This window comes from Haliotis asinina, chromosome 2 (genome assembly GCF_037392515.1).
Source record: "Haliotis asinina isolate JCU_RB_2024 chromosome 2, JCU_Hal_asi_v2, whole genome shotgun sequence".
Classification (NCBI taxonomy): domain Eukaryota; kingdom Metazoa; phylum Mollusca; class Gastropoda; order Lepetellida; family Haliotidae; genus Haliotis; species Haliotis asinina.
Genome location: NC_090281.1, coordinates 52,757,957 through 52,830,045, shown reverse-complemented (window position 1 = coordinate 52,830,045; position 72,089 = coordinate 52,757,957). Strand labels below are relative to the sequence as shown.

Genomic DNA, 72,089 nt, shown 5'->3' with positions numbered 1-72,089 from the left:
AATGAATGAGTGAGTGGAATTGATCACGTCTTTGACGGTCACTACAGAGGATTGTGCTGACAAAAGGTACTTTGGTATTCAAACTATTCGAGTAGTGACGCCGAAGACCCGATTTGGATTCCTCTCATGGGTGAAATGTGTGAAGCTCATTTCTGTCCGCCTTCATACTGATGGGGAAAGCGGCGTAAAACACAATTCACTCACTCATTCGGCGTTATCGTTATTCATTGGACAACGGAAAATATACTACTACTGTAGTTGTCACAGTTCCGAGTCGTTTCACATGGTTCGTTTCACCAGGGCTGTTCAGATCCAAAGCCGGTCAATTCATCCCATAAAAGGGTTGTTTCATCCCAAATCCAAACCCGACCAGTTCAGCCCATATAAGGGCTGTTTCATCCCAAATCCAAACTCGGCCAATTCATCCCTTAAAAGGGTTGTTCTGTCCCAAATAAAGAGTTTTTTTATCCAACTAATTGAGTATACATGGAGAATGGTACTAATGCTTAAAGCTGTTTTCACCTAATTAGGCATTTTTTCGCAATCAGGTAAGTGACAATCTACAACATACTCCTCGGCATACTGGTCTCCCTAGACAACTCAAAACGCTACTCCTGAATAGTGGTCTCCCTGGACAACCGACAACATACTCCTCCTGCATAATGGTCTACCTGGACAACTCACAACATACTCCTGCATAATGGTCTCCCTGGATAACCGACAACATACTCCTCCTGCATAATGGTCTCCCTGGACAACCGACAACATATTCCTCCTGCATAACGGTCTCCCTGGACAACTCACAACATACTCCTGCATAACGGTCTCCCTGGACAACTCACAACATACTCCTGCATAATGGTCTCCCTGGACAACTCACAACATACTCCTCCTGCATAATGGTCTCCCTGGATAACCGACAACATACTCCTCCTGCATAATGGTCTCCCTGGACAACTCACAACATACTCCTCCTGCATAATGGTCTCCCTGGATAACCGACAACATACTCCTCCTGCATAACGGTCTCCCTGGATAACCGACAACATACTCCTCCTGCATAATGGTCTCCCTGGACAACTCACAACATACTCCTGCATAATGGTCTCCCTGGATAACCGACAACATACTCCTCCTGCATAATGGTCTCCCTGGACAACTCACAACATACTCCTCCTGCATAACGGTCTCCCTGGACAACTCACAACATACTCCTCCTGCATAACGGTCTCCCTGGACAACTCACAACATACTCCTGCATAACGGTCTCCCTGGACAACTCACAACATACTCCAGCTGCATAACGGTCTCCCTGGACAACTCACAACATACTCCTGCATAACGGTCTCCCTGGACAACTCACAACATACTCCTGCATAACGGTCTCCCTGGACAACTCACAACATACTCCTGCATAACGGTCTCCCTGGACAACTCACAACATACTCCTGCATAACGGTCTCCCTGGACAACTCACAACATACTCCTGCATAACGGTCTCCCTGGACAACTCACAACATACTCCTGCATAACGGTCTCCCTGGACAACTCACAACATACTCCTGCATAACGGTCTCCCTGGACAACTCACAACATACTCCTGCATAATGGTCTCCCTGGACAACACACAACATACTCCTCCTGCATAATGGTCTCCCTGGATAACCGACAACATACTCCTCCTGCATAATGGTCTCCCTGGATAACCGACAACATACTCCTCCTGCATAATGGCCTCCCTGGACAACTCACAACATACTCCTGCATAACGGTCTCCCTGGACAACTCACAACATACTCCTGCATAACGGTCTCCCTGGACAACTCACAACATACTCCTGCATAACGGTCTCCCTGGACAACTCACAACATACTCCTGCATAACGGTCTCCCTGGACAACACACAACATACTCCTCCTGCATAATGGTCTCCCTGGATAACCGACAACATACTCCTCCTGCATAATGGTCTCCCTGGATAACCGACAACATACTCCTCCTGTATAATGGTCTCCCTGGATAACCGACAACATACTCCTCCTGCATAATGGTCTCCCTGGATAACCGACAACATACTCCTCCTGCATAATGGTCTCCCTGGATAACCGACAACATACTCCTCCTGCATAATGGTCTCCCTGGACAACTCACAACATACTCCTGCATAACGGTCTCCCTGGACAACTCACAACATACTCCTCCTGCATAATGGTCTCCCTGGACAACTCACAACATACTCCTGCATAATGGTCTCCCTGGATAACCGACAACATACTCCTCCTGCATAACGGTCTCCCTGGACAACTCACAACATACTCCTCCTGCATAATGGTCTCCCTGGACAACACACAACATACTCCTCCTGCATAATGGTCTCCCTGGATAACCGACAACATACTCCTCCTGTATAATGGTCTCCCTGGATAACCGACAACATACTCCTCCTGCATAATGGTCTCCCTGGATAACCGACAACATACTCCTCCTGCATAATGGTCTCCCTGGATAACCGACAACATACTCCTCCTGCATAATGGTCTCCCTGGATAACCGACAACATACTCCTCCTGCATAATGGTCTCCCTGGACAACTCACAACATACTCCTGCATAATGGTCTCCCTGGACAACTCACAACATACTCCTGCATAACGGTCTCCCTGGACAACTCACAACATACTCCTGCATAACGGTCTCCCTGGACAACTCACAACATACTCCTGCATAACGGTCTCCCTGGACAACTCACAACATACTCCTGCATAACGGTCTCCCTGGACAACACACAACATACTCCTCCTGCATAATGGTCTCCCTGGATAACCGACAACATACTCCTCCTGCATAATGGCCTCCCTGGACAACTCACAACATACTCCTGCATAACGGTCTCCCTGGACAACACACAACATACTCCTCCTGCATAATGGTCTCCCTGGATAACCGACAACATACTCCTCCTGCATAATGGCCTCCCTGGACAACTCACAACATACTCCTGCATAATGGTCTCCCTGGACAACTCACAACATACTCCTGCATAATGGTCTCCCTGGACAACTCACAACATACTCCTCGACAAAGTGGTCACTTTGGAGAACCCACAACATACTCCCTGGACAACATACTCCTCCTGCATAGTGGTCTCCTGGTCAAACCTCAACGTAGTCCTGTTTTAACTCTCTCGTATAAGCTGAGAGACACGCCAGGAACTATTACACTACCAGTCCAGCCATGAACACCATTCTTCTAACTGTTGTTGCGACACGTTGTTCCGCCAAAAACGTCACATGACGTCAAGGCGAGATATCACGCCATGAGCACCAGGCGTTACTCCAGTGCGCATAGTTGCCACGTGCCAGACGCAACTTCTCGCCTGTCTCCAACATCGACGTGCTCAGTCAGAATAATTAGTTTTCTCGGCAAATACAGCTTCATCGACGAGAACGGCATCATGAGGACAACACCGTAGGAATTGTGTTCTTTAGATTGGAACAATGAACGTTGCAGCGACAACTGCTGTCTTTGTCCGACCCTTACTCGTCGACGGTAGGGATGCAAAGTCTCCTCGCGGTAGAGATAATACTGAGATTATGAACGATGTCTTCAGCTTTTTGAGGGAGTGTGCGCTAAATGTTAATTTAGTAGAAAGTATGGTAGTCTAACCATCCAAACCCGTGAGTGAGTGAGTGAGTGAGTGAGTGAGTGTATAGCACTAGATAGACACTACGATAGTGCATAGCACCCTGAAGACGTACGCTACGATAGAATATAACACTACTAACGACAGGAGCTACAATGGGTTTCCGGCAAAAACAAGAACGATCCTGCCACTAAGAGTGGTCTGGCATGGTACTCCTAGTAAGGATATCGTTCCTTTAGAACAGGGTTATATCAAACGAACTGAAGTCATCACTCTGTGGCTAACTGAGTCTGACGAGAACGCCCGGTTTAAGACGGACAGCAAGGGTATGGTGACCTATAGGCGGTGCTCCTACACTCCATAAGCCAGCATGAATGTACCACTGGCCACAGAGTACGTGCAGTCTACTGGAGCAGATGTCTTTGAGAGAACCTCAGCTTCAGGTACCTTCATCGGTCTTTGAAGTGGGGTGGTTGTTTATAGGCTCCTTTCACTCGGTCTCAGATAGCCTTGAAACCTTCAGGGAAGCGAGACTGGGTGATTGGTGCGTTAGAATACAAATGTTTGGCTCAGAATACAGGTTTATTTACTTGTACAAAGCCAATAGTTTGTGGTAATGGCGTGGAATACCAGCTGACTTTTGATTTTACTTCGGACCTGGGTGATAGTGGATAATATTCACTGCACGTGCTGATGTTAGCAATCCTCCCAAATTAATGTTCGAGTGTGATCTTCGCTATGTTATCCTCCGTAGACTCGTGGGGAGGTGTACTCACATATAGCTCACACGTGAGAAAGAAATCACAGAAGGGTATTTAAGTAATACGAGTTCTTTGTCTATTTTAAGTAATGTCTACAACAGAAAGTAAGTAATCATTATCTATATCTTTGTACTCAGCAACGTACACTAGAAAGGGGAGAGAGTTGTTTCTTTTCGTCTGTGGTTTAACACTCAGCAATATTCCAGCAATATGGCGACGGATTCCTGTTTGTAGGGACTCTTCTGACGGGTGTGGGTCTTGACGGTTTGGGTTTGTTTTGGGGTTTCATCAATATGTGTTTCAGCTTTATGAAGGAATACTGCTGAGTGCGGCGTAAAACTAAACTCCCTCCCTCACTCACTTTATGATGGCAGTCTATAAATAATCAAATCTGAAGCCGACAATGATGGAAAGCATGAGTATCGATCGACGCAGTTGGGATGCGATGACGTGTGTCAACCAACACAGCGAGTCTGATCACCCGATGCTATTTATCACCTCTGGTGCTCAGGACCAATTCTAACCTCGATCTTTATCGGCATGGTGGTTTGGGAGCGGGCTAGAAATACGTAAACATGTAGACTAAGTACTTACGACATTTGCTCATGAAACTACAAGGTACAGGGGAAAGAAATGTGACGTGCATTATATCTCCTTTCAGCAGCTACTTCCGAGGTGGATGAAACAGTTTTATCGTACCTCACACATAAATGTCGTTTTCTGATTGGCTGAACGCTTTTCTGTTATTTTCAAATTACCCCACTTACAGATGAGGTACATTGCAACGTACCCCGCGGCCAATGGCAACTCATTCGGTACTTCGTGGTAGCACGGAAATTACCGATGTTTTCCTTGTGCCGCCTGCAAAATCTATCGATGGCTGCGAAAAGATTTGCCTCGCATTCCAATGAATAAATTTTGACAAAACGTTCAAATGTAGTCCCTGTGAATACTGAGAAAGGGAATTACACCGAGGCGATTTTACTAAGACAGTACCTGCGGGAAAACGAGAAAGATGCAAGATCGTTGGATTCACACGGCTTGGCTGAAGTGCACGAGCCAATATCCATGCTTCAAACAGTTAAAACTTAACGCTGAGGTGTTGGGTAAGATAAATACGTTGTTCACTGATCCCTCGGGACCCATGGGTTGATGTACCCTCGATGTTTGTTTATCGAGGGTACATCAACCCATGCCCCCCTCGTGACCAGTGAACAACTTTTATTGTCGACATTGTTTCAGTGAATCGTGATTCGAATCCCAGGTCCACGTGGATGATGATCATTAGTTTCTAAGTTCCATTCACTAGCACCTGTGCGTAATGCTGATAATGATGAAATTGATAACACACCTAACCTAGCAATGTTTCAAACGCTAGCAACTAATGATATCCGATTATATGATGTATGTCAATTTACCTGTTCAAGGTATCCCAGGTAACGTACAGACACAGTCTCACTTTATATAATGGATATCAATTTACCTGCTAAGGATATCCCAAATAACATATATACAGACAATGTCTCATTTTATATGGTGTATAACAATTTATCTGCTAAGTGACAGAGTGAGTGAATTTAGTTTTACGCCGCACTCAGCAATATTCCAGCTATATGGTGGCGGTCTGTAAATAATCGAGTCTGGACCAGACAATCCATTCATCAGCAGCATGAGCATCGATCTGCGCAATTGGGAACCGATGACATGTGTCCACCAAGTCAGCGAGCCAGACCACCCGATCCATAAGCTGCCACTTACGACAAGCATAGTTGCCGTTTATGGAAAACATGGGTTGCTGAAGACCTATTCTACCCCGGACCTTCACGGGTCTTTACCGTCCTGCTTATAGGATATCCCCAGTAGTGAGTGAGGTTAGTTTTACGCCGCTTTTTAGCAATATTCCAGCAATATCACGGCACGGGACACCAGAGAATGGGCTTCACACATTGTACCCATGTGGGGAATCGAACCCGGGTCTTCGGCGTGACGAGCGAACGATTTTACCACTTGGCTACCCCACCGCCCTATCCCCAGTAACATCTAGACATAGTTTCTACTTACTTTATATCATGTATAACAATTTACCTGATTAGGATATCACAAGTAATATAGACAATGTCTCACTTAGTTTATATTTTGTTTTGTTTTAAAATTTTACTGCTAACTAATAACATCTCTAATGAGACTCAGAAAATCTCAAACAATTTTGGGATGTATCAGTTTAAAAGTTAGTTATGTCCCTTTTCACAGAGACAACGATTCAGTTTAGGGCTAAACTATAACATTAATCACGTAATCCAAGCCAGGTATTACAGAATTCAAACTGATTTGAGCTACAGGCATTGACTGCGCGCTGTCGCCCACCTAAGAATACGTCGTCAAAACACAATGATTACCATAGCGTTGACGATCTGCGTTCGAATCCCACGAGGTTGGCGATGGTAAAATTATGTAAAACTCTTCGGATAGACATTGTAATCTGCCATTCAGGTTCAACTCAATAGAAAATCAACATAGGTTATACCCGCATTCAGAAATCTACGGAAAGACATTCCTTATTAAGCTCAAAAACAAATCCCGACACGCTTTTCAGTAATCCTTGTGCCTGTTACAAACACGAACTCAAATCACCTGGTTAATTCTCATGATTGGAGCCGCCCATTTTCAACTTCATGGTCGAAAAGGAACTATGGACCAATTCGTTAAGTAGATTTATGCACAGTAAAGTCATTGTAACTGCAAAACCTGGAGCTTATGAAACGCGAGCGAGACACAGCAGTGTCCTAAGTTAGCTCGGTTCCAGGTTGATCACAATGTTGTGGTTGATTTGGCCAGCTGAATAAATTCCAGCAGATCGTTCAGGTTGTACCGTGTCCGTGAATAAGGGTCTTTGAACATAGACTTTGTGTCAGCGTGAATGTTCACATTATATAGGGAACTCATCGTAACAATAGATTTTTAAAGGCACTATATCATATCACATTTCTCTGAAAATAAGTAAAAGCATTTCTCCCAGTTTTACTGTCAGCCATCGGGGAATCTACCATGTAATGATTCCGAAAACCACTACGTATGTAGATTACAAAATTAAGTAAAAACGTTCGACTGGTTTAATGAAACGTTGCATTAATCAACGCACTCCCGCATCCTCTGCACCATCATTTCAAACAAACTCTATAGACATATGTTATGTCCCTTGGAGCGCTCTTTGCGAATACCCTACAACTTGTGCTTGAAACCAGTTCGGCAAACACCTACAGGACCGCGTGCGACAGTTTTCGATATACGGAGCAAATGTTTACGTTCCATACATAGCAAGTGTTCTATGTTTGGAAGCTGTTCGCCTCGAAGTTTTAATTATCGATTTCAGGCAAGTCGAAAGGGAAAATAAGTATTTTATTGCATCAATAGGTAGCTAAAGTGAGTGCCTAAGCCGCGACATATACAACATTGACCAAAATATTGTCCAAAAAATGTAACATTGTGCCTTTAAAAACAGAAATAAAGGCGCTGTTTCAAATGAGGTCTGAGACAAGGATCATGTTTCTGTAGGCCGTATTTTACGATGTAATTCTACACCAGCAAGTTACCTATTTAATCACAACCGTATACATGCTTCAACTCGAATTTCTACATCATTTCCGATAGACTGTTGTGTCTTAGACAATGTTTGAGCTAATAAATGCTCACATTTGCATAATCACAATGATGAAAAGAGGGTCGCACGTTAAACTCTTTGATAAAATGTTATCGCTGTTCTCAGACAAATGAAAAGATAAATAAATATACCTTTAAGTGTTTTGAGGGTGATATTTCAAAGGATTAGAATGAAGGTTAAAGAGAAACGTTATGTCCTTGCGGTAATTTGAATCTATACAGAGTGAGTAAATGATGATTTCCGTGGAGTGGGATGGCAGGTATACTATGTTTGGTGCAAGTAAAGAGATCCCACTGCTGTACCTATATCAGGAAGCGAACTAGGATTTAGAGGCAACGAGTGACCACTTTAACCGCTAGACTATTCGCACTATTTTTTCTTGTGGTGATTCTGCAGCCTGCAAGAGTGACGAGACGCCCCACCTCCAGGTTACACATCCCACAATTTTATCTCATTTGTTTGAAAACTAATTTACAAAATTATTTCCACCAAAACGGGGCTTTGGAAGTGACAGGGGTGTGTACGTATGCCTTGGTCTCAGTGGCAAATCACAAACACTATTATTCTTTCATCATTGGGATAGTGTTGACGCTGCCCTTCACCCTAAATACCTGTGTTCGATTCTTACATTGTGTCGAGTCCACTGTAAAGTTATCTTTTGATATTGCCAAATGTGGTCTAAATCGACCCACTCAGTTACTCATTCCATTGAAAGAAATGAAAACAGAAAACAAAACAATAATTTGAAAATTTATAGATCTGTCTAAAACCACACCTGTCGAAATGATAGTGATCTGTTGGGTAATAAAAACTCCATCTTGTTGTCATATGTAAAGCAAAAAAGTGCCATTAGAGTACATGGTCGTCTAAAATAGTCTGCTCTTTGACCCATATGTTGCGAAATTTCAATTCTTTGCAAGCCTTTAACAGACCGTTGAACAGCGGTGTGTGTACAGGTATTTAAATTACAGGTATGCCTGGAGCATGTCATCGCATAAATTGGACACGCATGCGTGTTTGTTCTTCACGAAGACACGGCCATGATCTTACATTATTCCTTGGATCAGAGAACCATTAACATTATTATAAACACCACCTTGCGTCAGAATGTCAATCGTAATGTAGGAGCGGACACGACCCGAGTCTAAATCTCACACTATAGGGACTTCGTTTCCAAATATAATATACATAAACGCTTCATGTTCAGAAACTTGTCTCGGAGCACGCGTAGCCTCGTTATGAGTTGTCGCGACTTCTAACTGTCATGTGACCTCTCACGTGACCCGTGTCTTCCTTGAGATGAAAGTTTCAACGGGCTGATGGAGGTATACGATAACTCGTATATAAAATGACGGAATTAACGTTTTCAAGTTTTCATGAAAAAAACGTAACATTCGATAAGCAAGACTGAACAAGAATTTAAACGTGTTCATATCTGGCACGCGGAACCATATCATCAAAGAAGCACGCAAGCAGATAGCGGGAAGAAAGATTAAAAACCTCGATCTATCAGTATACATATCCCGCACAGTGTGTGTAACCACGCGCTGATACACAAAGGAAACGCGGAACAAATATGAGTGAGTTTAGTTTTACGCCGCTTTAAGAACTATTCCAGCAGTACCACGGATGAGGACACCAGAAAGGGACTTCACTCATTATACCCATGTGGAGAATCGAACCTTGGTCTTCGGCTTGATGTCTAACGCTTTAACCACCCCACCACAACCAGAACATTTATTATAGCAAGGTTGATAGAAAATTATGTTCACATTAATCACAGCAAAAGGTTAGGACAATAGTTAACATTATGAAGTATTACATATGAAACTGTTGTTCCACACACTGCTGTGGGGTGAAATGTTCTTTCACGTCGAGGTCAAGGTCGCCGCTCCTCAAAGCAATCATAAAGCAACTAACGTTAGTTGTATGGTTGCACTAAGTTCGGGAGGTCCTCAGCGCTATAATAGCTTCGTCAAACGGGCCTCTGGATGAGGTATAGTTAGTACAGTTTTACGCCGCCTTTAACAGTATTCCAGCAATGTCATGGCGGGGGACACCAGAAATGGAACTCGAACGTTGTACCCAAGTGGGGAATAGAACTCGGTCTTCAGCGTGACGAGCGGACACTTTAACCATCAGGCTACCCAACCGCCCCAGAGTGAATGAGATGAACTACGCGTTTCATAGACGCCGTTTACGCGCGAAGTTGTGACGCCTGAAGTCTTTGTCTTCAAAGCTCAATGCTTCTCCTAAAGGCAAGTAAAGTATTCACACGCCATCGTATCCAAGTTCGAAGATCGATACACATGATATCAACCACTGGATCATTTGTTTGTGTATTTATGCCGTATATATGGAAATGTGTGTGAGGCCCAGGGTCATTTCTGACTGGATCTCATCTATACCCACACCAACAATAGCACCAGTGTCGAGCATAATCGGACCGTCTACTTTACTTTTCCTTATATTTGACCCTTTCGGTTCACGGATGTAGCTCTTTTACAAAATACGTATTATTCCACCTTTCGTATAATTAAGTGACATGAAAGTGAACAGCGAATCACACCTGTTCACAATACATCAAACATTACTCATAACAATTCAGAACATTTGACTTCCGTCTCATAAATCGCCCGTACTGGGCGTTAACACAGTCATAGTTACTAGCCCCTTCGGCTAATTACAACGACAACAGACTGACAGGTACACGTGCGATCTGGGCACCTGATTGTTGATTTCACTCTTTCCTGGTTCGATTTGACACCGATCTTGCAGAGTATGACGAATCACGTGACCGCCACATATTAGATCACGAGCAGTGTAGACGAGGTGGCAAGTGAGCGTGAGGTTGAGTGCGACGTAGACTGAGAAGATACACCAAGCAGAATGCGTATACGTGCGAACAATAATGATTGTGTATTGTAAACATAAACCACTCTAACATCCAAACTCAGTTTTACTTTCCTGAATCACGCCTTCTTCTGCCAAACGTATCGTTCCCTCTCACTCTCACTCTTTCACACGCTCTCTCTCACGCACGCACACCCTCTTTCATGCACCCACTCTCCCGCACGCACACCCTCTTTCATGCACCCACTCTCCCGCAGATTCTCTCACACGCACTGTTTTTTTCACACTCTCTCACACTCACGCTCTGTCTCCCAATCGTTCGTTCCCTATCTCACACACACTCTCTCTGTCTCTCACATACTCTTTCTCACCTCACACGCACGTTCTCCCTCACACACACTCTCATTTTCACTCTCACGCACGCTCTATTTTCATCTCTCTCTCTCTCTCTCTCTCTCTCTCTCTCTCTCTCTCTCGTGTTTTTGTGTTGTATGTATAGATAGCACGTAACCACCACCACCCCGACCATAAACACGTCATAAACAAATATTATCAACATTTCAAAAAGTGCTATTCACTCTTCACTAAGTCATTCAGGTTCATACACATCCAAACCTTTCACCCCCAGTAAACACTGATCATGCAGAACTGACACAACCCGGAGTGAACCTCACAAATTAAAATTCCTGACCTATTTGAAATACGTTTGAATTGTTTAAAGTGAAAATATACTGTATTGCCTTTCTGCTTAATCATAATTTATTCTAACACAGTTTCATAGCCAATTTGAACAATGTCAGATCCACCGATCTCTATCTCAACTATGGCTAACACGTGGACAGTGTCGCGTGCCATGATATGATCTGATTGGTTACCAGCATCTGTAACCTACAAGCCTCTCGTCTACAGAGCAGACGACCAGATTTCGCGGGTCGCCTTAGTGAGGGGGTATAGCGTTCTTGTTGTCATAATAAATATTGCACGAGACTCAAATTTTCACAAATCAACACAACCCACCTGTTTCTTCTTGTCACTGGAAGAAAGAAACCCGAGGGGGTTGTTAATAGACCGGCCGGGGGCGACACTGTCACTCTGTCATACAGAGCATGCGGTGAGGAAAGCACTATCCGCATCTCAGATAATATTTTCCTAACGAATTTGCACCCAGAAGGAAACGAAATTCTTCCGTTTTCAGATGTCAAGTTCAGGAATATTTCATACCATTTTTTCCCTGAATCGTTAAGCGTAGACACAAGTGCTGACACCATCAGATATTTCTAGTTATATTATCAATAGCCATGTTTGGAATTTCAGTGTCAAGGACGTGTCAGAAGCGTCATCAGCCAGACACGTCGTCACAACAACATCGCGCATAAACAACTCTGGTCATTAATTAAACTGCGCGTTACACACACATTAAAAGATTTAACATGTCAGACTCAAAACTAATCCAACATCCCCAACCTTAACCCACTACTACCCACCCCCAACATAAAAAAATACAAACCGAAAACCCGGAAAATTACACGTCTTCCATTTAAATTCATTGTGAAAGATCTCAGTTGTGGCAGAGACCATATCGGTATATGGTCCTTGGTTGTTGATATAAAAGTCGTTATAACACAGTTATAACATTTACAGTGCCCAACACTTCTTTTCTTTTTAGTTTTAGCCCAAACTCAGAAGCCCATGACGGTCTGTTATGGGCGAGTGTGTAGGATCGACGCCTCTTTGAACAGGAAGTTTTCTCACCGTCTTTCAGACTGACGGGAGACTCTAGTAGACTCCAGTCTTCTACCGCTTCACTATAGAGTCGGTTACAAACCTATAAGAGGGATTCGACCCCACTGGACACATTACAGACACAATCATGGCGCCGAAAGATAAAACAGTAAAACATCGACGTTTATCAGTACTTTATTTTCTTACAAATACTCTCGAGAGAGAAATGAAATACTATACGTTCATTTGATTGCTGAAAGGCTTAAGAATGCAGAATATATTTCGTGCGTTTGTTTCGTTTCTTTGACTATATACTTTTCCGTAGGTTCATAACGTTTTCATTTGAGTTGTGGACTTTAGACATCAGCATTCAAACAATATTATGTATTAGCATGGGAATGATGGGCGTCAACAACCAGTCTCATCGCAGGTTCTGATGAACACTGAGTTTCTCTAAAGTGGAATAAGGCACAGTTAGTTTTGTTATCCTGTGGCCTAAACCTCTCCCATTCCAACACGCCCCGTACTCGGTTCATCCTCGATATTCACGGGTTTTTTTCTCGCCACATTCTTTCGCCATACGTGTCCTGGACCCATTCGCTGCCATAGCCTGGTATTGAGGGCTATGTCTGGACGCAATAATGGCCATCAAACCCAGTTATCCATTTGAGCAAGAGAAGTTATCTATCTCTATCACAACAGACATTAATGACAATGAATGATTAGCTGGTTGGCTGGTTGGTTGTTCAACGCCGCACACAGCAGGCCATGGCGCTTCTTCCGAAAGCAAGGTTTACCTTTGGTCAAGTGTATTCCATCAGGACCGTCTATAATTCATGGCTGGGGTAGGGTGCGGGGTGTGATGATGATTTGTACGGGGTTGCATGTACAATGCGAATGACAAAACACACACGCACGCACGCACACACACACACACACACACGCACGCACACACACACACACGCACACACACACACTCACACTCCACACACACGCACACACACACACTCACACTCCACACGCACACACACACGCACGCACACACGCACACACACGCACACACACACACTCCACACACACTCCACACACACACACTCCACACACACACGCACACACACACTCACACTCCACACACACACTCCACACGCACACGCACGCACACACACACACACACTCACACTCCACACACACGCACGCACACACACACGCACGCACACACACACACGCACGCACACACACTCCACACACACACGCACACACACACACTCCACACACACACACACGCACGCACACACACACACACACTCACTCACACTCCACACACACACACACACACACACACACACACACACACACACACACACACACACACACACCACCTCCACCACCCCTGCTTGTCATGGACATAGTCAATGAAACCCCCTGCAGAACGTATACAAAATTGATGATCCCTCTACCAAGAAGAACAAACCCTATAAAAATGAACACCCCCAACCACCATAGACATAAATTGTGATCGGTCCCTCGTGGAAAAATTGATACTTTGTAGATTCCAGTATGGTAATAGATAGATTCTAGATGCGCGAATTGGTACTTCTGAAACCAACAGATTAAACTTTCTTCTCTGTTTAAAACCATGTTCAGGTCGACATTAAACTCTTTTTTATTTCTGCTTAATATCCTGATGTTGAGTCAGTTTTGTTTTGTTTAATTTTCGCAGGCTGGCTTACGATTTCCTGGTTCAGAATCGACTGGAACAAATGTGACGTCATCACTACAGCTTCTTCCTAACGTGATGACTTGATGCACTGGAAGGAGCCGAATGACATTTCCGGGATATGCAAAAGCCCAGGCCAGATATCAGTTGACGTTACGCAACGTTGAGTACAGAGTGTCTTTGGAGGTGACAGTGTTCGCAGCTTGGCTCCTGAGAGTTTTTAGCACTTCATTGCTGTCTCACAACCAAGCATATACATGATACATGTTGTCACGTATGCAAGTGAGTTTGTTAAAAAATGCCTCTGTTCACCCATCTGTGAATGGGTTCCCGGTGGGATAACTCCTATAAATGCCTCTGTTCACCCATCTGTGAATGGGTACCCGGTGGGATAAATCATATATACCTGTTAACCTTCTAGCGCCTTGCAGGCAGCTTAGGTCATATGGCGTAATGAAGTGCAACGCCTTGACCATGCACAGGTGCTTGGAAACACAAGTTTTATAAACAGCCATTATTTTTATATATTGATTATTTGATGTTTTTCTTTTCTTCTTTTTTTTTCTGTCTGACCATATATCCAGTCTGTAACATTGCAAACCGATATCAGTCTAATTTCACGTCAGCGTACTATGTGTAGAAAAAAATATAAAATGGCCCATTACTAGGATTTTGGACACCATTGTGTACCTTTACCACGCCATTACCGTCGCCTGCAGGGGTCAGCGAGGTGACGAGCGGTGAACGGTAATGACCATTCCTCACATAAACTGACCATTAAATCTAATGCCATTTCTCGGTCATCTTCACACGAACCAATAACACGATAAAAAACGGACAAACCTTGCATGTCTGACTCAAGGCGTTTGATGCGTTGGTTGGGTCTGGTTAAGGTGAATGCACCTTTATTTGAAACGTGAGAGGGGCCTCTCTTTCATATATGTCTATAAGAATTTCAAGTGGACAGTATGAGATTTAAGGAGGGACTCAATACACCAAACAATAGGCCTTATGACCCCATTGTGTACGTACGGTGAGCCAATATCTCCTAGTATGTTTGACGAGACTTAATTTAGGGTCGACGGATAGACTCCACCGGCGTTAAATACGCTAGAAGCACAGCACTGAGTTGACAGAGGAGCTTTCAAATTTTTTTAAGTCTTTGTTTTACATACCATCTTTAAAACATTTGTCAAGTGTGTAAATATTAATATTCTATTTAATCAAAGACATTTCGCGGCAGTTTCGGAATGTTTCGTGAATTTGTTTTATTGCTGAGAAGGATTTTCAAAATGGGTTGGGTTTTAATTTAATTTTAAAATAAACCCAGGATGTTGTTATCATTGCGGGTTTTCCCATGCCGAGATACGATACATGCTTTGAAGATGGAGATTAGTCTGAATGTAACAAAGCTGTTGTGAATTATGGTAAACTTTAAGTGTCAGCTCTACACAGTACGGATATAGACACTGAGGGGTCAGGTTTACCTTGTGGGGTTTGAACCTGCTGACAGTAACATGTTTATAAACATAGCAGCAAGTTGTCAGGTGCCCTCCATCTTCACAGAACCTACGTCAGGTGACATGTGCAGTATTATACTCAATGTGGTGGAATATGCAGTGTTATCTCAGTCAGGAGAAATATACAGCGTTACAGTCAGGGGAAATATACAGTGTTACAGTCAGGAGAAATATACAACGTTATACAAAAGTATGCTAAATCGGAAGAAATATGCTGCGGAATACTAAGTCGGTTAAAATCTACAACTGCCAAATAGGCCATATAAAATATAAAAACCACTCAATCTCACACTCAATCAGGTGAAACACACAGCTGTATTGCACATCAGGTGAGGTATATAGCAGTGTACAAAATCGTACAGAACTGTATACTCCGTCAAGTGAAATATGCAGTTACTGTATGATCACGTAATTAAACATTTATTGGGAACAGATACAGATTTTTTAAAAAAAAGTTAAGCATAACAGGAATCAGTACTAATAGATTTATTGGAGGCAATCAGTCAGTAATGACATGCCATGTGTCTGCTGTTCACAGTTCACATGGTATTACAGACACACGCACACACACGCGCGCGCGAAGAGTGTGCGTAATAACATAATTGTGTTCTATGAATTGATTTCCGCAGGTGTTTCAGCAGCAAATATATTAAAGATAAGTCCAGAAATTTCCTTTTGTCAAAACACAGAGACGGAGATTTTGTCTTTATACTGTCTGACATCAATAGGTGATATGCAATAAAAAGGTGTCACAACTATTGATATTTTATATCTCTAATGGCATGTATATAACAGTGTAACGAGGTCATCTGACCTGCACGTGCAGTAGTCGCTGAATGCCAAATGTTTGGTGATTTTGTTAGATGACTGGTCAAAGCGCCCATCTGTCTATCACGTCATTGACCACGATAATTCAAAGTCATTAAAGAGTCGTGTGGATCCTCCCCTATTGTTATGGTCTTGCCGGATTTAACGAGGCATGCTAATGATCAGACGCCAGGATGAGCCCACTGACATTCTTCCTGCTGGATCGCTGTCAAGTTCCCAAGTTCTTGGGAGTGGTCGGTGGTTTTTGACGGAGACATTCGCCGTCCAAGGATACCCCAAATATGATCTATGGATGACAAGTCTGTACTGACTGCTGAGAATTGGAAGGTGGTTTTCCCGAAACACGTGTTCCTCCAGAATGTTGTCTCGGTGGTACAGCTCAGTGATATGTGTCTGAGATGTAAAGGTCATGAACATTCCATTTGTGTAGTCGATTAGGAACCGCCTGCATGCCTGCAAGCTCTCGCACCAATATTCAGGCAACATCACAGCGGGGGACACCAAAATGGGCTTAACATATTCTACCCATGTGGTGAATCGAACCTGGACCTACGTCGTGACGAGCGAACACTTTAACCACCAGGCTACGGAAAGGTTGATGTCACGTATATCATCCAAACCATACACGTGTGGTCATCAAGCCATAGGCTGACCTAGAGATGGGGTGCAGGGGTATGCACCCACCCTTTTGTCCTGACATTTTCGAGGGAAAGTGAAGTGTGCATCCCCTTTTCAATAGTGTTTAAAAAGCCTGTATCCGCTCTTGCAAGCTGTATATATATTAATGCACCGATGCTTTGACATATTGTGTAATAAACTAAAAACTAAAACTCTAAAACTCACTCACTCACATACTGAGTAATGATACCAATACTCAACCCAAGGGCGACCTCTTCGTTCAGGACAGAGTAAAGAATGCCCTTTCACAATCTGTTAGTTTATAACCAAAGCAGGTAAATTTGTTGCAATGGTGTCGTATTCTTCACGTCAGTGAAGGTAATATATTTGACAGATGACTCCCCACAATAATGATAATTACTATACGGGAATGTGTAAACTCATTAACAGTGCCTTAAAATATGTTTTAAAATGTAATTGATGCTCAATGAACACCCGGTGATACTGCTTCTGAATACTCAAGCAGGTATGTCCAAATTGTATATATTTATTGGTACAATACATATATAATTCAGACTTAACCATTTATCTTCCACGGACTAACACGAGAAAGAACTCTGCAGAAAAAAATACTTTTAAATTTACATATTTTACTAAAACTCAGTCTCTGCTCTCCAGACGCTATGCCAATCACATGTTTCCAACGGAAACGAGAAGCTAAACATCATGACAGGGGACGGGTTGTAATTGACATCCCCGGTGACCAACAGCACGGACTCATCGTGGGATCAACCGTTGTTGTGACAGCGGGGAAACCCCCATCACCTCGACACGTGGCCGTTCAGGGATTGTTATGAAAATAGGAAACCACAATTCTGCTTATTCATAAAAAGTAAATATAAATGCATACAAAACATGATCTTAAGTTAACTTTTATTCCAGAAGCAAGTATTTCATGACAGAAACACAACGTGGTTTGGTTTTGTATCAGCTTGCAAACGTAGTTACTCTTACAATTCTTTGTTTCCTTGCTCATGGAAGATTGTCGTAGTCAACAGACTCGTTGTCACCATCGACCTTACCATTGTTACATCAGTAACTGATGAGACACTTTCATGATCAAAGTCTTGTTCACAGTCATTATCACCATTGTCGGTAGCGTCATCATGTATGTCGTTAACATGGTCATTATCAACGTGGCCCTACCTGTAATCATCGTCAGCGCTGGCGTCGTCATCAGCAGCAGCATCGTGATCAGTACCCTGTCACTTGCAACACCTTCCTGATCACTGTCATCATCACCGTCGTCGCCACTGTTGTCTTAACTCTCAGAAGCACCATCATCGTTGGCGTCGTCGTCGATCACCATCGTCATCGTAAAAACTGTCACTGACATCTTCGTCGTCGTTACCGTCATTGTCGCCATCATGGGTCGTCGTAGCAATAGCTACAACGTTGTAGTTGATGCCACCACTCACGTCTCCTGTGTTCTAACTGTCGTTGTCGTCACAGCCATCAAGTCGTATTTGTCTACATGACTAATTTTTATTGCTTTTTCTTTAGTGTGTAACAAAACATTATAGGCACGTTCCTTAAATGTTTGATCAATGCGGACGTACCATACGGTTCTCTGAAGGTTCAACCGTTATGCAAGATTTGACAAAATTCCATAACTCGTTGATATCATGATATAAGTATCCACCACGGTATAGAGTGCAGGGTGGATGAGTACTCGTGTACACCTGGCACATGACCTTCTAGTGATGAACCCACCCCTCATATTTATATCGACTTTTTATCTACCATGCTGCCCGACTTCCTTGGTCTTAGGGGCGGCGCGCAGTCTGAGCACCAAGATGAGGTCACAGTAATCAGTGATGGGGCCTTTCAAACTGAGTTCCAGCCCTGATCGAGTAGAGGCCCACTGCAGTCGATGCACCTTACGTTCATTGGAGAGTTGCACCGATGTCACCTGTTATCTAATCGTTGTGATGTACATACTCGACTACGAACGTCAAGACTCCGTCCAATCACCGTGAAATACTATCGTCATGTGACAGTGTTTGTATGTGTTTTCGTAAATATATGCGTTTTGGCAGAGCAATATTGCTGCTTCGAGTGTTGTTAGATAAACGAATTAATGCGCCTGACATGTTTTCAATATGATTTGAAATGTTCAAAGATTTGGGGTGCAATTATATTCAAGACAGGTGTTACTCTCTTAATGCTATACATTTGTTTTTGTTTCTTTTTTTTTCTTTCGGGTAAAATGTTTTTATTATAAAAGTTGAATGTTAAAGACAAAAGTCTACGTTTTCAACAGAGATAGATCTTAATTTGATGCAGTTTTAAATAAATAAAGTCCAACACCGTTGTGTCGAACTCTGATAACTCGATATCTCGGCTGTCTCGATATAATGTTTCGGTCCCGGCAAAATCCTTCGATATTTATCATTATGTGAACACTTTTATTTCTATACGGATGTCTCGATATTTCGGAGATCTCGATATGATTTCATGGCCCCGACAAGCAAACTTACCCTCTTAACTCGACATTTGCACGTTAAGTCGATATGCACCTACCTTTAAATTTCTCGAACAAATAATCGTCTGACCTGTTACTGTCTCCACGTGTTTACACACACACTGAGGCATGAAGGTAGCGGTGGTGTAAGCTAATTAAGGCTAACTGAGTTGTAGGTGTCACTTGTTTGTTTATCTAATTAGGATGTACTCCCATTTTAACTTTATGCATCAAAAGTGGCTGACCAGTATTGCGTCCATGCCAGCACCAAATGTCCGTCAGTAAAACTAATTTCTTCACTTCGTTTGTAAAGTAAATCCAACTTGTGTATATTTCAAAATGGACACTATGACAATATTATCATGTGTTTTTGCGATCTCTGTGAGGACAACTAAATAATAGGCATGCCCAGATCGGATGTGTCGATATTTGGATAAGTCGATATTTTTTCCTAGTCTCGTAAATGTCGAGACTACGAGGTGCGACTGTATATCAATGGCTGTCAAACAATAGCTATCAGTGCTGATTTTTGTTCTGAAAAACAATTTTCAGAGACTGGGATATAACGAGTACACAACCGGACGAACATCCCCCCCCAATCTCTCTCTCTCTCTCTCTCTCTCTCTCTCTCTCTCTCTCTCTCTTTCTCTCTGTGCGTGTGCGTGCGGATTCGTGCATGACCACTCCAAACTACATCTGCACCTGGCCGCGTCCTGCCAGAAGACTTTAAAGATGGTACTTGTTGTTGTCATGTCTAACGCTCGGTATCAACACGGTAACTCAAGGATCGGTTGGCTCAGGGTCAGTATTCTGACAAAGAAGGGTATCCGTGTAAGAGTCCAACATGATACGGGTGGGTTAGGTTTTGTCTGTTTGTTGCTTAAGGCCGTTTCTGGTGGCGTTTTGTAAATAATAGAGTCTGGACCAGATAACCCAGTGATGAACAGCATGAGCATCGATCTACGCAGCTGGGATACGATGACATGTGTCAACAAAAGTCAACGAGAGTGACCACCCTATACCACAATTTTTAGTCTCTTCTTCGACATGCAAGGGTTGCTGAAGATCAACTGTAACCGGATTTTCACGGGTTATCTGACTAGCACTATACAACTGGGGACAGTCTAGCAAATCAGCCCCACATAAACATGAGTATAACATATTATAAGAGAACTGAAGGCGACGTTAAACGTCTAACCACTCGACCTCTTCTCTCGTATTGACAAAAGATCAGTAGAGAAGATTATTTGAAAAAAATCCCTTACTCCTTTACTTGGGTAAATAGGTTGACACGTCGTACCCATATGGGGGATAGAACCCGGATATTTGGCGCGAGAGGCAAACAGAGAGACAAGGGTCCTGCCGCGTATACCTGGACCCTCTAGGGGTCACCAGAAATAGGCTTCATACCCCTACAAGAGTGTGCCACTTTTAGAAATATTTCAGCAATATCCCGGCGGGGGATACCAGAAATAGGTTTCACACATTGTGCCCATGTATCTAATCGAACCCGGGTCATCGGCGTGATGGGCGAACGCTTTAACCACTAGGCTGCTCCTACAAGAGTAAGCGAGTATTTGTTTTACGCCACTGTCAGTCTTTCACTAGATATGCTTCACACAGTGTACCCATGTGGAGAATCGAACTCGCGTCCTCGGTTTATGAGTGAACGCTTTAATCAATGAGCTACCCAACAACCCCTACATGAAAAGAATGGCAATAGTGTTTTCAAATGACTTCGCTAATGCATGTCAAGTGACGTCGCGAAGTCGCCACGACGTACGCTCCTAATTATGCATGAAATCCTGCCAATAAACACGTCCCCATATCACAGATTAGACCCAGCTGTTTGTAAAGAAGATGGATTTCCGTCCCTGTCGCTGAACAACGCTGTTACTATGCGCAGGTTTGACCGTCTTTATTGATGAGACTGGGGATTTCGTGGTTCGCTGACTCCTACTGTAGGAGGGCCGAAGTGATTAGGGTGCATTATATTGAATATCAACAAACCTAATCAGGTAAAACGGGTTGTAAATATGGCGGGATGGGGGATATCAACACAGCATGTGGCTTTTCAATGTATATGAAAAGGGTCGGTTATGTTTGTTAAGACTGTGAAGTGGTGTTGAGGGTGTGGACGTGCATATAGAAATACGGCGAACACGTTAGAGAGGAACACAGGATTAACGGGAGTCCATTTGCACAGTCGACTGGTCCAATGTCATGGTTACTTCTGCGATTAACATACCAACATGACACGGTATGATCGCATGGCGTTGGGTCTGCACGAGGCATTTGTTGCTGGGGAACGCGGAATCTTTGACACAATGTTATTTCTGGTTAATGATTTTATACGACTAAAACGATGCTAGTAGTAGAAGTTGTGGCTGTAGAACTTTCAGTAGCAGTAGCAGCAGCAGCAGCGGCAGCGGCAGTAGTAGTAATAATAGTGAGTGAGTGAGCTTTGGTTTACGCCACACTCAGTAATATTTCCAGCAATATGGCGGCGTCCTGTAAATAATCGAGTGATCAACAACACGAGCATGGATCTGCGCAACTGGGAACCAATGACACGTGTAAGCCTAGTCAGAGAGCCTGCATGACCACCCGATCCGGTTAGTCGCTTCTTACGAGAAGCATAGTCGCTTTTTGTGGCAATCTTGGGTCGCTGGTAAATAGTAAATAGCATCTGTGACAACGACCACAGTTTGCTGAAATACTTTGGCCTATATGTAAGTATCAGCAGTGTCTCAATCTAAGAATAACACAATTCCTGTTTTTTCCCCTTGAAATTGAGAAATATCACAAGACGATAACAATTACTTTCAATTTAATGCCTTTATTGTTTCCGCTAAATTGATGCATGACAGTTAAAAAAATAGTTTCCTGGACAAATTCGAATGGCCTTCTCTAGTTTATAATATTATCTCCGGGTATATTTCGCGGTGTGACATTCCCTTGCCTTCATTAAATATTCGACCGATGGAACAGATATGCGCTAAAATGTGAAATAATAGAGTAATTCTTATATTCTGTTTGCTCTAGACCCCGCTCTTTGATGTGACCCTTGATGGAATGTACATGGAGCCCAGCTGACAAGTAGACCAATCTTCAAGCCAACAGGTGCGGGGTCACAATAACAGGGTGAAGATAGCCGGAGAAGGACAATTACCCGTAAATTCAAAGCGATAAACCTGCCTCTCCCTTACATATTGGGCCAAGGGTCGCCACGTTTACAAAAGCTTGACCAGCAGGTGCCCGGCCGTCTGACCACTGGACAGAAGAGTCAGTGCATGGCTGAATTCACTTTACACGTGAAGCATCCATTATGGAGGAGACCAAGTACAGTGTGTTTAAATTCCGTCATTGTGTTGGCGTCAGCTTCGTGTGTTTTTCAGTCGCAAGTTGAATTTGAAGCAGTTCCTTTGATGACTGTCACTTAAGAATATGGTCAGAAGAAACAGGGTGGCATTTTCCTTAATGTGATGTCAAGACGCGGTACAAGAGGCGTTGTAAGACACCTTGCTGAATAGGTGTTTCCATGGACGGGCACACCGGCGAGAAGTATGGCAATGCCACACGACACACTTACCCGTCTCACCCCAGGTAGATAATGGTGATGTCCGGTACCCACATCTATCTACTGATTTATGGAGGGAATGGACGCTTCATTCATTCAGTGAAGGGGGAATGTATTCAGGATTGATGAAAAGAGTGAAAGGCTCCTATAAGTGAGTCTTGTTAGGTTAACCATTAAAGAGCCGTAGTCAGGTGTACATATATGTACATTTTCTCTAGTCTTTCTGTAAGTCCCTTTAAATATCAGTGCCAATGTATTTCCACAGTCGTGAAGAATCGTTGCTGAAAGAAAAAGTCGTTATCAATGGATGTGTTGATATTCATGAAAACTACTTCTGATAAAAATCCCAGTAGCGTGAAAACATATTTCTAAATTAGGAATCAATGCACATTTCGGCGCCACGAATTTTATAACTGAAAGTTCTTTTTCAGCTTGTGACAAAAGTATATGAAAACAAAATTTGCTTTCGTTTTGCTTGCTATAAAACATTATGTGGCGTAATGACAAGAAGCTTCCATGGATACATGTAAACATCTATTAAATATGACTGGATATATTATCGATGCATCGATGCATATTGGCGATTCTTGATTGTTAATTTTAATAGGGGATCATAAACACTTATCAGAATCAATCACAATTTCTTGCATAATTCTATAATGTAGACATGTTTCGTCCAACATTCGATTACATTACGAAAAAATACACTATTTCCACCTTGAATGACAGCAGGCAAAACAGTACATTACTGTTAGACGTGAGTGAGTGAGTTTGTTCACAGGTAAACTGCAGCGCGAATGGGTTGCGCAGCATGGATAAAATGACCAGTCTTCTTACACGCGAGCGAAGTGAGCAAAGGTTGGTAACGTGTTTTCCTCGCTTCGGTGAGAAAAATATTTTTCATGTCGAAATAAAATATCCCCACCATCAATGGTATACATCCATTTCTTCACTGGGTTGCACTCTCACATTTCCAACCCCATGTTGAACAATTACTCACATGAAATATTTTTATTCAACATTTTAAGCGCAATATCAGACCGTTCTTCGCGTCCATTACCCCTTCCAGCTTCCAGTGAAGGAAGTGGAGGGTATTATTCCACATGGGATGCTTACAGTTACCCCCCCCCCCCCCCCCCCAACTTCATTCGCCCATTACAATAGGAGCTTTTTTTATGTAGAATAAATGTTGCGAACATTCTAACAAATAGCTACGACATAAAAGCCAAATTTCCATTTCTGCTTATTCTTTTCCGTCACTCATCCAACCGGAAACTAACAGGGGTAATGGAGGCGAAGAACGGTCTGAATACCACGATTGGCGCTTAAAATGTTGAATAAAACATATTTCACGTGAGTAATTATTAAACATGAGGTAGGAAATCTGAGAGCACAACCAAATGAGGAAATGGGAGTGTACCTTTGACCATGGCCATATTTTACTTTGACATGAAAAATATTTTTCGATCGGTAGCGAAAGTAGTAATTTGCCAAACTTTGCTCGCTTCGCTCGCATTTAAGAAGACTTGTCATATTCTCTATGCTGCGCAACCCCATTTGCGCTACAATGTGCCTGTGGTTTGTTTTAAGGCTGCTTTTACTAGTTTTAGCACAATTCCTGCAACATCACGGCGAGGAACACCAGAAAAAGGCTTCACACATTCTACCTATGTGGGGATCCGAACCCGGGTCTTCCACGTGACGAACGAAAGCTTTAACAACTAGGCCACCAATACTGACTGACTGAGTTTGGATTTACGCCGTTTTTAGCAATATACCAGAAACATCACGGCAGGGGACACCAGAAGTGGGCTTCAACCATTGTACGCATGTGGGGATTCGAACCCGGGTCTTCGGCGTGACGAGCCAACATCGTAACCCCTAGGTTATCCCACACCTACCCGCCCCTTGCCACACCTACGGTTAAACGTGTTCAAACAGACTAGTAATATCAGTTCGTAATAACCGCAGTTCGCTGTAAGCATTTTGAGTAAATTTTATGTTGACGGGACCGAAAAACCATCCTATCACCATACCACCGATCACTTTTTGATAACCGTGTTCAGTATAGACGTAGGTTACTGTACAGGCTCACGGTGGTATCGATTACAGATGGCTTACAGTCACCACAGAGAAACTCAATCCGTGTTCATCTTGTTTAATAGCTTGCTTGTGTCAGAAAACAACCTCTCATTGACTGGAAACATCTGCCTCTTGGAACATTCGACCTGTTGTCTTTTCATCATGGAGTTTCGGGGGAGTTCGGCGTGATGGGAACCGTTGAATATCGAATCCTCCCACACTAACAAACCCCGTAACTCCTGTTAGCGGGGGAGGACAAATGGTTCGCGGGGAAATCCAATTTGTTTTGAAACAAATGTCGACAATCATCCTGCTTGCGTATTCTCTGAAGCCAGTTGTTTTACCCTTAAGTCAGGGTTGATGGGTTCGAGTGTTGATGCGGTCAACGAGCCGTATGTGCTTGGAATGTAACCATTTTGTGTATTTGCAAAATGTTGTTGTCCATATTGTAGGAAATACAGCTGACTAGCTTCACAGGGTGTTCTTCACAGGAAGGATATGGTTTAACAATATAATGGATAATCGTGAAGGTGAAACATTAAAACAGATAAATGAAGACCTTGTAATGTTAACATTCTTAGTGCTGATAAAAGACAGACAGTTTATTTGCGTAAATATCGGCCTAGTGGCCTATAATACAGTTATGCGGTTATATAAAAGATATACAGTGGTCAACTGCATCCAGATCTTGTTTGGAATATATTATGCTGAAATAAAGCAGAAAAATATATGATCTGTTTCTTGACGATCCTGTTTGATGATATAACGTGGCACTTTACAATTCTTTCAGTATTCATGAAACATGAAGGTATTTTAAAACTTCAGTTGATAACACTGGAAGCTGAAACGTATTCTGAAACAGAGATAAAGGAAGAATGTTATCAGTGTTGACGAAATTCAGTTTAGAATTTATTTTCTCAGTATTCGTGCAACATCAAGAATATCTTCAGCATCCTTTGTGATACGTATTACTGATAAATTTGTTTGTGAATATTCCATGACCTTGATGTTTTGAGAATATTTTATCTTGAGGGATAAATAATCATTCACCCCTTCGTGGAAAAGGGATAAAAACATACAATTCGCTGTTTTTGCCTCAACTGAATGATTGCAGAGAACGCCTACCACTCACTGTGGGCGGGAGCGTGCCCCGGAACTCTCAATGCCACAGATACCAAAGTTCTCAAACATTTCAATTCACGAAGAAAAGTAATATAACGGCTTGCCAGTTGTAGAATTAGATTTAACAGACCAACGTTATTTCGTATTGAGCGCAAACAGCTGAACTTGTTGATACGATGTTCGTCAACAGCTATCGAAAACAGGTTTAACCTCAAGACACAAACGGTCAATTACATATTTAGATAAACACACGTAATGGTTTAACTAAACTGTCAGGCATTCTCTGAAATCAACACTTCAGTGGTTCATATTTTTTATCTTTAATGCACATCACAGTTAGCAACATTACAACTATATGATGGGGGTCTGTGAGTGATCGAGTTTGGGCGGGACAATCCAGTGATTGCCATCATGAGCATCGATCCATGCATTTTGACTACGATTAGATTCTACGGACTCATTGAAACTAACCATCCCATCCAGTTCGTCGCCACTTAGGGTGGCGGGGTAGCCCAGTGGTTAAACCGTTCCCTCGTCACGCCTATGCCTCGGGTTCGATGAGTTCTTTGTGTGCAGCCTATTTCTGATGCCCCCGTCGTGATATTGCTGGAATACTGCTAAAAGCGGCATAAATTCAAACTTACTCATTTCCACTTTGTGGGACCTAATTTCACCCGCAGTCCGCACTGGTGACATACCCGAGTTATATTATGTAATATTGACAGTGGGCTTCCCTTCCAAGTATTAATAAGAAGAGGATTTACTTCAATCGAGCCGTATGTGTTTGGAATGTTACCATTTTGTGTATTTGCAAAATGATGTTGTCCGCACTTTAGCAAATAAATTGACGGGTGTATTTTCAGCACATCGTGTACCCACGGCCAGAGGATTTACGCCAATTACTCAGTTGTATGGAATGCTCTATCATCGTGGTTTGCAGACGCCCAGGCAAGCTCTGATACCAGACTACTCTGACAGTATATCCAGGAATGAGGATGTTCAAGCATAGTGACATAAACGATAACCATAAACACTACCCAGGTCAATGGTAAAGGTAAAACTGTTTATTATAAATATACATACATTCACAATGCATTCAATACTCCCAGCCGCCCCCGTAAACAGTAGGTCTGCCAACGGCCGGATACAACTTCAAAATATTTGTTTCTGTCACTGGATATCAATAATTATATTCTCAACTAAACCATGTTGCATGGGACAGATACTGGCTGGGCACCCAGTTGCATAAAAACTGCTTCCCGCAAATCTCACCATATATGGATTGCAACATCGCATCGTGTACGTATTAGGCATCACAGGAATGAGCCAACTGTGAAATCAACATGAAAGACGTACCCGTGACCCAAATATTTTAAGTCATCGTGTTGTAAACCAATCAGAAATACACAATGTAGAAAGGACAATAACAAAACGAGTTTTCCAAGCACACTTTGTACTTAAATGCCAATCAAAATGTAAAACAAACCCTTTACCCTAATACTTCAAGTCATTGTGTCGAAAACTTTACACTCTCAGCAGTCCGTTAACACAGATAGCATCCTTCCCGGCCATGTACATGTGACTTGCATAAGGCAAAACAAATTATTATAATACATGTCAAAATATTCCGTCATATGCGAATTTGCGTCGCTTTCTGCACTTTTAGGAGACCATTAACCAATGTGTCTGAATTAGCAAATTCAATAAAACCACTGAATTACTGAATTCAACATAATGTTTGATGCCAGATAAAAGTAAACTATTCAACACTGTAGGTACAACCATTATTACAAAACCTTTCCAGTGTTGATTCCTTGACTCTAAAAGTTACTTCACAAAAGACGAAGAAGCACCCCTGCTGTTCTTTAATTTCAGTCGTCCTTGAATACTTTCACAGCGAGACTACCAACACCCTATCGGAAGCAAGATATGATTCACAACTACAGATTTAAAACACATTCAAACTCTTGCATAGTTTTTACGAATATAGCTCCACCCACAGACCTACGCCCTGATTGAAATAACGAAAGACATTAATTGGGAGTAAATAGGCTAATCAATGCCAATAATCAACCTGCTCAACGTTGCTTCGTGCCTACAGGCATTACTGACGTCAAACCTTCCAGTTCTTCGGCAAACTTCGGTGGTACAGTTTATACGTTAACCCTTTATACACTGACGCCATCTGTTCCGACAAAATGTCGACGTTGTCGAACCCCTCTTCTAGTCCGAACCTACCGATGTCGACCAGACGTTTGGTGATAGGAGAGCGAGCCATTTCGTTCTGGAGCTGTTCCAGTGGCATCCATTGGCAAGCCTTCACCTCTGCGCTGCACGGTGACAGTTCAAAGGTGAGAGGTCGCAAACGGCAGACGACGTATATGTCGGAGCGACCGAAGGCTCCGGGTTGCTGATGTTGCTGTCGGAATGCCAGGATGGATTGGAATTCTGGAAAAAGATGCAAAGCAAGGTGAGCAAGAGCGTAACTAGACCTTAGTGAGTCGAGTTCTGCGATGTCTTTAGTTTTCAGTTAACGGCATCTGAAGAATGGATGTGGGTAGAGAAACAACGCCTTAACCATCAATCTAAAATTAACACTTGTAAGGGTGGATATAAAAACGTCCTCATGTAGCTTTATGACAGCACCGCTTGACCCATAGAGTTATCATACTGCCAGATCACCGCAAGCAACGGACCCCAGTTGCGGAGATCGATGCTCATGCTGTTGATCATTGGATTGTCTGGTCCAGTCTCGATTATTCACTGACTACCAACGTGTAGCGGCAATATTGCTAAGTGTGGCTTAAAACAATAAACAAACCAATTCGTATATATAAGCTTTATAAAAAATGCCTTCTTTCTTATGTATCCAAAGAAGACGCATTGATCGATATGATAGAGGCCTGGAAATTTGATTGAAGAGACGACACCGACCACCCGATTCGTGTAATCGTCTGGGACACCAGATAAGACCAGAAGCATTCTACCCGGAATCCTCTATATACTCGCTATGTCGGGGTAGTCAGGAGCATATATGTCGTGAAAAGCTATATTAATGGATTCAACATGGCGTTTAAGCGGTAGCTACTTAGTTAGACTGTTGACTCTTCACTGAAAACCCGTGTTCGGTTCCCCAAATGTGTACATTTGTGTTGTCACTTGTGTTCTAAAAGCGACATAAAACTACACTCATCTACTCTGTACGGTGAGAGACCACCGATGAGGAGTTACGATCACCCGAGCGTTATTGGGGATCTAACGTATGTCGTACTTGTCCGCGCCCCTTGAATGATGTGCTGACGTAACACTCAACACAATCCCCTATCCCTAACCGTCATCCCCGACCACAAAACTTTCATCACGTCATAGTTCAAGGTGTGCACTCAGCAGTCGCTGTTTGAAGAATTGGGGCAATTGAATTAACATAGCGTCATTTCATACATAACAATTAATCACTTTCACTAATACTGTATCGTCGGTTGGTTGGTTGCAACATTCCAGCTATATGGCGGTGGTCTCTAAGGAATCGAGTCTGGACTAGACAATCCAGTGATCAACAGCATGATTATCAATGTACGCAAATGAGATACGATGACGTGTCAACCAAGTGAGGGAACCTGACCACCCGATCCCGTTGGTCGCCTCTTACACAACAAGCATTGGAGAAAAGATCCAGAGAACTGATAGCTACTCAATCTCTGATTTGCTTGATTCGGAATTATACCACCCAAATTAAGTAAAGGGTCACGCGAGTCTTTCTGTTACAATAGAGTCTCTAGACTAGACTCTAGTTTCTTGTTACAACACGTCCTGATTGACACGTCCTTGAATACTCTTAACTTCTTTTGAGTAGTAAACTTCCAAGATGCCACACCGTCGTTGTAATGCCACTGACGAGGATAACAATAAACGTTGTTCACTGGTCACGAGGCGGGCTCGGGGAACATAAACACACCTCGAGGGTACATGCGCCCATGGACCCCGAGGGACCAGTGACAACGTATTTATCTTACGGAACACCTAAATTTTAATTTTGAACTGTTTGAAGCACTTCTGATGGACGCCCTTTTGCAGACGACATAAGGTAAGCAGATTTAGAGTGATCTCCCTTCCATCGATTTCAATCGCAAAACATCGATAATTTCCGTGCTTGATGCGTGATTCAATGTTATTCGAGACAAAGAAGTACTACCACGAAGCACCAGGAGAGTTCGGAATTCCCAGCGGTGTACATTGAAAATAATAGTATCGCCTGTAAGCAGGGTACATTGAAAATAATAGAATAGCGCTTAGCCAATCGGAAAGCGACATTCATGTGTGAGGTAAGATAAGATTCATTCGCTCTGAACTCATAAGACTGTGGACCATACAAGCCTAACATGGTACGCCTCCCTTTACACTGATGACCATTGCAAATACTGCTATGAAGCCTCAGCATGCCTTCCTGCATAAAGCCTTGTGGATCGGGACCCACCGCGCTCCCACCCCCTCGTGATTACAGACAGTTCCCTAAAGGATTAGTATAGAGTTGCAGCCAGGTAGGAATATACCGCGCACCTGACATATATACCGGTACTGGATTAAAGGTCAGCCCATCTGGGACAGGGTACGCGTGACGTCATGGACCCTCCTGTGAGGCCTGATGTCAAACTGCGTCCTACAAACACATTCGTACTCGGCATTTCCAGACTGGGTGATTACCAATGGCTTCTGGATCAGTACTCTCAGTAACGGGTGTTCTAGGTTTATCGCAACGGGAAGCACGATAACAAGTATATATATTACCTTTAACACCGCAGTGGTTTATAATAGGCGATTAGGTGCCTGACTGTAATGAGGGTGTGGGTTCGAATCCCGGATGGCCTCTTTTAGCAGTATCCCAGCAATATCAAGGCGGGGAACACTAGAAATGGGCTCCACACAATGTACCCATATGGGTAATAGAACCCGGGTCTTCGGCTGTACTAGCGAACGCTTTAACCACTGAGGTACCACACCGCCCCTGTACTTTACTGAGATCCAAATGCAGAATACGTTGCTCCTAAACAAATGTTACAGCTACCATGGCGAGAAATCCTTCCAATTTCTTCATTTTAGGTGAAGAGGTTATCTTTTTCACTTCACTGAATTCAAAATTAACCGTGTCCATCATCGGAATACAACGTGTGTCTACTGCTGCAAAGTATCAGAGGTGCTTGTGACATTAAGTACGTATCAACTCTCTAGTAGGACGTAGCAGCGGTGAGGTTCCCTGGAGGTAAAGGTGTCATGTTGACAAACGTGCACTGAAGACCTCGGTTAGTTTCCAAACATTGGGTCACTCAGTCGCTTATCCACTCAATTATCAGGGTTGTGTACATTGACGTTATGACGCTTAGGTAGGTGAGTATGGTTTAACGCCGCGTTTAGCAATATTCCAGCAATATCACAGCTGGGGAGATCAGAAATGGGCTTCACACTTTGTACCCATGTGGCGAATAGAAACATCAACATATTTATTGCAAAAGCGAGTTAGCCTGACCACCCGATCCAATTAGTCGTATCTTACGATCAAATGAAGACCAATTCTAACCCGGATGTACCCGGGTCAGTGACTTTTGCTATGAAATTATAGACTATTACATGCACCCAATTATTACTCGGAATGGACAATAGAAATTAGGTGAGAAACAGATTTATGTTACATAGGTTATTACTCATTACATTAATGCTGAATTTAACTTTCAGGTCGATTTGTCACTGTGTTTGTCATAAAGAATTACATTAATAGCACTAGAATCATATATTTCACTAATTTGTGAAGTGCACTCGACGATAAGAAATCATACGGAACATTAGTTTACTATAATTTTATTCATAAAACGTATGAATCATTTTTCCAAGTCAACTTTTCAAAGGCACTTTCATAAAAAGATGTTCACGACCACGACTGTTTAACTCTGTTTGAAGCTTTCATGTTGATAGTGATATTATGTGACCAAGAATCTCTGAATAACGTTTTGAATGTCTGCAAATGTAGAACGTTGGGTCAAAGTAATACATAATTTGATTCAGGAACAGATTTCATTTGGCGTAAAGGACAAAGCAGCTGTCAAATCATATTCAAGAACCACAAACGATCAGCGATGACACCGGGTGTTCGCAAAAGAGAAAGTGCATCCTGCCTTATCGTCATTAAGACATGATTATCACTTTGTGATTTTTACTCCATCTTCCTTAACTACCCACGCCAACCAGTATAACAGAACAGTCTAACTCCCACACTAATGTCACAGAACCACCCTCGCTTTTTCAACCAGTATGACAGAACCACCCTCGACCTTGTAACAGTATGACAGAAACACCCTGTCTCAACCAGTATGACATAGCCGCCCTCGTTCTTCAACCAGTATGACAAAGCCACAATGAAAAATTACAAGTCAACACAGCAAGGCAAAAACTCAGCTGACAAGTCATCTGATATGATAACAATCTTCACACGATGACCTCAGTCTCCGAACATGTGTTCTTACTAACATACCACAGACTAGCTAATACGTCTTCTAAATGCCTGTGTATTCTACATACTGAAACCTTCAAATGTTCCTTAGAGTATAGTCACAATGAACGGTACTTACGTTACCCGTGTGGCTACCGATATAAGCCAAAAGCACGAAGCTATGTAATCCGACTATGATTTGCCTAAATATTTGGATGACCTGGGCATATAGGAAATATTCTTATCTATAGATAAATTGATGTTGTCGAGCAATCGCCAGAGACCCTCAACTCCCAATACTGGGCCATGGCCAGAGTGGACTGGGCTAACGCCTGTCGGATCCACCCTCCCATCACCAGCGAATGCCCCGAACAAAGGGGGCACCATTTGTTAGAAAATTCAACAACAAGCGCGCGTGAGTCCATCAAAGCTGTAGGTGGGCCAGGAACAACTGAGCTGTTTGTTCGATATTGAGTTATTTGTCGTTTATTGTTAGACTCATGCTACTGTATGTTGTCTCGCTCGTTTGAATAGAGCAAAGGCTGAACCGCCCAGGAAGAATCGCAGCGATGATAGTGCTCCCTGTCAGTACTAATGTGGAAATTACTGCCAATAATAGTTTGAATATTTCCACTTCAATTTCATTTCTAACTGATTGTAACGCTATGCACATACTGATACAACATGTATTTCCGATCTTGTGAGCACTTGATTATTTGTTTGTTGTAATCGCGTCTTTAACGTCTTTACCGTGTTCAGTAACAGCATTGAATTCATTCAGTTACAGCTAAAGTGAATCGACGGTAAGTGAGTGAGAGAGTGAGTTTAATTTTACGCCGCTTTTTAGCAATATTCCAGCAATATCACAGCGAGGGACACCAGAAAATGGGCTTCACACATTGTACCCATGTGGGGAATCGAACCCGGGTCTTCGGCGTGACGAGCGAACGCTTTAACCACTAGGCTACCCCACCGCCCCGAAGCGACGATAAGACCACATTATATTTATGATATTACACACATAAGACACCCTCAACAAGGGGTTCCGTATTTATAGTTGCTTTACACCCAACATCACTGCTTCCGATAACATAACTATATAAATATCCATGGATCACAGAAACGCCACTATTTGATTTTTGTCATATTTACACTGTTTTGTTTACAGGCAACATTAATCATTATGTATTTTCTAGAACATAAGTTTAGCATTTGGTAGATACTCACCCTCTTCGGATGGGTTTTAACACGCATTGTCTCTAAGGTGACATAATCCCGTGCCGCAAATTAACCAACTAAACTTAAAAGGTAATGAAAATGAAAGTAGGGTAAGATGAAGTTAAATGCGCCTTTCCAAGATGAAGCTTTGTGATGAATAAGAAAATCCAGTGAACAGGTCTTGAGATATCGACAAGCTCAACCTGCAGGTGAACATGCTGAATCATCAAAGTGTCTCCGTGATCTTGAACATTAAGTGAAGGTCACCAAAATGTACTGCACCTTTCCTAGATGAAGCTTGATGTCGAACGTGAAGAAAATCCAGAGAACAGTTCTCGCTGACAAGGGTAAAAGGTTAAAATCCCCTTGTGACCTTGAAATGAAGGTAAAAGTAACCAAACCTGAATGATACCTGTCCTTTACTATGATGGACCTAGGTACCAAATATGGAGAGAATTTAGTAAATGGTTCTTAGGATATTCCAATTCGTACGTACGTACAGAGGTACGGACGGAGCCTAATACTATATCCCCCTCTTCGTGCTAAACGCGCGACGGGGTTTAAAAATAAGCTATTTAAATATATTTCACAGAATAGGACATGTAACTAACATTTGTTATTGTATTAAACTACCTATAAATGCCCTTACACACACGCCCCCCACATGCTGGAACTCCCCATCTAACAAACTCCCCTCCTTTGTCACGTGTGGCACCGCGTCAGTGTGTTGCCGCTAACGCTGCCGATGACGTCATCAACGACACCACCCCTCACGATAGTCGTTACAAAAAACACATTTTCTTGATTTTCTCATTTCCTATTCGTGAATGGTGGTGGCTTTCATGAAATGCCAGACGGAACTACCCCAGCCCACAGTCCAGCCGCGGTAACACATTACCTTATGTGTTTTTCTGCCGATATCGCGTTCCCCGCCACGAAGCACTGATATCATGGTACTGTGGTTACCATTTGAGTGTAGTTAAGGCGCCTGATTGCTGTAATATCTATAGATAGATTGCAATAGGATTTTGTTCATATCCTGGTAGTAATTATGTGTTTCTTATTCCATTTCTTCACAGACACCGGCAAGTCGGCCTGACGCACATATGTGAATGTCCGTTTGAATCAAATGTTGGTCTGACCTCTCGCTCACTCAAACCTATATGACCATCCGGACTCACTATATAATCTTCGGATAACGTTTTCTCTTAAAACAACGATGTGAGTTCCTTTAGTTTGTATTGACAGCTTTTCAGATATCCAAGCACAGACAGTTATGAAGCGACACTACTATCTAAACTATATTGCTATTGTAAAGTCGGATGTTCCCCGACAGGTGCTGAAGGTCCACTCACTGACAAATAATACAGTTCAACATCCGCCACCGCTTACGGCCTCACTGTCAGGATCGGTTACATCGGTTTGCTGCTCAAAACACTCTACACACACTTAATGTTAATCAAAATGTCCGAGCCAATAGCAAATGGTACAAAATAATTTGTTTCCAAACACCCAATAAACGCCGAGATGTACCCAATAAATGAGACATAAAAAGATGACAAATGTCAACGTTCGTCGGCCAAAAACACAATCATGCGATTTTATGATTTACATCAAGGTCTATTAAGATCTGAAATAACTAAAACGTCTAACTCTCAAATTTAGAGGCCGTCCTTCGACATTAAGTTGTTTTCGTGTTCTCTTTCTAAATGATCACAATCATTAATAGAAACATAAAGACTAGGTTAACAAACCAACACATAGGTTGAAATCAATAATACCCCCTTCCCCAGTTGTACAAGGGCCTGCGAAGAATTACACTACACTTTAAAAATTGAAAAAGTTGATGACAACCGTCAGCAGCCAACGCCTACCTCGATTCCAACGATAACGAATAGTTCTAACGCCAATTAACCCACCACTGATTGTTCAGGGATGCACAACGGTAGATCCCCATTACAATGTTAAAAGAAACAGAAAACAATATAAATCTAATTTACACATGAGAGTTGTCTTATTACGAATAAACAGAAATGTTTCAAAAGCTTCTAAGAATAGACCTTGGGGGAAAACACGTGCACAGGGGGGGTGGGGGGTGGGGGGGTGAGTGAGGTGTAGGTGGAACAGACATACACCTATGGGCAGACTGGACTGGAATCCGAGTAGGGCGGAACGGACTGTCATTTTGAAATGGATATTTCGTGATGTCCGACCGGAAACAGTGCTCACTTGGCAAGAAACAACTGTCAAGCCCGTCCCTCTATTATAAACCCAGTCTAAGTCACAACTGGGTGTGGGCTCTACTTTTCCAACAATACGAGCTGAGAGTACATGCCTCACGTTAATGATCGTCTTGAAAACACATTGTTTCTACTGCGATGCAACTCACACGTGTGAAAGCACAACATTGCAACAAAAGTGTGTATTTGTTACATAGAAACATGGCGTGTGTGCTGGGCATCTGGGATGTTAATTAGGGCCCAGTGGCGACAGTGAGTGGTGCTTGCCTGGTGGAAATATCACCACTTTATCTTTTCAAGATGCTTGCCCCGTTAAATCAAAACATCTCTCGAAGCCGAGCACGCACCATACGTGCTAACTTTGTCATCATTTTTCGGTGAATCACTAAAAACGGAAAGCAAGAAATTCGACCCCTGGTCAACGACAATAACCCGGCGATTACGAAACGGTTGTATTGAAAAGTTGAATTGGTAAGTGTAGGCGGAATGAGGCACCGGTATTTGTCGTAAACGGCCAAAAGTTGTTGACAATCGTCTAGATCGCATGTGGAACCATTCCTTGAGTGGCCTTTTTTGGTCCCATAAGCATGGGCGGGGATACACAGGCATAACGTGACAACCGGCAAACCGGAAGTACCACTGTGTTGTCGCGACAAGGACAGTCTATCTATGGAAGCAGAAGCTGTAATTAGATGGCAGACAGACACCTGTGACCACAGTTTGAAAACATCATGCTCCTTAACATCAAAACATCTATCTCGCTTTTGTAGTTGAGGCGAAAACATATTTGAGCTACAAATAAAGGTCTCAGTCGTCACGCATATCACTTCGTCCTACGTGATAAAGGTGTGTGTGGCAGTTAAGGTTTTACAAGGACTGTTGTCCTATTTTGGTGTTTGTTACCCAAAATATGATAAATCTGATTCTTTATATGGTGTTTGAAAAAGTACTCGTCAATATTATACTACGATCGTATGTAAATAACAGAACATGTGTTCGACATCATGAGCAACGAGGAAAACGTTATTGGGTGACGATGGCATATCATAAACCATGTCACCGATCCTGATCACCGGGCCCCGTTTCACATAGCTATCGCAGCGATACGATCGTTGTACAGACCCGTGCCATTTATATTCGGACACCTGACGTAATTTCTATAGACTTACATGTTAATTTAGTGTAACATAAATATTTTTCATGAAAGTCATTTTTGTAAGATCCAAGTTGTTAAAATAGGAATCGACTTGTGACAATGTGTAATCTGATTGCAATGTGTCATGGTTTACCAGCAACGTGAAACCTGCTCATGCTATCACCCTCTGTCTGGACCTGGTCAGCTCCTGGCTGCGGTATATAAAACATCCTACATCTACTTCCGTCTAATCACATGTACTTGCTCTAAGGACATGAATCTAAATTGAAGTTGGGTAGAGCACTTAAAAGAGTGTTGAATCTTCCCACTTGATTTTGTTTGTTGATTGTTTGTTGTCCTGCACTGAACAATGAACTGCACTGCTATTTATTGGTGTTGCTACTCCAGAAGCAGCCTCACACATTGAACGTCGGTCTATCGCGAACACTGTTCGATCTCCCACTGCTGTCGACTCCGACTGATGACCTACCAGCAGTCATATATTTGGGCGTGTACCTCAATGCTGGCGACGATGGCACATGTCTATACTCGATGCCATTAAAAAGGAACTATACATGACAATATTTAGTGGCAATAATTGTGACAGATGAGTCCCAACAGGCAACCGCCGGCAGTCTTGTGCAACCGGGTATCAATCATTGTAAGTCACGTGACTGGGCTGTCACACCGCCAGGCGCGATGCCCTGTAAAAGAATCTATTCTGACAATGCCCAGTAGTATATAGCCTTCGGACAAATCAAACGTTCACAAACCAATGAATGATTTCAAACAGGAACATGTGGTCCTGATTAGATGTGTATGAAATTTCACAGGGTCATATTTCACGATTATTTGATTGACAACGGTGGCATAAAAGTATGTTTTGACGTCATTATATTTTGTTAATGAACTAATGGCTTGAAGCTGAGCAAATCACGTCAAAACAATACGTAGGGAGCATATCAAATATACCGCAGGATTCCGCACATGTTGAAAAATGAGATTATTCAAACAGCATGACGTCAGCAATACACATATAAACCACACTGGCGACAGTCACTGGAGTGCATTCACTTCACAGCTATACCACCGCTGGCTATTTTCATTTTGCGCTTACATGTGGCTACCGCTATGAGGTCGAAGTAGACAGAACCAAAAGCTTTGTTAGATATGTCCTATAGGGATTACACTTTGTCAGTAGAATAGTGCTATTACGTTTGAGGGTTGAGTCCTATCCGGGATTCGAACCGATCCTCTTGGAGTGGGGGATCTAATCGCCATCTTACCCTTTCAACCACTGCACCTTCAACTGGTAGTCAATGTACTTTATGAACACTAAGACATGTGTCAACTGTCCAGCTCCATGGGGCCGAAGTCATGAATACATAATGCCTTGTTAAAAAGGTCAAATACAACATGTCACATTTGGGATTACACTTATTTAGCAAACTGCAAGTTTACAAATTCTAGTATCTTTTTTCCACAACATAAATCTTCTCTGCTAAGAGAGTATGGTTGTACGGTTCCGACTATATCCCTTCAATCACTTTCAAACAGCAATGACACCAGGTGTTCACAAGGAGTCGATGCCAAGATGTTGAAATTGTTCGACGTGATATGACACCATTGGATATACACAACTACTTAATTTGATTAAAGGGATTCTTGATGAATTTCATATGATCTGAAGACAAGCCCTCTGGGTGTTTGATTTAAATACTGTCGGTCGTAACCACCACTGATCTCCAGGGATTAAGCCATCACTGATGTGCATGAATCAAAATATGACAGATGACACATAGTTCCTTAAAAACATCGTTTTCCCAACAAAACCTTATTTCAAATCGTTGGTAACTAAGGTACAAGAGCTAACCCTCATTTCCTGATTTTTGAGGAGTGGGAATGTTCCAAACTATATAATTTTTAAGAACACAGAATGTATATATACATGGGTACAAAACTTTATTTCTTAAACTTGTGGTTGGCAGATGTCGTATCTCTGTTGCGCAGATCGACGTTCATAATGTCGACCACTGTATTGTCAGGTCGATTATCTACGGGCAGTGGCCATATAGCTATAATATTGCTGAACGGAGCAAACGCCGTCAACAACAAACAGACAACAATCGAATGACCTCACAGAGGTTGTGTATGCTGAAAAAGGGATAATGACTACAAAGTCATTTATCCCTGATGGCTGCAGTCTCAGTTAAATTTATGAGCGCAAAGACTTTTTCTCTTCTGACTGACACTAATGTTAGATACTGTTATTTATACTCCTCACAAAAAGTTAAGCAACATATGTATGTGGTCTCATTGCATTTTCAATTACTGAAATTGCAAATAATGCAATGTTGCAACAAAAAGGTGAAACATATGTACAAACGATTAACAGCATGAAATGAAATGGTATGGGGCAATTAGAGACTTACAAATCATCAAAAACATGTTCTCGCGAAACAGTCGTGCAAAATATGCTGCACTGATGGAGCAAAATGTTAACATTAAGGTTCAAGTCAGATAGGGACAGTGAAACACTGTTCGGCAACGCGTGTAACAATCATGGCAAGCTTCTACGCGTCTTTGCATTGACCAAATGAGCCTGTAACGTTGTTGTGGAATGCTCTGTCGTTCTCTCTTTGACGCTTGCTCAAGGCTATCCAGAGTCTCGGTGTGAACATGGAGATCGTATTCACAACTTCTAGTAATGTCCCAGGCATTTCCAGTGGGATTAAGATCAAGTGATTTGCAGGTTAGGCCATATGCGTGATGCTGTTGATCTAAACAACACCGTTAACATCCATTTCTCGGTCATATCATCCATGGACGGGCATTGTCATCCCAAACACTGAAGTCAGGACCCGCTCGTTGTGCCAGAGGAATGACGACAAGTAGGTTTACACCTGTCAGGGTGCATGTGTGAAGAGTGGAGCACATTCATGCCACACACGTTGCATGATGTTTCTGAGGGTGAATGTGTTCGGGTGATGTTGTCCGTGTTATCAGATAAATCAATTTGTCAGTCACTAAAGGTCATGTATTCTTTGCATACTTGCCTTTCAGTATCATGTCAGTAAAATCGCTATCGAAATTGTTAAAGATATTACAATAAAGTGACAGCCTCGTTATAGTCTTTTCTTAGCATCATATTCACTTGCACTTTTTACGATTAGACTGCGGTGGTAAATATGATATACGCCAGTCAAATAGAGAAACATGTAACTTTCGCATAGTATTGGAAATAGTTCAGAATACTGAAAGTCAATCTGATTGTAGATGTAACTAGCACTGCCACTAAGGCGACATAATCCCCCACCGCAAATTATCAAATCAAACTTAACAGGTAATGAAAGTGAAGGTTGTACTTTACGATAACGTCAACAAAAGCATGATCAGTCAACCTGTACGTTACCAAGATGATGCTTTGTGTCAAGTGTGAAGAAAATACAGCGAATCGTTTGTGAAATGTCTTGCTGACAAGGCGAACATGTAAGTTAACAAACTGAAATATTCAATGTGTCGCTGTGACCTTGAATAACAGATAAAGGTTACCAAAATCAACTGTGCCCTGTTCCTTCCTTTGATGAAGCCTGGTGTTGAATATGAAGAAAACCAATGGTTCTTGAGATACGTCGCTGACAAGGGTAAAATGTTAGAGGGCCTGTGTGACCTTGAAATAAAGGTCAAGGTCGCCGAACCTAACAGTGACCTTTCTCATAATGCGATGAAAATAGGTGACAAATATGATAAGAATTTGGTCAACGGTTCTTAAAATATTCCAGTTCGTACGTGCTGACAGACGGATGTACAGGCGGATGAGCCTAATACTATATTCCCTGCTGGGGGGGAATAAGTGGATTATTAACACTGAATCACTGTATCTAGGCCAAGAACTCTCGTCTAAACCAGTGTACGTGTCACCTAAAATACTAGTAAACATCCCGTAAAGTTCCGGATCAGAGTTTTCAGCGAGCTGTGCTTGTGGTATGAGATCGGGTGGTCAGGTTCATTGTCTTAACGTTGATGTCATCTAATGTCAATTTCCATCATGACCATTGCGTCAGTCATTGAACAGTCTAAGTAAACTTAGTCTCAGTACTTTTCGTTACACTCCACTACTCAACCAGGTCAGCGAGCCTGACCACCAGATCCAGACATGCATAGTCGCGTTTTATGGCAAGCATGGGTTGCTGAAGATCTGTTCTTCCCCGGACCTTAACGGGTCCTGTATACAAAGGGAACCATATCCTGTATTAACCTAAGAAATGAGTAAGTGAGTTGAGTTTTACGCCGCTTTAAGCAATATTCAAGCAATATCACGGCGGGGAACACCAGGAATACCTTAACACACTGCACCCATGTCGGGAATTGCACAATGCACACACGTGGAGAATCGAACCCGACTGTTGACGAGCGAACGCATTCACCACTAGGCTACCGCCACATCTGCGCTTGAACCCTTTGCGATGTCAAAGCTGTCTCTTTAGAGAAGATATTTCACAGTAACCACGAATTGTTTTAAAGTTTCTTACTGACACCTACGCAGCTCTGGCATAGACACTCAGATGACTAAAGTAAAAAATATGGTATTGAAAAAAAACCGTCCATTTGTACATAAAGATATGTGCCCTAACTGCACGTATTCAACGCTGAACGCACACGACAGCACGCTTACGTGACAACTCCGGGAGCGAGTCCCGCACGCGACAACGAAGTTGGAAATACAATGATGGAAGAATCGACACTTCTCCTTCCCATGTTTATACACATGTACGATCTTGAGGAGGAGGTGAAGGGTTTTATTTTTCTACAGTAGTATCCTTTTCTAGGTTTTGTTTTGGCGTGTTGCTGAAGTCGGGGGTCAGGTAGAAACAACGTCACGATCGCGACGGGGCCAGACATGAAGAAACACACGCGATTGCATCATAAAGGCAGGCGGTGCACCGTGCATCCAGCCTTCAACTCGTGGGGATGAGGCGCTCCGATACTGCTGATGTGTAGACTCCTGCCTAACGTGTTCTTGGTGGGTGGGAGCGGCTGCTCAGAGAGCATGGAATAGCAAAATAAGTAGAGTAATTATCACTGAACGTATCTGAACCAAATGTTTGTGTTACTATACACCGTGGTTGTGGTTGATCCTATTAAGTGTATTTCCCACAATGCATCCACAAACCTGATCACGTGCCAGGGGGTATAGATCTTTATCTAACCAACAAAGTAATTACACGTTAACACCAAGAGTCCTGCGAGATAATATTGAAACCAATCGAAAAGATTGATGAAAAAAGGCCAAAGGTTGGAAAAAAATAAGCTATCTGTGTATTGGATTTAATCTGGAATCTGTAACATTCCGGTTTCAACTGCTTCGCACGTGTCTCAAAGGAGTGCTCAACCATGATCACCATCAAGGACATCAAACATATTGTTCCCGTCTTACGGACCGACTGGCGGTACACGATTATCCCAATTGCGCAGGTCGATGTTGATGATATAAATCACTGGATTTTCTGCTCCAGATTCAACTATTTACAGACAGCTGTCATATACAGACATTGCTGAATGCGGCGCAATAGAATACACGTAAACGTAACTGACGTAACGTAACGGCTCACAGGGTCGTCGTTCCACGAGGGCTTGGAAGGTTGGATAATGCACCAGCAAGTGGTTTGCCGGTCCCTACTCCGATCATCTACAAGCCATAGTGATTTTGCTTGGGATAAGAAAATACTGAGGTAGTCTGGTCATAACCCGATTTCAGAACATGTGTTAATTTTCTGTGGAAGGGGAATAGAACAGTTATTTATAGGGCCGACATTTCCAGCGAACATGATTGCAGGCAATAACCCCAAGATGGTCGCTCCGTGTGTTCAATAGCCATTGTGACCATACGTTTCTCATACACACACACGTGCATGTAATGCATGTACCTACTCTCCAGGAATACCTACAAAACGTTCCCATGAAGACACAAGCTATCTTAAACCTTTCTGTGCCTAATCCGTACTAGCGAAATGATGATAATCTGTTGATTCTACTTTAACAGATTCAACGGATTTCTCTGACTTAAACCATGTAATAGCTGATGTCTAGTTTCTCAAATGATCGTAATGATGTTAATTTCAAGTTCTTCTTGTCCGTATGGACTGCTTGGTTCTGACGTGATATGCTTGGTCGTTAGCGCCTACATAATCGTTATCTGGAAGGGTCAAATGGTGGGTTTGAACTAGACTGTATGAGATAATTTGCGAGTGAGTTTAATTATATTCCATCAATAACACGGCAGGGGACACACAAATGGGGCTCAGAGAATCGAACCCGGATTTTGGCGTGACGAGCGAACGCTTTACCCAGTCAGTCGCCCCTTGAGTCTAAATAAATGAGCTAAGTAGACCAGGTGCTCGGGCCGGTAGATAACGTCTAGGTCACCAAAAGAGGAAATTATCCGTGCTTACGACTGTACTGGGCAAGCAACCGAACTGTGAAAGTACAAAGTGCTAACGACACAATGAAAAACAAGCGCAACATACACTCACAGTTTGTGTCAATCAAAACATCTGATTGACATGTGACATATCAGTGTTTTTTGAAGACGGGAAAATGTTGAATGACAGGTCGACCCCATTGATACCATCGTGTACGATGATACAGCAATTTCCGCTGGTTGACTGTCTGTGACTTGATGGGTGGTAGACGAAAGTTCGAGATTGATAGCATTCTATGGGAAAGCAGCCATACACCATTTGCAATATATCACAGAGGACATACGCCCTTTAATTCAGATTTGGGGACGTGATATCTTACCTTGTCACAGTGCATTCATTCTAAAGGTTAGGGAGTGTGAGTTTGTCCTTGTGAGTTGGGCTTTGGACGCTCTATACTGTATTGAAGTCATATCACTGCGTGTGAGCGATTTATGGATATAGAGCGTACGTAAGAGTTTGATAACATGAACAACGATAAACGCGGTCAATATGAAATACAAATTCCATACAAACTGCTCGTTACATCAGTGTGTGAGTATGGTTTTACGGTGCTTTTAGCAATATTCCAGCAATACCACGGCGGCGAGACAAGAAATGGGCATCACACATTGTACCCATGTAGAGAATCGAAGGCGAGTGTTGGACGTGACATGGTAACGCTTTACCCACTAGGCTAACTCGCCGGACAAGCTGGCAGTGAGGACCAGTTAGTAGACCAATGACTGAACGATCTTCAGGAAATTATCATTCAACAATACACACAGTTGCCTTGGTGAATGGCCATCAGCTATCTGTTGTGTGCTTGTAATATGTAAATGTGTGTACGTGCGCGCGCGTTTTGAATGTGTTTTTGTTGTGCCTATGCAATGCGATGAGCAAGCAGATTATAAGTGATTTCACTAAGCGTATAACGTGCACTTCTTCCAATCTCCTCAAATGTACTAATAACACCATACCAGTGAGTGAGTGAGTGAGTTTAGTTTTACGCCGCACTCAGCAATATTCCAGCTATATGGCGGCGGTCTGTAAATAATCGAGTCTGGACCAGACAATCCAGTGACCAACAACATGAGCATCGATCTGCGCAATTGGGAACCGATGACATGTGTCAACCAAGTCAGCGAGGCTGACCACCCGATCCCGTTAGTCGCCTCTTACGACAAGCATAGTCACCTTTTATGGCACGCATGGGTTGCTGAAGGCCTATTCTACCCCGGGACCTTCACGGGTCACCACCATACCAATACAGGGCGATAGGGTAGCCTAGTGGTTAAAGCGTTGGCTCGGGTGAGACGGGTTCGGTTTGCCACAATGTTTCAAGCCCACTTCTGATGTCCCCGCCGTGATGTTGCTGGAATATTGTTAAAAGCGGCGCACAACAAACTCACTCACTCACCTTACCATTACAACGTCACTGAACCAGTATGTACTCGATTTCCTTTATCATCTCCCTGGGGATTATACAACCCTTGCTGGCTGTGAGTCGCCTTTAAATGACGGCACATAAATAAATGAACGAACGAACGAACGAACGAACGAACGAACGAATCGAGGAAGGCCACAAACTAAGGGCGACACCACGACCTGCTTAAACGCCACCTATGTAGAGGCTTACACCAAAGATCACGTGCCACCACCATTGACTACTGATTAGGCCATCAAGGGTGTCCGCTGCGGACAGACAGCTGTACCGATCGAGGGAATCCAGGGGTCGCATGCACAAAACGAAGTCAGCTCATCCTTACAACAGGCGACACTTTGAGCTCGCTTTGCGCATACTGGACCTTGCACAGTTCAGCGACCCTTAGAACAGTTGCCCTCCGGGAATCTTGGACAGGTATGTGCTGTCTGGACGTTCTTATTTCATAAGTTCAGCTTCTTTGTTGGCATACACAGGGTGATTGATGGCTACCTCGCCACTCATTTATTCTAACAGAGGCACGTTTAGATGAAACTGAACATCATGTCAGAATCAAAGTTTGCTACGTACATCTAGTACATTATGTGTTCTTGAGATTGAAAAACAAACAAAAAGAAATTATGTGTGCAAGGCAGGTATGATTTCATATTTCCCGGTCAAATTTTACAAAGCCACATCCTAAACTCAGTTCAAGAAAATTGTTTATGCTACACTGAAATAAAATGTAAGTATATGGAAATTACGTCAAATATCCGAATATAACAGGCACGGGTCTGTAGCTGGAATATTGCAGAGTGAAGTTTTAGACAAACGAACAAAAATAATCATAGTTTTTCATACAGACCACCACGCATACCAAGTTGCATTTCCATGACAGCACAACTATGCAAACATTACATTGTGAGGGGGGCTGTGATATTTCTAATTAATATCAATATTTTAACCAAATTAATATGAACAAACCACGTCACTGTCGCTTGAAACATCACCCATGCAACGTCATATTTCACCAAAGTAACGACGCCTACGGTAAGTTTGTTCCTCTCTCAGTGCAAGTCGTCTGAAAAGATATACACCCCGGATTAAGCGTTCAACGTTGATGTGTATGTCGTTGACGTTTTCGGGTCGATAAATCTTCAGAAAGAGGTTTTTAAGCCTGTTAATGTTGTAATGTTAACCAGATTTTATGAAATAAAAGTTATCATCACCAGTATTCGTCTCAGACTTATATATTTTAATTTGACTGGTCCTGTCAGTTTTGAGTAATCACATACACTAGCTGAACACAAAGTTTTCGACAACAGTGACAAAATTTTATGAGCACTTCGCCGAATTCCGACATTCAGTATCATGCGTTTCGAAAGAAATGCCAAATATGACATAACTGGCGCCTGTTATCTATTACTCCAACCTTGAAACATATAATCATCTTATGCAAAAAGAAAAACATACATAACAAAGTTATTGCTTTGAAATATATCATCCGTTATAAAATGTTCAACATAAATGCGAAAGCCATGCTTGATGGCGTCCGTGGCATAACATTTATTAAAAATGTTAATCTCAATTTTGGTAAACGTGAAACATCTGAAGAAGTATCGAGTCTCGGGTATTTTTGGCAGGTATTTTTCCACATCTTTTTAGGAAATTATACCGCTGATTCAAACACGTCTTGTGAAGAATGTCATAATACTCAATAAGGTCGGCATTTGTTAACCGATCTGGCGCACTGCCCATGTCTACCAGTCAACAATCACGTCGAACAAAGACGCATCTATATCATGATCTACGGACTTGTTAACGTTAGCATACAACACTTAAGGACTACCAAGCAATTCAAGGGATTTTATAGTCTGCTTGACACGTGGACAGATCAGCTGTTTGCTGACAAAGCCAGATTTTACCTACCACAGGAGATAGACTTTCTTTGTCTACACCTCGCCGGATCTTCAACTATACAGTAAATAATATTCCTGTCAAGTCGCTTTACAAATTCGACTGAGCTGAATTGGACAAGACGACCATTGGTGTACACCGTGACAATATACGTGACACAACATGGCCACATATCTTTTTGACCTCCATATATCACAGAAACAGTTCCACACCCGTTACCTGCCGATGTATAAGTGCGGAATCTTTACCACGCGTTTAATGTATTGACTTAGGCGGTTATATCAGCCCTCAGCAGGGAAGTAGCGTACAAGACATCCTCAATGTACGTCTTAATTCTTTATTGGGTACTAAAGGTGCCATAACTGAGTTCAAATGGAAAACATTACATTTCCTGCGTTATAATGATACCGCACATGTGATTGTGTTCTTATACCTTTCAGGTAAGTCGTAAATGAGATGCACCTCTCCATCAAGTTCGTGTCAATACAATCATTCCTAAGGGACGGACAATGGCATTTTCCGGGAAAGATGATGACTTAGGAAAGCATGGCGTCCAAAACTTGATCCCCATGCCCAGTCCTGCCCACACACAGAATAACTTACATAGGAATTTTCTTTAACAGAACGAACACCGATAAAAAATATAATGTTAACAATACTAAATATGCCTATTATGAAAGGTAAATTAGATAAATACATGCCCTGTAGATCAGTGCGCTGATTCATTGAGAAATAGCAACTCACCTGAATGGAGTTATGATTCCGTGGCTTCTAATCAAAGAACCGTCAACGTATGCCCATTCGAAATATGTGCCTGATGAATGTGTTTTTGTCAAAATGGTTTAATAATGCAAATACTGTTTCCTGTTGGGGTGTGCAAGTATTTAACAATGCATTCTCAATGACTAGACACGGAGAATTCATGTTGTTTTGCATTTCAGTTTCTGACCCTTGGCAAGGGGTGTTGTAAACAGAAACTCATATTGCTCCTAGCTGTGTTAATGTGTGCCGTGACACAAGATCTAAAGTAGCGACTATTCAGACGAAATAAAGGATCAATAAATAGTTCCAACTGTGACTTAAGATATGACGACCGATGTGATCATTATAAAAAGATAGCACAGCATAACAATTAATTATAGCTCAGGAGTGAACACTGTATGCCAAATTTCAGCCTCACGGGTATTGGGTATCAGACTTGCCTACAGCATAATATCCTGGCCCATTAAGCCTCAGGACTGTTTGACTTCTTTTATGAACGAAAGGTAGGTACAACTATTAGGTCGCTGCCTCCCATGGATTATAATGACATTCAACCACATACCTGCATTATTCAGTCACACACCTACACCTAAATACTGCAAGGTAAATTGCCGGATTGGAGCATATCACGCGTGTATCTGCACACCTGAAAAGTGCGCGTGCGTGCGTGCATGCGTGTGTATGCTGTCTGTTCAAATAAATATCAGAAGCGTGGTCTGACTTGTACAGTACTGTTACGTGAATGTGTGGGTGAGTTTTATTTTTCATTTTAATATTTCAGCTGTATGGCGGTCTGTAATAATCGGGTCTGGATCAGACGATCCACTGATCAAGAGCATGAGTATCGATCTTTGCAACAGGGATACGATGACGTGTCAATCAGGTCAGCGAACCTGGCCACCTGATCCTGTTAGTCGCCTCTTACACCACGCATGGTTTACTGAATATTAGTTCTAACCCGCATGTTCTTCACGGGATACTGTTAAGTGAAATAACAGATGTAAGAATTATAAAATATATCTCTCATAAATTAAATGTATCCTGAAAATATGACACATCGACAAATACCAAAATTGGCATAAAAATGCCGTGAAACTGTGCGGATGGTCGCAGATAAATACTAATGACACAGACGGTTGTCATTATTTCGCTATTAACTTCAATTTCATCAATCTCAGTGAGATATTTCATAATTCTCAAATGCACGTGCTACTAAGTAATGAATATGTGCTGCAAGGTTGTATGTACTATGGTCAATGTACATCTGTAACTCGACAGAAACCGAGAGTACACAACCTTTGAATTGTCAAACTGATCTGCTAAAGTCAACGTCCCTTCATGTTGACTTGAACTGTGCACTTTTTTAAAAGGGCTTGATACATTTTATAATCATATTTTCTATAACAATCTTTCCGGCTCAGACGGTGTAGAATTACCGGACAGACTCCTCGAGATCGTTAAGGCTAATTTACACTGCCTCCATGATCATAAAGATGAAAGAGACGGAGAGTAAATGTTGCAATATTTGATAGCAAATGAAGCACATGTGCTCAATGGGAAGACGACTGGGCAGCCTCAGACCGCAAGAACAGGATCAACCCATGACGCTCAAATGAAACAAATTTACAGAAGGATTGGGCTAATTTGGCTGTATTAAGCAAACGGTTTGCTAGATTACGCTGTTGGGCTACTTTAACAAAGCAGGGAGGGACCCTTTCTAGCAACACTGAGCGGGCAGCTTCCAGGTGGGCACACCTTGTCACAAACACATTGATTACACATCAAAGGGGGCGCTTTTAGGCAGGTGTTTAAGACTTCATTGTAGTTGATTTTCAAAGTCAACAGTGTTTTGAAAGAAAAATACAAGTTTTTTTCTCTGACCTTGGCAAAACGGATTGATCAAGCATTGTAGCTGGTAATATCTGAGGAGACTTTACGTTGGGTCGTGGTTCTGTTTCCCGTCTTTCCTTGCGTTTGCGAGAGAAGGAACTGTTACCAACAACAAACACTGCTTTTTGTGCTTTGAACTTTTTATGTTGTCGTAGCCGTGTATCAACACTCCGTTTACCTTGCATGTGCAAGTCTGTGAGAAACAAACCGTCTGGGCTAATAAAGTATTTGTTGATTTTAATATTGTTTTGTGATGCCACAATAAACAGTGTACTTACATCGTTTGAGTCTGGATTACTGCGCTGTAAGATTTGCTTGCTCGGGGACATCATCATACTTTTACATGACAAATCGTTCAAAAATACATGTCGGAAATAAAACTAGGCATATCGCATTCATCATAGACTATGTTTGATCTGTCATAAAGTAGACTCAAACTTTAGAGACAGTTAACTCAAAACTAGGGCTATAAAAAGCCACATTTTGTATTTCACATCCTAGCTTTTAACATTAGAGCCGGTCCTTAATCAGGACAAGAGATTTAAATGTCACGTTAACCTGTGTACTGTGACATAACTAAGTACCCCTCTTTGGTACATATGACATGACATTTGCATAACTGCGCACCTGCCATTGTGACCTCGACCTACTTGTGGAGTGATTGACAGTCCGACAAACGTACATGTCATCGACGTGTAGAATCTATACCATAGGTTGTGGACCGACCGCAACGCATCTTTTGTTACGTGGTCATCTACTTCGGGAGACCAGCGTACCTAGCGGCCTTCAGTCATCGACGTCAGAACACTAAATGCCCTTGTTCGAAACAGCGCATTCCCTCTTTCAAAATAACAAAATGTATTTCTACTAATATAATGATACAGAACTGATTATCCAGTAAGATTATCATCAGATGATTAGTGCACGGTTACTGACGTGACATGAAATCATTAAACTAGAGTTTAGGCAGTGAGTATAGTTTTAGCTGTTTTCAGCAGTATCTCAGCAATGTTATGGCATGGGCACCTGAAATGGTCTTAACACGCTTTACCCATATGGGGAATCGAACTTGTACATCAAATACATCACGTCAGCATGGACGTACGCTGCCTCGAGCAATATCCCTGCTTAAAGCATATGCAGGGAATCAAAGTCGAAAATGAAATGATTTTGAGGTGCGTTTGACCTCCGACCTGCGGGTAACGCTCCACAGCCAGGTATCCATGGTGTCAAAGTCTACGCATGGATTTAGCCCGCCGCAGTGATTTGTGGCTAGAATGCTTTCCCGGACAGTTGAGTATCGGGGGTTCGACCCACGGCTGCGTCATACCAAGATACTATCCTAATCGATAATGGTCCTTGTCCTTACCCTGCCTGACGCTCAGATATAAAAGGTCTCGTCAGTGTATGATGTCTAAATGACATGCCTCATTGCTCAGAATTCGATATTCAGTAAGCATTAGTAGGGAACTAAACGCATCTTGGGCATTGAGCTCATTTCAAGTTCAGTGAAGTTAGCAATAGGCAACCTTCCGCCAATATTTTAGACTTTGCATGTAGAAATTCAGACAAAGTCGTGTCAAGGCGCTGAGATGTTTCTTGTCAAGTATATCTTTCAAATATGTTTCGAGTCCAAGCAACAATACATAATAGATCTGTTTGTTGTAATCATATGTACAAACGATGTCCACATCTCTATCAAAGCTCAGGTTAAGAGAAATGTGGGTATCCACCAGGTTGAACATAATTAATTTCAATCCGCATCTTCGCGAACACAATAACCACAAGCCCAATCACCACCCGCCCGTCTGGTATGCTTTGGGTCCATGTGACCAGTTGACTTGGTCCAATGATATCCATATAACGACTTAAGAATATGGTTGCGATGAAAACGCATTGCTCTACGAAAACGTCCTGCACTGATCAAACCGTAACTTAAAGTTCGAGGTAGTGATCCACAAGCGTTCGTAGGGCTACGACATACGTCTATGATAAACTATGGAGTTGCGACAGGTCGTAACGTCACGAACGCTTTGAGGATCGGCTCGCTAATCACATGTTATTTTGTTGATGCAGATATTCAGAGGCATTTCTGAGACAGGTTTTCAAAACGGTCGGCGTAAAAGTCACACTACTGTAAAATTGAAGGATGCTCTTCACAAGCACATTGGTGACAGTCACAGGGTAAGCTAGGAAATGATGTCAGTATATTTGACCCGAGAACCCCGACACATGTCCCACATCACTACTTGTTTGTGACGTGTCCCAACTGCACATAACTGCTTGTTTGTGATGATCAGCTGGATTATGCTACGAATGTCTGCGATGGTCTCGAAAAAAAGTTCAGGGTCACAAAGCTGGTACACTACGAGAAGGGTGAGGGTCGGCCACAATCCAGTATCGCGGTCGGAGTTTCGAACCCCGACCTTACACCAAACCTGAACGAAATAAACCCAGGCAAGTGTGTATCTCCCCACAAGGTCACACATGCAAAATCTGATGAGTTGGATCCTCTATTTTAAGCTCCAGTTACTGGTGGCAGCTGTCCTCCCGACCTGTGAGTCTGTTTATAAAATACTGAAAGTTTTTTTTCCTGTACAACAGTTGAAAGACATTTAGAACACTAAATCCATTCTGTCCGTGGAACTTGAAACACCGTACACCTGTGACTGTCGTAAACTCAATCTGAGAAACATTCATAAACACAAAGAAGGCTCTCAATCCAGATTTACAATTAATTTACAAACATTCATTTGTCTTTGCAGATTCAGGATACTCCAACCAACAGGAAAATACCAAAGAAATACTTTTTAGATTTTCAGTATTTCACCAACCCAAAAGCTGAAAGAATGACTGGACAATCCACCATGAAACTATATCCTTTCCCCACTATGTATACAAACTATTTAGAAAGATCGAATTTGGAATTTGATAAAGAATACATTACTCTGAGTTAGTATGAATGGTCGATCACATGATCGCCGATATTGAACTTCGGATACAAACAGCCTCAGATCGGCTCAACTTGTCGGCTTATACGCAATACGAGTATGGGAGCGGCAATGCGTTGATAGGTACACTACAGCTTACAGTATTGTTCATTGAAAAGAGCTCGGGAGACACGTGCTTGGCAAACAAATTCCGACATTTTATGGCAAACATAATGTGATTTAGGCAGACTCATAATCCCTACAGTGAAAATAAAATATTCCAGACTCGTTAAATACACCTCTACATACGTATAAGCGCTTGATATAGTTTAGCCGGATATCATTGGCTTGACGTCTTAAATCTTTCCAACTTGGACATAGAAGAAATTTATTGTGAGCGCGTAAGAATACACGTTTGAATCTTTGTGTCTCTAATAATGCGACTAGGTCAGAACATTATGTAGATAAAATAAACATTGAAGTGAGGGAATGAATGAAGTGTATATATGAATGGGCCGAGCCCAAGGACGAACGTTGCACTGTCTCCGACTTTGAAGTTGCTGAATATTACAGCCTAAATGGGAGTTGTCTCCCCTGTAACTTTCACACGTTTCGTACGGTGGGTTAGTTCCTGCATTGACGATAACAGTAAAGTGTGAAGTCTGCAGGCTGACAGATCTTGTCCTTGGTATATTGACTTTTCTTATCGAAAGTTGTTGTATATTATGCTCGGGGGAAAAACTAGCACACGTTTTGACGGCGCACCCACGTGATATCTGGAGACCATAATAGACCACACGTAATGTCAAACCCTGTATATGGGGCTGAGTGGCGTGAAGGTGAAAGATACACTACAGTGCATATGTCAGTACCCTTGGTTTGATAAAGACTTATGACAGAAAAATACACACGCACGCACGCACGCACACACACGCACACACACAAGTTTTCCCTTCTACTGAAAAAGATGGGTGGATTTACAGACAAGTTTTCTTAGTTCTGGCAATCATGCACATGGCTAATACAGTCCTGTGTAACAGAGTGCACATAATTTTAGTCTCTATTGGAAGGTGGGATACAGATAGATGTAGTAAGTTCATTTAATCATGCACAAAGGTAAAATATTCATATATCAAAATTGTACCGGTACACGTTTCCTTTTGCTTGAAAGCTGTTTACAGGAAGAGAGATTTTTGGCCTTTGGGATATCACTTCCCTGTATGGGAACATGACTGTAAGTGCATATACTAGTAGATGTTACATACATACTCAGTGACATCACTGTGACAGGTGCTACCATTATCAATAGTATTTCAGTAATATCACAAGTGTCATCAGTAATATCACAAGTGTCATTACAAGCAATGTCACAACAGGTGTTGTTATTGGTAATGCCACAACAGGTGTCATTATTGGTAATGTTACAACAGGTGTCATTATCAGTAATGTTATAACACCTGACATCAGCACAACAGGTGTCCTCAGCAGTGATTTCACAACAAGTGTCATCATCAGTAATGTCACAACAGGTGAACAGGTGCCATCAGTTAAAATGTGTGTAATCATCAGTAATGTTACAATAGGTGTCAATATCAGTAATGTCACAACAAGTGTCATCATCAGTAATGTCACAACACAGGCACTATCAGTACTGTCACAACAGCACAATCAGTATTATTTGGAACATCACCACTGGAAATTTGGTCATGCCATCATGAATTGTGTCAACATCATAAAGGTAATTAAATTTGGGTCATCATGAGACATTAGGAAAGCATGGCTGCCCAAGTCTAGCTCCTTCCCCACACAACATGTAGAGAGCCCATGATGGTTCAATGCTTCTTGAAGTGACTGGCATGGAGCAGAGGTGTCAGTGTCAGTGACAGAGGTTATCTCATTAAATGATTAAGTTTGTGCTGATTGGTGATTCTTCACTTGGGTGATGTCTCTCCAACTCTCCATCCAATGTGACAAAACAAATTATCCTGCTAAGCATTTTATTGTAAATATCCTTCAGGTGTAAGTAGTTTTCTCATAACAACTTAAAGATAACAAATAGCATGTTCAGCACAATCAGTACTGCCTCTGATGTGTGATCGACAGGCTTATCAACCTGACAGTAAATCAAAGGAACAGTTCATTTGTTCATTTTCAAAGACATCTGTAATTGTTGGGACAAAGTCTTTAGAACTGTTGGTGTGAACTTTCCCAAATACGCAAAACACATATTTCTAAACAAATATCATACTAGACTTTCTTATCTGTCTATATCAGCCATATCTTAGGGAACATTTTTGTGCAAAATATTTTAAATCTAATTGAAGTTTTCTTTTCAAAAAAAGTTTTGTTTTATAATAAAAAAAAAGTTATTTTCCACATTATTTGCATGATTGCTTAACTTCTACTTGAATAGATGTTTTATCGTAAATCAATCCAGTGACACTTGCTAGTACTTTTCTAAAGAGTATTGGAATAATGGCCTCAGAAACAGTCCATGAAACAAAAAAAAACAATGATCTGCCTCAGTGGCGGTGGCAGGGTAAGTTAGATGTCTGAATTTGTAGGCTGCTGATTAGGTGGGACTCTATGCAACAAAAGTACTAAGATCTGTGCTTTACTGAGAATATCCTGAATATAACATATGTTACATTTGACCACTTTGTAAATGTAATTGTGTGATCATGGCCTGTCTCATGACAAAATCTCATTGAAATACTTAATATTCACAAAGACCAATATTTTGCAAAGATTGACCATTTTCACTGTCACATGACTAACAATCACTGTCAGGATGCATTTTCTCTCAACTGCAACCATACTGACAAATGGCACTTATGAGTGTGAGTCACCATGTTCTCCAGGTGTTCATTGTTTCTTGGGACAGTGGGTTGTACCTTGCATGGATTGCTCCTCAAGGAATTTATTCAGGGTCCTCAGCCCGTTGCACAAAGCTCTTGTATGCCTAAGATATCGTAACTTTCCTCATAGCCTACACACCTACACTGTAACATAGGAAGCTTCAATGCTACAAGAAAAGTGATGAGATCATAGACTAACGAGAACTTTGTGAAACAGAGCCCTGATCATAACATTACTATACATATCAGAACTCTATACTTCATCATTGGCCTATGAATGGCATAGTGCACAGGTTTGTGGATCGTGTCTCAGAAGATTATATATGCATAATTGTGTTACCTGTTTTAACACCTGTTTCTTCAAATACCTCTCTTACTGCTGTATCACCTACAACAAAAAACAATGAGTTCATGAATGGGTATTGGAAAATATTGAGTGAGTATTGGTAGTAGACAAGTGCGTGAGCAGTGTGTTTATGGTTGACCAGTTGAGGGACAGGGTGAGCATGTGTGTGTGTTGTAAGTGGTGGGCAAGTTGAGTAAGTGAGCAGTCCCTGACTTTTGGGTCAGCTGTTGAGTTTATGATTACATGAGTGTCCTTTGGTTGATGAGTGGCCAAACAGGGGGTGTTCAGCAGTTGGGAAACACATACCAAGTACAATAAATAAATTCACAATACCTGGGATCACAATCCTTTTATCTAGGGGATTTAGAGAGAGTAAGTGAATGACTTTAATGCCACTTTCAGCTATTAGCTATTTCAGTAATAAAGTGTTAGTTCTGAAGGGCCTGCTAAATGTGGGTGTAATGCCCTAAAGTGAGTGTGTTAATTTAGTCTTATGTCACTTTTAGCAATATTTCAGCAATATCTTGACTGGGAACACCTGAGGTAGACATCACACATTGTGCCCATGTAGGGAAACAAATCCAGGTCGTCAGGTGACGAGCAGATGCTTAAACCGTAAGGCTACCCCAGCGGTCCCTCTCAGTGAAGCACTTTATGGACATTGTTGAAACCCAGAACCTATGTATAAATCAGCTGAAGATTCAAACTCTCCGAAATGAGATACAGTGACGTACACCAACAGGTCACACATGCCCCTTGCAGCCCCACAACAACACCAGTGTTATCAATTTTTTGTCTGCCCCCTCAAATCTCTCCACCCCTCCACTAGGTGATAAGTCTTGTACAGAATTACCTTCATGCCAGTAACTTAGCTATCCCCTAGACAAGAAATGGTAAAGCTTTATAAAAGAAACACAATTGCCATTGATTATTACATTAACAGCATAACTTCTACTCCTAGGAAAGGGAAAAAGAATATTACATTTGAGATTAACTTGAGTATATATGTTTGTATATTCCTTTGATGTTGGTTTGTATCAAGTAAGTACAAAGGTAGGTATGCACACATTCAATCTAGAATGGCAATTACATGTCAAATTGTCACTGTGGGTATCTTAGAGTACATGGAAACAGGCACTTAGAAGAGTGTAATTGAGATAGACATGTTTCATAAAGCTTGGGAATGACACTGGATCAGAAACGTGTGAAATGTACAGACATATATTACAGTCTTTAGTCTTCCCACAACAGACAGGCCTTGAAGATTACATTGTTTATTTCCAATACAGTCGCACTTTATCTGTCTGGCCAGAAGATCATCCTTCAACTGAAAAGTCTGAGGATCTTAGCTTCGACATGGCCTCCTTCAAATTGGGTTATTATCACAAATGTCACACTTAACTCCTATGACTACAATACTGGAGAAAGTTTCAACCACACAAAGCCGGCTTTCTAACTAATGCAATCATATTGTTAGCACAGTATCTTTATTATGAAGGAATCATCTTTCCATAAATCTCGCTGTATTAGTCTTATCATGGAGCTGGCTTGTTTATTGTATATATCTTGTCACTTTGATCAAGTGACCATTGCTATCATTCACTCAGTTGGTCACTTTTCTGTGAAAGGGGATGCATAAATTCTCAGTGGTTCAGACTAATGCTTCATCTATGAATATTAGTAAATTTGATAGTAACAAATAAACCCATTTACACTGAAAAGGAGCCCCTGTCAGATGTGAGATTCAGAACTCAAGAAATCCAGACTTGCGTCTTTTAGAGCTTCAGCACTGCAGGGAGGGATAGGCAATAGGGACAATAATGTGCTTAGGGACTGTAAGACAGACTGTCAGTGCTGAATGAGGTGAACATTTAACTTGTGCATTCAGTGTTTGCCCTTACCCTGAAAAGCTGCAAACGCTGAGCAAAAACAAAACGTCTGGGTCCACGTGGTTTTCAGTTGGCTTTGGGCCAAAGGACCAACATTAATTTCGAATGCTAGGCGCATCCAAAAATCATTGTCTACATTTCACTACATATTTTGCACAAACACATCAAGTAAGTAGTCTATTTCACTATATAGATACTATAAATTCTCGATCAATCTTAAATACTATTTTCATGAAAAAAATGTTTACGAAAAACTTCAATGGAAACACTTCAGAACAAGTTAAACAACTGTTTTACCTCAGTAAATATATACTTCATTATTGTAAATATGTTTTGCATTCCCTGTAACATTTTTTGACTGCTTGTACTATATATAGTTAACAAATGTACATATGTTTTCTGAATAATTAGTCTTGTTTCTGTTCAAGACATGTAACATCTGTTACTAGTTTATCACAGACATGAAACAATTTCATTGCTAAACAGATCATTTTTTAAATTAATGGGTGGAGCAAATTAAGGGTGACAGCATGATAGATTAAGATAAATAGTCTATCTATATGGAGTTAGGTGACAAAAGTAGCATGTTCATTCATTTTTTCCCTGTTACAAACATAACATTTCAAATAGTTCCTCATTAATGGATCTCCATTCACAGTACAGACAAATCTGTCAAGCATGTATACAATTAACATAAGTTTCTAATCCTGACCTGCCACTTGTGTAGTCAGCTGCCACTTAGTGAAACAGACATTCATACCCTGCACTTCTACAAGGTGTGCAGTATGCTTTACTGCTGTCTGCCAATCATTGAGATCTTGTATACGCTGAGAAATGTTCTACCTCACTTAACTGAGCATATTATGACGAAGCCATAAGCATAAAAAACAGCTTCATATCTACTGCAAAGCTTATCTTTCAAAAAGAATGTAAATCTCTTTTGCCTTACAGAAAAACTGCCTGTATTAGCCTTATCCAAACAATTCAATGTGTAGTTTATTTAACAGAATATGTTAAACCCTGGTAAGGATGTCTGATATTTAGTTGGATATCATCAGAAAAGATAAACTGTCATTGCATATTTCACTTTTAAACACAAAAATGTTGGATAAGCAATATTTGTTAACTGAGATGATTTGTCATTACCATTCTCAGACAGATGATCGTGCCAGCAGATAATCATATATTGAGCAGCAAGGTGCACTTTTTTGAAAGCACTGAACACACTTTTGTTTAATTAAGTGTGCACATGTTTATTTGGATCTATTTAACAATTCATTAACCATTATAATATCTGCTGGTGTGGTTTGGTATTCATTACAAACTGTTGTGTGTCCAGAGTCTTATAGCAATTGTCAAGTTAATCTTTTGCCTGTATGAAGAGATGAGTGAGTAAGTGAGGTTTGTTTAATGCTGTATTCAGCAGTACCATATTTCCTCTGATAAGCGAGGGTCTCAAATAAGTATTGGGGCAAAGCAGCTGTTTAAGAAATAAGCACTGGGTACTTGTATGTAATGCTCACTAACAGTTCATTATGGTACATCCAGTAAGTGCAATAAGTGCCATGTCCCTAACAAGCACCAGGCATTTAAAATCAAGTTTGTCAAATAGATATAACTAAATCACTTATTATCACAAAAGGATTTTTGTACCGAGGACTTTTTTCCTACAACCCTAATAAGCACCTGATCTGTAAGTTCCTTGAAAAAGTAAGCAGAAAAAATTAGAGAAAAAGGCATACTGGCTATATCACAGCATGTTATATACATTTGCAGGTCATCTCAGTTCAGGGACATATGTACCACATTACATTCTAGAAATGTAGATCTTACGAAAAAAACAAACCAAAACTCAAATCTGTAAGCTAACAGCTGTCATAAACATCACAAAAAATGTCCCTCTAAGGACAAAAAGAATTGATTTTTGCTTGAATGTCAATTGTGAATAATGCAAGACAGCCAATACATAACTTTCCTTCACTCACTGGTTGAAACAAAAGCTTAGTTTAAGTGGATGATTATCTCCCTCTATCCTGTTTAAGAGGTACGAATTATCTTCCGATACACCCGCAACTAACAAGACTTGAGACGAACACGTACGTCAAAACAAGGACTATGTTACCCCAACATTGACCTGGTCCTTGTGGTACCCAAAATGCCTTCAACGCTTTGTACATCAAAGAGGAGAGTTCCCTGTCTTACATGCGTCTATTGTAGATTGGAAATTATCTATACTAATTCTCTACTTGAAATGTCTGAGTGGCTAGGCTGAGCTGTGGAGTTCTACTCACACCTTTGAAGTCACAAAGAGGTTTGATTAGGAACTATTTATCATCATTAAATAATAGTTGAAGCAGTAGACAGGGATTTGGGGACTTACGCTGTCAATGAAGAATGGACAAAGTAACAGTGTTTCTGCTATGGGTGAAGATGGAGTCATTGAATTCTTTTCAAATGCTGTGGTATTTTTATAGGGCATATGACAATGGCATTTAGGTGCTGTGTGATTAATAGAAACATGGCTCAATGGAGGGAGTCCATTTGTGAGGACAAAGAGTGAATGAATGAAATGAAGAAATTCAAAAGGTTCTGTGAATATTGTCCTGATTTTTATTGTACAGGTCACACACAATGGCAGTGGATTACAGGTTACATTCGCAACAAGACAATTACTGAGCCAGTCAATCCTAAACATTCTGAAATTTTGATATGGGGATTTGTTTACAAATTTCAGTTACATGTATACCTTTACAATGTACATTTTGTCTCCATTTGAGCATATCAGTGCTTGAAATAAGAGTTTAGCAAATCATCGTTATCAGTTTCCTAAATCTATGCCACTTAAGTGCAGTGTTAACGAATGGTGTTTCACAGTCACAGGACATTGGATCCTTTCAGATGTCTGTCTGACCCAGTGAAAATTCACAGGACCCACAGGATAAAATTAAACACACACTTCAGATTTCACATTTCTCATTATTGGTTTTGAAATTATTAACATTATATAATGACAAACATTATAAACATAAATTTAGAAACAGTGAACAAGTATTACATGCCACAAATAACAACTTCAGACAAAAGTTATTGTGACATATTCAGTCAGACACTGGGGCCAGCAGGTTGGGGACTTTTGTCTGACCGTTGGCAAATCTGCCAGATTTGTCAGAGGGTCAGACACTATTCGTGAACACTGTAAGTGCACTCAGAAGGCACATGGATGTCACAATTTTTACTTCTATCAGACTACAAGAATAGATAAGGACATGGCTCATTTGGATCGGTATTATTTCAAGCACTATGTATTTGTTTTTAGCAGTGAATCCTCTTTCAAAGAAACCATTTACAATGATATTTAACATTATCTCATTCTTTATCTCAATTTAACATTGCCAAGAATGGTATTTTATTTTGTTTTTTTGGTTTTCTTTTTCTACTTTTCAGTGTGGTGGATTTGCAAACCACCAGCAAAATTAAACATGGAACCCTTCTTTGACAACTTCTTGACCACCCTACATAACGTTAACAACTACAGTGTCAAGTGAATTTCTGCTTCACATTCTGCATTTTCTGCATTAACACTCATTTTTGAAGCATAAGCATGAATTACTGACTGAGTATTAAGAAAGTTGTATTGAGTGAGTGAGTTGGGTTTCACTCTGCTTACAGCAATATTCCATCAATATCATGGCAGAGAACATCAGATTTTCACACATTGTACGCATGTCAGGAATCGAACCTGGGTCTTCAGTGTGACAAACAAATGTTTCAAGCCCTAAGCTACTCCACCATCTCTATAAAATTTGCAAATATTTGTAGAAATATTTATCCTTTTTAAAATTCATTAAAACATGATCCATCTCAATGAAAATTATATATGTTGTTTTCAGACATATGTTTGTAGCATGACTGCGCAGATGAGCTATGTGCTCCTGCCTCTAACATGAGATTCTTTCACATAAATAACAGTATTTTTATTGTAACATCTTTTTGGGGTCTTTTATCTCCAGACTCATTTGAGAACACTGACAGTAAACCCTTGATATACTGGCACAACACCACAAACGTCAGTGAGGCTGAACAAGACCATGGCAAATTTTGCAGATTTTATGCATGCTTCATAGACCAGCATCACTAATCAAAATTGAATGGCATGAAATAAAGAATGTAAGGATTACTGTTTCTAACACTGAAAGTTTAGTGATTTATATAAAATATTATGTTTGATTTTAATTTTCAAAGTTTCCCAAAACTGTGCATTTGAGTCAGTGACGGAGGAGTGTGAGTGTTGGATGGTACACATTTGTCATAATTCGAGTGTGTGTTGGGTAATTCACTGTACTCTGAAATGTTAGAGATGAAAACAAGAATGGTTTTAATCATAGTTATATCAAATAATTAACTCATATTGACAGCAAATTGTAAATAAGTTTTGTAACATTTTGCTTATGTTCTGTGGGCCGAATATATACAGTTAGCATTTTCTTCTTTGTCACATTTCACATTTTGAGACTTGGCTAATTCATAAAAAAAGTTTTAATAATAAGTTGTATGCTTTCCTCAAGGGTAACACATTTTGATGTACTCCTCTTTGTAGCAGTGTTAACCAAGCCGGCAGGCACATGATCACACTGCTACAATGAGGGGTACATGAGACCATACACTCCAAGGGATAAGGATACACACATGTTTACCATACAACCATGTTATATGGAAAAAATACCTTTTTATTTTATTTGGAATATCACTACTGACTATATGTAAACAAAATGCCTCTCAACTTGATTTTTAAAATGAGTGGAATATATTCTGACAAACTTAAAACTGCTATAAAAATGTTTAATAATGTTTAAATTGAGTGTGCACACAATTCAGTGTATAAGATAGCTTACTTAAATTAAGCAGTGAAAGTCAGTCAAGTAAATGTGTACACAGTGAATTCACACTCCCCAGAGTGAATAATGCACCTGCCTTTGTCAGCCTGGACCATGTATAACAGTCGTCTCAGACAGTCGTTTCAAGATTGTATCACATGGTTACACCAAATAATCAGAGATGTGTATTGTAAATCCCCGGGCTGTGTTTTGTAAATCCCTGGGCTGTGTATTGTAAATCTCCGGGATGTGAATTGTAAATCCATGGGAAGTGTATTGAAATCCCTGAAATGTGACTTTGCACTGACAATTTCTAAGTCTAGGTTTTGAAATAACTTTGTCTTGCTATCACTGTTAGTAAAATATCACATTATCAGAAAGTTCCAATATACCTGGTTTCAAACCGGCAACCCATTCTCTCTCAAGGGTAGCGTGTGCAGAGCATATGCATTCCGCAGATAAAGACTCCCACTAAGGTTTACAAGAGATTGTGAACCCTGAGAGTCGGAAACCCTTGTAGTCGTGGTTTCTCCTACACAGTTCCTCCCCTAGAGTGAATAATGTACTTTCCTATATACTCCCCTAGAGTGAATAATGTACTTTCCTATATACTCCCCTAGAGTGAATAATGTACCTACCTATATCCTCACCCTAGACTAAATGCTGTACGTACCTATATCCTCCCCTAGGGTGAATATTGTACCTGAATGTATTCTCCCCTAGAGTAAATGATGTACATATCTGTTTCCTCCTCTAAAGTGGATAATGTAATTACTGATATCCTCCCCCTCAAGTCAAGAATGTGCCTACCAATTTCCCCACTAGAGTGAATAATGTACCCACCTATATCCTCACCCTAGAGTGAATATGTACCTACCTATATCCTCACAGTAGAGTGAATATGTACCTCCCTATAACCTCACCCTAGAGTGAATAATGTACCTACCTATATCCTCATCCTAGAGTGAATAATGTACTTACTGATATCCTCCCCACCTATATCCTCACCCTAGAGCAAATAATGTACCCACCTATATCCTCACCCTAGAGTGAATATGTACCTACCTATATCCTCACAGTAGAGTGAATATGTACCTCCCTATAACCTCACCCTAGAGTGAATAATGTACCTACCTATATCCTCATCCTAGAGTGAATAATGTACTTACTGATATCCTCCCCCTCAAGTCAATAATGTACCCACCTATATCCTCACCCTAGAGCGAATAATGTACCCACCTATATCCTCACCCTAGAGTGAATATGTACCTACCTATATCCTCACAGTAGAGTGAATATGTACCTCCCTATAACCTCACCCTAGAGTGAATAATGTACCTACCTATATCCTCTCCTAGATCTGACAACCCGCCAGGGAATTTCCACAAATTGAACTGAAAAGAGCAACAGGGTCAGAAAATCACAAGGAAAAACAGGCATTAGACTTATTTTACTGGAGCTTCACTCATTTTGACCTTATCCTAGATCCTTGCTGTTTTCCACACAAAGATCTTAGTTAGAACAGGTCTTTAGTCACCAATGCTTGTTGTAAGAGGCAACAAATGGGATTGGGTGGCCAGGCTTGCTGACATGGTTGCACATGTCTTTGTGTCCTAATGACATAGATCAGTGCTCATGATGTTACTCACTGGAATGTCTGGTCCACATTTGGTTAATTACAGACCACCACTGTATAACTGGAATATTGCTGAGTGCAACCATAGACCGCAAACCAGCAAATCAACGTTTTCAGTAGGACTTTGAATGTTGTTTATATATTTCCAGCTATGTGGTGGCAGTCTGTATATTGTGGTCACACTTACCATGTCAAGGCCTGACAATCCAGTGATAGATGCAATGAGCATCAATGCATATGATTGGAATACAATGCATCAAAAAGTATCAGTCACGCCGTCTAACCAATCAATCCTAGTCATCACCTTGCACAACAAACCATAATCTATATATAATCTAGTGCCCGTCTTAGTCAAGATTTATTAACTACTGGTATTACCTGTGTGAACATTCCCACTGTCTCTGTATTAGATGTATAACTTCTGAATGCCACTTTCAAACACATAAGATTTGAGTTAACAGTTAAAGACTGTTCTTCCTGTCTCAAATAAAATTAACTTGACTTACCACTTCACTTGAACTAAGTACAATTTAACATAAAAGTTTCAAAATGGAAAAAAAAAACTATGATGACACATTTCAGCATGTTTATTTTTCAGTTTTAGGTTTTAGACAACAAGCCACAATGACAAAGAAAACTTGCTTTGATTGCCTGAACACTTCATCTATGATTGATTAAATTAAATGGATAAAACCAGCATGTAAGTAGTAGTTGCGCTGGCTACTACAAGCTTTCTGAGAACATGTTACTGTAAAAGTTTGACACCAGTCCACATTCAACAGTAGCAAGAAGTCAAACAAAGGCAACCAGCCTAAAGAACTATTTTCCCATTAGAGTTATCACCTACCGAGCTCCACATAAACTGTTTGTTTGACAAATATCAGTAAATGGTGTAACAGAACTGTTATTGCCTAAACATCTTGCACCAAACAAGAAATAGTAATATACTGATTTTTGATTTATCAATTAGTCTACTTAATACATCAAATCAAACTACTTTTGCATTAATCATTCAGAAAAGGAAAATTATACTCTTAATTAATTGTTATTAAACAATAATTGGCAGCAACAAAAACTGACAATGACTCAAGCCCCTTTTAGCATTACCATGAACATAAGTGTCCTAAGATTTGACTCCCCTTGATGTTAAAGTCTTTGCTCAAGTCATTTCATGAGCACTGATTTAGCATGTGCAATACTTTGAGCACAATATATCACTAGCAGTGCAATATTTTTCTTTATATATTAACTTTTATTACTTACTTTGCTGTTTTTGTCTTTTATGACTAGCACCTGTTCAAGATCTTCTCTGACAACAAACCCTGAAGTAAAGAGTTAACACACATGATATATGATATTTCTAAGAAACCCATTTGAAAAACATATAAAGTTCTCCATTTTACTCACATATCTACATAAGAGGTTGAGACCTGATTAAAATAGATAAAACAAGTAAACTTTTAACAGTACTTCTTTTGAAACTTTTACAAGTCTACTAACTCAAAAAACATTTTATGTGAAAACCATTCTTACATATGGAGTGAAAAGCATGGTCTTTTTTCACTCTGGTCACCAGAAATTATGAAAAATTATACAAAACCTTTTCTGGTGTCCCCAGCAGTGATATTGGTGCAATATTCCTAAAAGGCGTGCGCACACGCACGCGCACGCGCACGCGCACGCGCACACGCACACGCACACGCACACAGAGAAAATGAGGTCTTCTGGAATACTGCAACCTTTGGAATATCCCTGTGTACTATTGGAGATACCTGAAGCTCCAATTTGGTGGGTAGCAAACCGAGGTGTTCTGTCAGACTGGGATGGGTGGAGCCACAGTTTCAGCATGGCCTTGTCCCCCTCTGCATGGTGAAATGTGAAGCCGTGTTCTACTGCAGCAGCAATCAGTCGACTGTGTGTGAGAGGCACCTGCAGCCATACTGCTGACCTATCTTCCGCTTGCCAGGACTGCAGGCACTCTGTGTAATGATATAGCAAAGGCACTCTGTGTAATGATAGAGCAATAATGTGTAATAATATTTCAGTAACATCCCATATCTGTAGGCACTCAGTGTAGTAACATAGCAACAACATCCCAGCTCTGTAGGCACTCTGTGTAGTAATATGGCAGTAACATCCCAGCTCTGTAGGCACTCTGTGTAATAATATAGCAGCAACACCCAAAGTCTGTAGGCACTCTGTGTAGTAATATAGCATTAACACCCCAAGTTTGTAGGCACTCTGTCTAATAATATAGCAGGAGCATCCCAGATTTGCAGGCACAGTGTGTAATAATATAGCAATAACACCTCAGGCCTGCAGGCACTCTGTGTAATAATACAGCAGTAGCACGCCAGGTCTGTAGGCACTGTGAGTAATAATATAGCAGTAACACGCAAGGTCCGCAGGCTCTTTGTGTAATAATACAGCAGGAGCATCCCAGCTCTGTAGGCCCTTCCGTGTAATAACATAGCAGTAGCACCCAAAGTCTGTAGACACTGTGTGTAATAATATAGCAATAGCACCACAGGCCTGCAGGCGCACTGAGTAATAATGTAGCAGGAGCATTCCAACTCTGTAGGCACTCTGTGTAATAATATAGCACCAACACCTCATGTCTGTAGGCACTCTGTGTAATTATGTAGCAGGAGCATCCCAGCTCTGTAGGCACTGTGTGAAATAATTTAGCAGTAACACCTCATGTCTGTAGGCACTCTGTGTAACAATATAGCAATAACACCCCAGGTCTGCAGGCACTCTGTGTAATAATATAGCAGTAACACCCCACGTCTGAGGGCACTCTGTGTAGTAACATAGCAGTAACATCCCAAGTCTGTAGGCACTCTGTGTAATGATGCAGCAGGAGCATCCTATCTCTGTAGGCACTCTGTGTAATAATATAGCAGTAACACCTCATGTCTGTAGGCACTCTGTGTAACAATATAGCAATAACACCCCACGGCACTCTGTGTAGGCGCTCTGTGTAGTCACATAGCAGTAACATACCAGCTCTGTAGGCACTCTGTGTAGTAATACAGCAGTAACATCCCAGGTCTGTAGGCACACTGTCTAATAATATAGCAGGAGCATCCCAGATTTGCAGGCACTCTGTGTAATAATATAGCAATAACACCCCAAGTCTGTAGGCACTCTGTAGTAATTTCTAAGATGCTTCGGTGAAAGATCAAAGGCACCGACAATACTTTATCGCACCATAATGTACACTTTTTGCATTACATCACAATGTGTTGACGTCGCTGCGCCATTTCAGTCTGCCCCCTCGTAATCGAACTTTTTTGCATTACGTCACAATGTAACCAACGTCACAATGGATGTCAGTTGCCATCCCCTCGTACAGACTCCCACAGTAAACTGATGCCCGTTTTTCGGTTTGCAGCTGCATCACACAGCTAACATCACCAGTGGAAACATTATGTTTATGTTTTCAGAAGGATAAAATGCCTCATAGTTCAACTCAAAACTTTACAGAGACACGTTCATGTTTGCAATGTTTACATTCCCACAATGCAATCGTGGAATGTTGCATGACTAGTCAGCTTCAGCTAAATGTACTGATCTAAACTTTCGTTGGTAGTAGAAATGAGACGGTCATTTTGCCTTGTATGGTTTAAGAGAATCACAGATGAAATTAAAATGATCTAGAGAAGATATTTAACCTGAACATAAACTTTCACCAAACTGTTCATCATTTGTTTTTCTAGTAACGTTTGTCTTAACGTAGGGGGCTGACACGTCAAAAGAACAGCGCATCAGTTAGCCCTGTGCGAGGATTCTTAATTCAGGTCACAGACACCGTCGTTTGTTTTCTGCCATAGATTAATAGAAATTAGGCTTAGAAATTATTAAATACATCATCTTAGAAAAAAAATACAATTCGTTCTCTGTGTAATAATATAGCAGGAGCATCCCAGCTCTGTAGGCCACTGTTTGAAATAATACAGCAGCAACATCCTGTCCGTAGGCACTGTGTGTAATAACATAGCAATAACACCCCATGTCTGTAGGCACTCTGTGTAATAACATAGCAGTAACAACCCAGGTATGTAGGCACTTCATGTAATAATATAGCAATAACACCCCAGGACTAAAGATGCTCCAACAATATGTTGGTAATGTTACAGGACAGCAGGCGCTTTAACAAGAATATGATTTTAATTTTGACAATACTACAGGCAAGCAACTGTGTCCATGTTACAATGCACAAACTGATGCCTTGGCATCGTGTCATCCTTGCCCATGTCATCAACAGCTATATTTTGTGGCCACTTTAATATAACATGGAATTTTCCTGACAGCAAAATTTATGCATATGAAACTAACAACATTTTGTGCCCTTCAGGCTTGCGGATATGGTTGACACTTGTCATCATATCCCAGTTGTATAAATTGATGCTAATGATGTTGATCACTGGATTGTCTGGCCAAGACTAGATTATTAACAGACAGTCACCATATAGCAGTGATACTACTTGGCATGGTGTTAAACAAACAAACAACCACCCAACCGTGGTGTATCTTTAAGTCCTATGGTACTTTCAAGTTTGTATGGGGAACTGTTCAGTACCTTTTAGTTGTGTGTGGAATTGTTTCTCTGTTGTGTTGGATGGAAGCTGGGCAAGGTTGACAGTCACACCATTGTGTTGATCCTTCTCATATTCCAGACTAGTAACTCCTCGCCTGACTGACGTCAACAATGGCAGCCGACATCTCATACATCTTAGGACATGCATGCCAGCTGTCTTACACAGTGCCATCTTCCAAACAGTGAATGCTGACAAAAGACAAACAGGTAGTGACACTGGAATGCATAACAGTCTTGTTTAATTTGATTCAAGATCTTACTGAAATATTCCACAGTGAATATTGACTAACGTTGGAGATGATTGGCAATGTTTTGCGACTGAATTATTGGGATCTGGATCCCCAATCCCAAATAACACTTATAAATTAATATATCCTAAAATTATTAACAAACCAGGGCCCACAAACCATTACACAGCAATCACTAGAGAACTCGCAAAAACAACTAAAAGACCCAAAATTAAATACAATATAATATATAGGGTCATCGTCTAACCATTAAGTGTCACCTCTTTCTAGGGATCTTTCTGAATACAGTGGCATGCAACTAAAGATGAGGGTTGCATTCAACCATATTTTCCATTGATTCAAACTTTGGAGACGTCAGTAGCAGACGACAATTGCGATCCTTGTATGGTACGTACAGGTGGTTATGCAACTCGGAAGGTTTTCGTTGTCGTGTTGTTATTGCTTAATTTGAGTTTTAACAAAATACGACTAATTACCTCCTTGTTCTGTAACTAAAATACTGCTCGTGAATATGTCGTCTTCTTACCTGTCCGGGACGTGAACAGTCGAGTTGTCAATGACTCGATCAATATCCCTATCAGCTGTTAGGGAATATTAGAGTTATCTGCCCTTGAATGGTATGTTTCATTTTTCTGGTGAACGTTTCTGAAGCTAGGAAACGAAATAAGAATGGTTGTCTTTATATCCGTTACATTTGGTTGGTTCCTTTCCAAATATTGTTATGTATTTCCTTGTAGTACCACATTTCATTTTGGCATTGTTATCACATTTCACAATTCCCTGAATGGGAGTGTTTTTTTTATCACTTAAGATAGCCTAGCGTATTGCAGTATCGTTTTTCGATTCATTAGTTCTGATCAGCATGTTGATGGTCTTGCTTGCTGTTTAACGCCTCACTCAGAGAAAGCTATATGGCGACAAACTAGTGATTGCTAATTTGACAAGAACGATAGCTCTGCTGAAAAATACACGCACTGTATTTTGTGTAAATAGATGGGGATAAGTAAGTAATCGAGTGTGGACTAGACAAACCAGTGATCAACAGTAGGAGCATCGATCTGTGCAATAGGATACGATGACATGTGTCAACCAGGCTAGCGGGCCTGACCACCTGATCCTGTAAATCGCCCCTGAAGACAACCATGGGTTGTTGAAGACCAATTCAAACTCGGATCTTTACAGGTCCGTTGGAACATTGAGTAGATGTAGACTACATTGAACAATGCCACGAATAGTACGGAACCCTTAATGGTCAGACTGTGTAGGGAGACTTATAGCCCTCATAATAGTAAGGATCGTTATAGCCCTCATAATAGTAAGGATCGTTATAGTCCTCATAATAGTAAGGATCGTTAATACATTAATAAATTTTCTTCGGTTTTGTCGTCTATATGTTTTTAATACACACACACACACACACACACACACACACACACACACACACACACACACACACACACACACACACACACATATATATATGTGTGTGTGTGTGCGTGCGTGCGTGTGCGTATAGGTGTGTTAGGTCCTTCAATTAATATTAATCACTATCTCACACACACACACACACACACACACACACACACACACACATTATACATTATATTAACTACAACAGTATTGGAACTGATCAACTCACTGGTTGGTTGATTTGAAACACTTACGATGGAAAACAGAACGCAAGACAAAATTCATGTAGATTTTCAGCCTTCATAAAGGCAGATTTATAACCAAGGAGATAATAAATAATCCGCTTGTCCCTCACTAGCACCAATGATGAAACTTATTATCAATATCTATCAACATAAGAGACCCCATCATAACATTCCTGGATGGACTGGTCTATCATAAACACAATAATCAGAAAAAAGTTCGGAGGAAGCATTTACTCATGTCGCATTATAAAGAATATTGTTAAACATAAATTCTTAAAAATGACTTTACAATATATTAAAGTGACATTTTTTTTCATCTTTAACAAGGTACTGATGCCTTAGCGTACATAATCCATAGGTCTAAATACAATTTACAAATCTAACTTCAAAACTATACAGTAACAATACGAGTGAGTGTTGTTTGACGCCGCAGTCAGACATGTTCCAGCAGTTTCGCGGCTGCCTGGGACAGGAAATTAGTGATTGATAGTATGACCACCCATCCACGCTGCTGGGGTACTGTAACATACACTCAGCCAGGTCACCATCATATTGTAACGTGGTACTAGGGAAAACAACAAGAACAAATGACCCGGTTCTAATCCAATGTATATTGGTTGTTTTGTTTCATTGATCCACATCGGAAAATGTTGTGGGCGATGTTGTAAAGTCTCTCCTTGAGCGTCGGCCGCAGGCGGAGACGGGGAACGTCAACCTTTGGGATGACAGGGGGGCGAGAGGCGTATTCAAACAGGTGACCTAAACAGAAGATGCAGTATATTAAGGAGAGTAGTGGAACAGGTGACCTGAACAGAAGAGTTTACTAAAGAGGTGATAGAAACTCACGTGTGATATGAACACGTCAAGGTGGTATAACGAGGGGCGTAAGTGAACAGAGCTAAA

General features: G+C 41.3%; 1 protein-coding gene across 2 annotated transcripts; it reads right to left on the bottom strand.

Annotated features, from left to right (window-relative positions):
* Window positions 1–27,675: 27,675 nt before the first annotated feature.
* On the bottom strand, window positions 27,676–70,143 carry LOC137272680 (nucleoside diphosphate-linked moiety X motif 6-like). 2 transcript variants are annotated; one of them, XM_067805055.1, is made up of 7 exons: window positions 70,058–70,143; window positions 69,266–69,472; window positions 66,453–66,659; window positions 65,944–66,002; window positions 64,387–64,438; window positions 56,276–56,323; window positions 27,676–29,074 (listed from the first exon to the last, which is right to left on the bottom strand). In XM_067805055.1, the coding sequence occupies exons 2-7, from the start codon at window positions 69,453–69,455 to the stop codon at window positions 28,740–28,742; spliced, it is 891 nt and encodes a 296-aa protein (XP_067661156.1). In that variant the 5' UTR covers window positions 69,456–69,472; window positions 70,058–70,143; the 3' UTR covers window positions 27,676–28,739. The 2 variants fall into 2 exon arrangements, with proteins under 2 accessions (XP_067661156.1, XP_067661157.1); XM_067805056.1 differs by having other exon boundaries at window positions 70,008–70,124.
* Between the last annotated feature and the right edge of the window lie 1,946 nt (window positions 70,144–72,089).

Coding starts and splice junctions, on each gene's coding strand:
- LOC137272680 (XM_067805055.1), bottom strand. CDS start 69,455: ATGGCACTGTGTAAGACAGCTGGCATGCATGTCCTAAGATGTATGAGA. Junction 56,324..64,386: donor AGATCTAGGAGAGGATATAG/GTAGGTACATTA, acceptor TTTTTGTTGTAG/GTGATACAGCAGTAAGAGAG. Junction 29,075..56,275: donor AGAAACAGGTGTTAAAACAG/GTAACACAATTA, acceptor ATCTTTTTCCAG/AATTCCAATCCATCCTGGCA.